Below are 72,089 nucleotides of genomic sequence, written 5' to 3'. Positions count from 1 at the left end.
GAAAGAGAAAATATTCTTGAAAGTGCCCTGAACCAGCAGACTTTCCTTCATATCTCATTAGCCAGAATTGCATACACATGCCAGTGCCTAAACCAATCCGTGGCCTGTGAAGAGACAAGTAAATTCATGGTCTATTAGCAAGGAAGAAGGTGGGCATGGCTTTTAGGAAGGCAACTAACATCAGCCACCTCAGTAATGATGAGAGGGGAGAGGGAGTTACACCTGGGAGAAAGGTAAAGTGTACTTTTGCTGTTTAGTGTGGTTCCTAGGAGTCTTTGGAGCCACAAAATTCTAAACCGAATTCTTGGCTCTTCCAGCTTCTGTGTAAACCTGTGCAAGCTACCGTCTATGCCTGTGTTTCCACACCTGTAGAAGGCCAACATTTAAAAGATGCTTGAGAATAAAATTAAGCCACACAGAGTAAGTGATCAACAAACAAGTGAAACTATCATTTAGTACTTCAGGCCTAGCAACAAGAACAGAAACTGGATCGGTTGCTGTGCTAACCATCATTGAAGCTATTGAATACAAATGTGTGCCCATATTTGTTACTTCCATTTCTTCTCTGGGGCTGGAAAGCAGAGTCAGAAGGAGATGAAGAGATTAGAAGTGCAGCCGTGGAGCCGAACGAAATGCACTCAAAATCTGCTTCCACTGCTACCATTTAGGAGTTATGTAATTTTGGGAAAGTTGTTGAACCAACCACCTTGTGCCTCAGTTTTCTCATCTGCAAAATGGGGTAATAGCTCATTGCATTGTGAAGATTAAACAAGTTAATACTTAAGTGCCTACCACATAAACTCTCAGTAAAGTTCAGCTATTGTTAGCGGTTGTTTCCTTTTCACCAAAAAGAAGTTATTCTTTTCTATATCTTTTATTCACTTTGTAAATTGTCACTAAGGCTCCTACCAAAACCAAACCCATTGCTGCTGAGTTGATTCCGACTCATAGCGAGTCTATAGGACAGAGTAGAACTGCCCCATAGGGTTTCCAAGAAGCAGCTGGTAGATTTGAACTGCTGACCTTTTGGTTAGCAGCCGAGCTCTTAACCGCTGGGCCACCAGGGGCTCCTGTAGCAGCATTCGAAAATCTGGTTTTGACAGTGACGAATCTGTGAAACATTTCATAACATGGGGGAACCTGGAAGGCATTATGCTGAGTGAAATTAGTCAGAGGCAAAAGGACAAATATTGTATAAGACCACTATTATAAGATCTTGAGAAATAGTATAAACTGAGAAGAACACACACTTTTGTGGTTACGAGGGGGGGAGGGAGGGAGGGTGGGAGAGGGTTATTTACTGATTAGTTAGTAGATAAGAACTACTTTAGGTGAAGGGAAGGACAATACTCAATACACGGAAGGTCAGCTCAACTGGACTGGACCAAAAGCAGTTTCTGGGATAAACTGAATGCTTCGAAGGTCAGCGGAGCAAGGGCAGGGGTTTGGGGACTATGGCTTAAGGGGACTTCTAAGTCAATTGGCAAAATAATTCTATTATGAAAACATTCTGCATCCCACTTTGAAATGTGGTGTCTGGGGTCTTAAATGCTAACAAGCGGCCATCTAAGATGCATCAATTGGTCTCGACGCACCTGGATCAAAGGAGAATGAAGAACACCAAGGTCACAAGATAACTATGAGCCCAAGAGACAGAAAGGGCCACATGAACCAGAGACTTACATCATCCTGAGACCAGAAGAACTAGATGGTGCCAGGCCACGACCGATGACTGCCCTGACAGGGAGCACAACAGAGAACCCCTGAGGGAGCAGGAGAACAGTGGGATGCAGACCCCAAATTCTCATAAAAAGACCAGACTTAATGGTCTGACTGAGACTAGAAGAATCCCGGCAGTCATGATCCCCAAACCTTCTGTTGGCCCAGGACAGGAACCATTCCCGAAGACAACTTATCAGACGTGGAAGGGACTGGACAATGGGTTGGAGAGAGATGCTGATGAAGAGTGAGCTACTTGTATCAGGTGGACACTTGAGACTGTGTTGGCATCTCCTGTCTGGAGGGGAGATAGGAGAGTAGAGAGGGTTAGAAACTGGCAAAATCGTCACGAAAGGAGAGACTGGAAGGAGGGAGCAGACTGACTCATTAGGGGGAGAGTAAGTGGGAGTATGGAGTAAGGTGTATATAAGATAATATGTGACAGACTGACTTGATTTGTAAACTTTCACTTAAAGCACAATAAAAATTATTTAAAAAAAAAATCTGGTTTTGATTTTTGCTATTCTCTTAATGGCCACATGGCCCCTAAGCATCAGGTGCTTCTGCCCCAGTGTGATTGGCCAACCTATCTTTCCAGAGGTGAGAGGGTCCACATAAAATGGTTTGAAGACAAAAACTCAACATAGAACTTCACATTATTTATACTATTTCCTACTATTCCAAAGTTTTGTCTTATTCTTTCTTATCACCCATGCTTTTCTTTGGCTTCCTGCCTGGAACTTTTTCCTATACTATGCTGCTACTTATTATAATCTCTGGTATTGATGCTTTTTCTTTTACCCAGATTCTTTCTGCATCATTACTAATAATCTCTTAAATGTGCTACACACCTATTACAGGAGAGTGGTAGAAACGTATATGTTCTTTTTATTTATTAATATTTACTTCTATTTTTCCACAGCCCACAGGGACTCTTAGTGTATCAGCATATATAAAATGTTAAGGACATGGTAGTACTTATTATAAATGCTACATAACAAAATATACGATTTAAACAAATATTTTCTGGGGGCCTACTGTGTGCACTGCATTGCCTACAGAGACGAGTCAGATGCGATCCTTGGCCTCAAAAAGCTGTCATATTCTTGTTTGGGGGTTAAGACTTGTGAATAAGTAAATATTATAAACATAAACACCGCTAAAATAAATACTTAAGTAATAAATCTCTTTTTAAAACAATGATGGACTTATAAGAGTTTGAAGTAAACATCAGTAAATAATCATCAGAAGATGGATTTTTTTTTTTTTAGTAGCCTTTAATATTTTAAATAAAGTCCCTGGGTATTGTAAATGGTTAACACACTTGCTGCTAATCAAAAGTTGGATGTTCGAGTCCACCCAGAGGCACCTCAGAAGAAAGGCCTGGTGACTGACTTCCAAAAAATCATCCATTTATTTAAAATTTATGTCTATTTTTCCCACAGGGACTCATGCTGAAAGAGTACAGTTCTATTCTGACACACGCCGGGTCACCATGAACTGGAGCCAATTCCACGCTTGACAGCTGGGTTTTTTTTTTGTTGTTGTTGTTTGTTTGTTTTAATGGGGCTTTGAGTTCATTTTAGCAGATAGACCCTTTCTCTCAAAAAAGAAAACTTTCCTGGTGCTCCTGCCCTTCAACATTCCGTAGACAGAAAATGTGGGTATAGAGAAAAGTAGAGAACAAAAATAAAGCAAGTCTAGGGAATAACTTACCAAAGAGCACACCTCATGGAGGGAATGGGAAGAAAGGAATAGCAACTTTATTTACCGGCGCCCCTGTGTGTGGGTACTATATAAACATTGATTTAATCCTTAAAACAAGTCCCTGAGTAGGTACTGTTATTCACCCTATTTTTCAAACAAGGAAACACGTATCAAGAGGTTAAGTGACTTGCACAAAGCCACTCAGCTTGGGAGAGTGTGGAAGTTGCTGTGTTGGGTGGGAGAAGGGTGGAAAGGAATGCCAGTGGAGGTGGGGCAGCTTACCTCTTCTGCTTGTTCCTAACCTGACTTCTATTGGGGTCAACCTAATTTCACACATGGCCTATATTCCTTTGTGTTCAAGTTAATTTGTAAGATTGTCCTACATTCTCTTTTAGTCAGTGACTCTATTTGAGGGCACTTCGTCACCAGAGCACAAACATCTTTTCTAAGTGGGTCCTGTTCCTGCTAATTAAGGAAAACTGGGCACTGGAACAAGCCAGGAAGGCAGTCTCTCTGATTCACCCTCTTTGGCATCATCTATGAAAATGGACCCTGGGGATTCAAAAGAAAAGTAAAGATAGAAGGCATGGCTGGGGTGCCACTCTTCAGCTTGTTGAAAAACGTTCAACATGGCTTCTGTCTGACCAGAAACAAGGCATCTACAACTGAAATCTCTTGGCCCTTATAAAATATTTCTGCCTTTTTTCTCTCCCAAAGTGCCTCTGGAGCCACAGCAAATCTCAACTGAACTATTCCAGAACACCTCCTCCTGTTGGCAAAGGAGGACCAAAGCTGTCTAATTTTAGGGTCTAACAGTAGGCATGCAATTAAAACTAAATTTATTTATGAGCCTCAGATGAGAATAATTTATTTATGGGTAAATTAGGATCACTGTAATACAAACATGCTCCCACGGATCAGGAATTAGCTATGCTCAATCAGGGACCGTAAGAACTCTGCCATTTTTACGATCTAGGACTTTACTGTTTCAAAACAAGCAAGAATCAGCTGCTCCTGGTCCATTTGTCAGCATCAGTCCCATTTCCAGTCCCAGCCGTTTATACTTTAGCGCTGGTAAAGATTTGAGGTATTTGATCAAAAGAAACTATAAACAAAAAAATTTATTTTCCTTCCCAGAAAGAAAAAAAACTATATTAAAGTCCGGAAAAGCAGACTGAGGGTTTTTGTTTTGTTTTCTGAAGGTTGATCTTATTTGCTTTAAAAACTTTGATGACCAGAGAATTGACCTGGGATAGTTAAGTCTAATTATGCTGTTTTATTTTATGTCATTGGTTTGCTAAAACAGAGTAGAGGAAAATATGCCTTATATTTAAATTACGAGAAATAAAGAAAAATAAAATCGTTTATAGGATGCTACCATTGCCTTCCCAAGAACTGGGCTCCTGTGTCTGCAGATTCATCATCACCTTTAATTTCCTCTTTGAGTATTTTCCAACCTAATCAGAGTATGTCCCCACCTCCACCATAAGCCAAAGCAAAACAAACCTGTTGCCATTGATTCCTACTCATAGCAACCCTATAAGACAGGGTAGAGCTGCCCCATAGAGTTTCCAAGGAGTTGCTGGTGGATTCAAACTGCTGAACTTTTGGTTAGCAGCTGTAGCTCTTAACCACTACACCACCAGGGTTTCCCATGTCCCTTTCAACTCTTCAAAAACTATTTCACAATGTTCTACGTGGGGTAAAGCTTTTTTTTTTTTTTTTAACTTATTCTTGTGTTCCGATGTAGAGAAAAATCCAAAGGCTAGACCTAGAATTTAGTTTTGCAGTTCGCTGTTATTTATTTTCTCCAGATTAAGGACTTTAAATTACTGGTAGCCTGTGACTGCTCTCTCTGGGTTGTGTGCTTCTGAGTGTTCTTTTCCTGCTCCACACACTACTGTGTACTGGCCCCATCATAAGTGCTTACACAGGATTTTTAACTTCATGATCAAATCCACTCAGCACAAAGAGACATAGAAAGCTGATAATGACTCCTAAGCACACGTCCTATATGAGTTGCGTTAATCCTTAGCACAGTACCTGTTCTCTTTTCATGGAAACATTTATTACTCTATGAAATAATCTTGCTCATCTATTGGTTTACTTGTTTATTGTCTATCTCTTCTCACTAGAACATACAGTCCTTACGAGGTTAGGGAACTTGTCTTTCTAATTCATTCCTGTAACCCCAGCACCTAGAAGAAAGCCTAGCACATAATGGGGATTCAAAAAATGTTTACTAAGGAATGAATTTCCTAATAGCTTTTGGGAGTACAGACATTAAGGCAAAGGTAACAACCAAACAAACAAAAAAAACCCTCCATCATCCAAATAACGGCTTTAGTCATTTGTTTCCTTAAATGCTGAAGTTAAATAGGGTGGAGTTGGAGTTGCTTCTTCTAAGTGATGCACGCTGCCTCTGTAGCTCTCAAATCTGAGCAGTGATGCAATGAAGCAACATGCTCCTGAATCTAGAGAGGATGCTCTTTAAGTAGAATAAATGAAAGAAATTAGCTTCTTTTTATCTCTTAATAAAAAATTGCTATGAGATGAACTGCAAAACACACAATTATACAAAAAAAATTGACTTATAATGAAAGTTGTTTGATTTGGTAGTTCCATTAGACTAGAGCAATCACACCAAATTTTCAGTAGTGGTTACCTCTGGATAATGGGTTTGTAAAGACATTCATTCTTTTCAATATTTTTTTAAAAAAAAATAAGTATCTACTATGCCTGTTAGGGTTCTCCAGAGAAGTCCCTGGGTGACACAGTTAAACATTCAACTACTAGTCAAAAGGTTGGCAGTTCAAACACACCCAGGGGCTCTCAAAAGTCAGGCCTGGCAATCTGCTTCTGAAAGGCCACAGTCTTAAAAACCCTATGGAGCAGTTCTACTCTGCACAAATGTTGTTGCCATGAGTTGGAATTGACGGCAACTAACAACAACAACAGGAGATATAGATAGATAGATATTTTTCCCCCTGTAGGAATTGGCTTATGTGATTATGAGGACTGGCAAGTCTGAAATCCTTAGAGAAGGCCAGCAGGCTGGAAAGTTTCTGGTAGGAGCTGATGTTGTGGTCTTGAAAAAGAATACCTTCTTCCTCAGGGAAATCTGTTTTGCTCTTAAGGCCTTTCAACTGGCTGGATGAGGACCGCACACATTATCAAGAATAATCTTCTTTACTTAGTCAACTGATTCTAAATGTTAACCACAGCTAAAAAATATCTCCACAGCCACACCTAAATTAGTGTTTGATTTAAAAAGAGAGCAATTCACTCCCAAACAATATGTGAGTATGCAGGTATAAAGCATTTATTATCTTTACCCCTGCACTGAATACTTATAGTCCATCAAGTGTAGAATGGTATTTAAGACACATGAGCTCTAAGATGTTTGAGATATTATCCCTTTCTCAAGAAATTCACAATCAAATGGGCAACATTTAGTAACAGATAATGTCATTGCAAATACTACAAAAAGCATAAATATTCTTAGAACTATTTATGCTAAGAAAAACTGTTCACTTTTTTAAGGAAACGGGAATGCTGATGCACACATGCAACTCTTGGATTTACAAAGGTTGTTATTTCGTGAGGGAATGGACGGGGCTGGAGAAGAGCTGAAGGAAGAATAGTGCATTGTAGGGAAGAAAAACAAAGAGGTGCACACAGATCAGTTATGCTCGCTGAGGATCTCTGCTCAGTGGTGTTCTTAACTTCTTAAAAGAACTCAGGGATCAAGAATAGCACACATGCGTATTTGTATAACCAGTCCTCTTCGGGATTAAAAAGCAGCCAAAATTAGGGGACACTGGGCTTCTGTTAAGGGTGACAGAAAAATTGGGGAATGGTTAATGGCAATGGCTGGACAACCTGACAAACATAATTAATGTCACTGAACTGTCCATGTGAAGATTGCAGAAATGGCAAGTATTTTGTTACCTATATATTTACCACACACACAAAAAAAGTCATGGCCACGGATTTTTCTAATTAAACAAATCAGGACAAAAGATGTTATGATGCAGTGTTTGCAAACAGCAGGCTAAAAAGAGAGGAAGTTGCCCACCTGGGGTCTGAATGTCAGATCCAGACCCCTCCAGAACTACTTTTTCTATTTAAGTGTTTTCATTTATTAAAGTAAAAAGCAAGACCTTTAACAAGTTGGTCTAAACCCTAGACTAATTCTCTTTCTTTGACTTAACAAGAGTATTCTTTCCTAAAGGACCCCTGGTGGCATAGTAGTTAAGTTCTGGGCTGCTAATCAAAAGGTTGGCAGTTCAAACCCGCCAGCACTTCTGGGGGAGAAAAGACCTGGCATTCTGTTTCCGTAAAGATTCAGCCTAGGAAACCCTATGGGGCAGTACAACTCTGTCCTACAGGGTTGCTGTGAGTGGCAATCGATTCAACGGCAACAAGTTTTATTCTTCCTAGGGCCTGTGGTCAATTTCCAATCAAAGAGTCTTAGCAGAAAGGAGTCTAAACAGTGTAGACACAGCAACATTCGAAATACTCACTGGTGTGTGGCAGCCTGTAGGATGTGGTTTACATTCAGGGATTAATTTACAATGAAATAGTCTTCTTCATCCATGGCTAGGCTTCAACTTAATCACATTTTCATAAAAATGGAGTTAATATTAGGACAAAGCAGAGTTTACTGGTTAGAAGGTGAAAACGAAATGTGTCACCAAGGACAAAACTGGAACCAATGTGTGGTCATTCCAACAGAAGAATCTCTAGGCAGAATGGAGCTAATATTCACATAGGTATTTGGAGTTAGACTACACCCCTTGTTCCTCAGACCTACTTATGTCTACGGACCTAAATGTAGACTGAGAAAAAAAAAAAAACCATGTCCACAGTTGGATTCAGACATGTAGAGACAGGGCTGACAATCTGTAGGGCTCTGACAGAAGCCAGCACGTAGGGTCAGCTAGGCCTCTGAAAAGGAGTTCACCATCTTGAAGCAGCCTGGCAGGGCTTGTCAGGCTTAGCAGTAAGGCTTGAGTGTCAGAGATAGGTGGTTTTAGATAAACAATAATTGAATCTTTCCGAACCCAACCCCAACTACGTGGACGGCAAGTGTGTGCCCTGGGGAGATAAAGCCATGCATCTCGGCTTGACAAAGCTCTCTCCCCACAGTCCACAGAGCTCCAGAACTGACACTTTGCCAGAGTGGTGTGGCCTGGAGTTAGCATGTTCAGGTTAATGTTAATAGGACTCATTCTTACTACACGCTAGGGAAGCTGAGAAAGGTTCAGCCTTGATGGAAAAGAAAATTTTTTTTTTGTTTAGTATAAGGTTAACATTTTAATAAACAGAGGATCACATTAACAGAACTTTTTATCTTGCAAAGTATTGAGCATCCTAGCACTGGAATAGATTTGACATGTTGAACACTAACAACCGAAGACAAGATGAGTTGTGGAATGACATCAACGACATCATACATGAAGAAACCAAGAGATCAATAAAAAGACAGGAGAGAAAGAAAAGACCTAAATGAATGTCAGAAGAGACTCTAAAACTTGCTCTTGAACGATGAGTAGCTAAAGCAAAAGGAAAAAATGATGTAAAAGAGCTGAACAGAAGATTTCAAAGGGTGGTTCAAGAAGACAAAGTAAAGTATTATGACGACATGTGTGAAGACCTGGAGATAGAAAACCAAAAGGGAAGAGCATGCTCAGCATTTCTCAAACTGAAAGAACTGAAGAAAAGATTCAAGACTCAGGTTGCAATGCTGAAGGATTCTACGGGGAAAATATTAAACAACGCAGGAAGTATCAAAAGAAGATGGAAGGAATACACAGAGTCATTATACCAAAAAGAACTGGTTGACATTCAGCCATTTCTGGAGGTAGCACATGATCAGGAACTGATGGTACCAAAGGAAGAAGGCGAAGCTGCAGTGAAGGCACTGGTGAAAAACAAGGCTCTGAGAATTGACAGAATACCAGCTGAGATGTATCAATGAACAGATGCAGCATTGGAAGTACTCAATTCGTCAATGCCATCAAACATGGAAGACAGATACCTGGCCAACCAAATTCATATTTATGCCTATTCCTAAGAAAGATGACCCAAACGAACGCAGAAATTATTGAACAATATTATTAATATCATACACAAGAAAATTTTGCTGAAGATCATTCAAAAGTAGCTGCAGCAGTAAATGGACAGGGAACTGCCAGAAATTCAGTCCAGATTCAGAAGAGGACGTGGAACCAGGGATATCATTGCTGATATCAGATGGATCCTGGCTGAAAGCAGAGAATACCAGAAGGATGTTTACCTGTGTTTTATTGACTATGCTAAGGCAGTTGACTGGGTGGATTATTACAAATTATGGATAACATTGTGGAGAATAATAATTCTGGAACACTTAATTGTGCTCATGAAGAATTTGCACATGGATCAAAAGGCAGTCGTTCAAACAGAACAAGAGGTTGGTTCATGGTTTAAAGTCAGGAAAGGTGTGCGTCAGGGTCGTATCCTTTCACCTTACCTATTCAGTCTGTATGCTGAGCAAATAATCTGAAAAGCTGGACTATATGAAGAAGAACAGGGCATCAGGATTGGAGGAAGACTCATTAACAACCTGTGTCATGCAGATGACACAATCTTGCTTGCTGAAACTGAAGAGGACTTGAAGCACTCACTGATGAAGATCAAAGACCACAGCCTTCAGTACGGATTACACTTCAACATAAAGAAAACAAAAATCCTCACAACTGGACCAATAAGCAACATCATGTTAAATGGAGAAAAGATTGAGATTGTCAAGGATTTCATTTTACTTGAGTCTACAATCAACTCTCACGGAAGCAGCAGTCAAGAAATCAAAAGATGCATTGCATTGGGCAAATCTGCTGCAGAAGACCTCTTTAAAGTGTTGAAAAGCAAAGTTGTCACCTTGATGACTAAGGTACGCCTGACCCAAGCCATGGTGTTTTCAATCACCTCATATGCATGCGAAAGCTGGACCATGAATAAGGAAGACTAAAGAAGAATTGACGCCTTTGAATTGTGGTGTTCGTGAAGAATATTGAATATACCACAGACTGTCAAAAGAATGAGCAAATCTGTCCTGGAAGATGGACAACCAGAATGCTCCTTAGAAGCAAGGATGGTGAGACTACGTCTCACATACTTTGGACATGTTATCAGGAGAGAGGGACATCATGCCTGTTAAAATAGAGGGTCATTGGAAAAGAGGAAGACCCTCAATGAGATGGACTGACACAGTGGCTGCAACAATGGGCATAAGCATATCAGCAATTGTGAGGATGGCACAGGACCAGGCAGTGTTCATTCTGTTGTGCTTAGGGTCGCTGTGAGTCAGAACTGACTCAACAGCACCTAACGACAGCAACAGCACTGGAAATGTTTAAGCAGAAAGCAAAGGAACTGCATTGGATAGAAAGGTGACAAAACAACCTCCAAGGTCCCTCCCAGGAGCCTAAGATTCTAGCTATCGAGTGGAATGTGCCATTTTTTTCTTTGCCACCTTTGTTTAACTGACATGCATGTGCATGAAAAAGTGTTAAGAGCATGCTGAGTAGCCAACTTTCCTACCTCACTGTAGTGCTTTCTCAGGCTCCTTTGCTGACTGTCTTCACTTCCTGATCTCTAAATGTTGGGAGTACTCCAAGGCTCAGTCCTCAATTTCTTCTCTACGTACACCTATATGTAGGTGAGATCACTCAGTTCCATGGCTTTAAATATCATCATCTGTATGTTGATAGGGTGAGTCCTGGTGGAGCAGTATTAAGTGTTCGGCTGCTAACCAAAAAGTCAGCAGTTCAAACCCACCAGCCGCTCCACAGGAGAAAGATGTGACAGTCTGCTTCTGTAAAGAATTACAGCCTTGGAAACCCTATGGGGCAGTTCTACTCTGTCATATAAAGTCACTATGAGTCGGAATCAACTGGAGGGCAATGGGTTTGGTTTTGGATACATCGATTGCTTCCAAACATATATGCAGTACCAGCCTCTCGCCAGAGTTGTAGACTGGACTACTCTTGATGTTTGTTCTTGAATGTCCAATAATATCTCAAATGTAACCTATCCCAGACAAAACCCTACCCCTCACCACCACTCCTTCTCCCTCCACTCAAACATCTTAATTGATGGCACCACCATTCCCTCAGTTGCTCAGGCTGAACCTAGGACTCATGCTTAATTCTTTCTTTTTTCTTTATATCCAAAATCAAATCCTCTAACTAGTCCTACCAGTTAGTTGTATCTTCAAAATACAGTAAAACCTGCAAAAGCTGGAACCTTTGTAAGGCAGAAACCTGTCAAAGAAGGAAAACTGACTGGGTGTTTATGAGGTAAGATTCTTAATAGAGAACAACAGAAAAGTGGTAAGTGTCCTGTCAAAGGTGGAAAACTTGCAAGACCTGGAAAAACAAGGCAGTGCCGTTGAGTTTCAGCTCTCACAGGTTTCACTGTACATTCCAAATCTATCTCACCACCTCTACCACTGCCACTTCCTGCTTCTACTCTCACCTCCCTATCTCTTCTCCACAGTGAGTGGTCTTTTTTTTTTTTTTTAATTTATAGACTATTTTTTTAGAGCAGTTTTAGGTTTACAAAAATCGAGCAGAAGGTACAAAGGTTTCCAAATACTCCTTCTCCTCCTGCCCAGAGTTTCTCCTATCTTTAACATCTTACGTTGGTGTGGTGCATTTGTTACATTTAATGAACCAATGTTCATCCATTATTATTAATTAAAGTCCATAGTTTACACTGCTGTTGTTGTGTGCTGTTGGGTCGATTCCAACTCACAGCAGCTCTATATAACAGAGTAGAGCTGCCCCAAATGTTTTCCTAGGCTGTAGTCTTTACAGGAGCACATTGCCAGGCCTTTTCTCCCATGCAGCTGCTGGTGGGTTCAAACCTCCAACCCCTCCATTAGCAGCCCAGGGCTTAACCATTGCACCACCAGGGTTCTTTGGAGTTTACATAAGGGTAATGCAATGTTGTACAGTTCTGTGGGTTTTGACAAATGCATAATGTCATGTATCTACCATTACAGTATCATACAGATTGTTGAGTGATCTTTTTAAAACCCAAATCTGATCACATCACTTCTTTACTCAGTACCTTCCAACAATCTGCCATCTTGCTTAAAATAAAACCCAAAATCTTTACCTGGCCTTCAGATTTTACATGTGACTTTGCCTCTTCCTCTGGCCTTATGTCCTACCACTCTCCCATTCACTATGTTCAAACCACGCTGGCCTTTCTGCTGTTTCTGGTCTTTCTATTTGCTGTTTCTTCTTCCTGATACACTCTGTCTCCAAATCTTCATGATGTCTTTCTCCTTTATAGCAGTCACGTCTCAGCTAAAATGTTACCTTCTCAGAGAGGCCTTCCCTAATTACACTCTTTGCCCCTTTTCTCCCCTACCTTCCATCCTCTAACACTGCTTTGATTTCTTCATAGCACTTATGGCTGACTTGATCTCTGCATGGAATCCCTACCACTTTCTTCTTGGGTCTGGACCTTGGTATCCACCACAGAGGAGACTGGGCCTCCAGACCACTCAAAATATATCCAGTCACCCTCAGAAGAAATTACTGCCTCATACATGTTGAGCCCCAATAGCAAGGGCAGAGGGACACAGGTCTCCAGAAGTGCATGCAAAAGGAAGGCTCTGGGCCTGACCCAGGTGTGCTTACCGCATGTGGGACAGGAGTGAAAGGAAAATGCACCTGTTCTGAGGGCAGGGTATCCAGGAGAAACGTGATAGGCTGAACCAACAAGCTCTACAATCAGATAATTACTTCTCCTCCCTTGGCATAAAAAAAAAAAAAAATTTTTTTTTTTTTGGCATAGGGAGGGAAAAAAGGGCTGGTAGTGGAAGCTCTCTCACGGAAACACAAAAACTGGGGAATAGGGCTGTCCCTAAAATTAAGAGTGATAAAAAAATATTTTCTGAAGTGGTGGGCCTAGAAATAAGTTGACTAGTTTATCTCTTCAAGACACTCCCGTAAACATGGCTCAGTGCTAGAAGGAATGCAATCTCAGTGATGGCATTCAACTCTTTATTATTTTTTACAGAACATTGCTCACACTTTACTGGCACACTGACTTTGGCAAACTAAGCATTTGTTACCTCATCCCCACCCCAACACCTTTTTTGCGTGAACTTAGTTGCATAAGTTAATTATCTTCCTACTCTTTCTGTCTTTCATGTCATTTACAAATTAAGTTGCCTTTCTCTTTATTCTCCTTCTGTATCTCTGTGAATATCTTATTTAAATTACGAGTTTTTAATTTTAACCATGGAAGTAACAGGTTTAGTGTGCAGAATGATACATGTTTAAAACGTAAAAAAAAAAAAAAGAGAGAGAAAAGAAAACAGAGCTAACCACCCTTTCCTTCTTCCATCTTTCATAACAAGCCTTCATCAGCCTCCATATGTTGAACACACTAGGGTAGGCTCTGCTCAAGCCCCCCAAGTCACACATTTTTGCAAGTTTGATCACCCTGTGTGTCCCTTGTGTTTGATCTAGGCTACTACCATTTCTCTTGACGGCAAATCAGAGGTGAAAGAGTGGCATTTTAATAAATTGTGAACACTTTCAAGCACAGTAAAAGCAAAAAAAAAAAAAAACCCAGAAAAACAACATCAACTGAAATATGGGCCTTCAAAAAAGTATGACGTATAATTGTTGTTTTCAACCATATATAAAGAAAACCTATAGAAATAAGAATAACATTACCTTGAATAAATAGCCATATCACACCAAGTATCTCAATGAAAAAGTCATGGGAACTGATGTGACTTCTAAAGCCATTTCTAAATACAAAGATTCTTAACACCATGACCTTCTGAAGTCTTAACTACGACTAAGGAGTTAAAGAACACAAGATTCTCTTCCAGCATTCTTTTGCCAAACTGTCAAAATCAGTTTTTGTTAAAACCAAGATTTGTTACTAAAAAGGTGTAATTTAACTGCATATCAGTTAGGATTCTTTAGTCATAAGCAACAGAAGCCAACATCAGTAACTTAGGAAACAAACAAAAGGAATTTATTGACAGGATATGGTAGCTGATATCAGCTAAGGAAAAGCTGAAGAACCAACTCTTAACAGGGATAGGAACCAAGCTGCTCTGGGAATCTATTTAGTTGAAACAAACAGGGAGTGTCTTCAAGATTCCATTGTAGAGCTGAATGAGCTTCAACCACTTTTTACTGTTAGTATTAAGTCCAAATTCAAATCCACAGAGAGTGCATCTGATTGCCCTACTTTGGTCAGTGTTGACAGAACAGTCCCACTAAGATGGTAATCTTTTGGAGAGGGGGTTAGTACAACAAACAAAATTATGAAGCTGTTACCAGAAGACAAGAATGGATGATGCTAGTGTGGTTCTGGGGGCGGGGAGGTAGATGTCCACTCTAGACTGCTGGGTAATGTACTGGTGAAAGGAGTTTTCATTTTAATCATGTACTCATTGGTATTAATTTGATGATGTGATTAATTTAATGCACTATTTTAGGAACTAACACTCATCTGTCAATTCTTCCAACTGTAGTAGCTTTCATGTTGCTGTGATGCCAGAAGCTATGTCATTGGTATTTCAAATATCAACAGGATAACCCATGGTAAACATGGTTCAGTGAAGCTTCCAGACTAAGACAGACTAGGAAGAAGGGCCTGGCAATGTACTTCTAAAAAAATTGGCCAGTGAAACCCTACGAACACGTCTGATGCAGTGCTAGAAGATGAGCCCCTTAGGTTAGAAGGCGCTCAAAAAACGACTGGGAAAGAGCTGCCTCCTCAAAGTAGAGTTGACCTTAATGACATAGATGGACTGAAGCTTCCAGGACCTCCATTTGTTAATGTGACTTAAAATGAGAATAAACAGCTACAAACATCCATTAATTATCAGAATATGGAATGTACGAAGTATGAATCTAGGAAAACTGGAAGTCATCAAAAATGAAATGGAATGCATAAACCTCAGTATCCTAGGCATTAGTGAACAAAACAGACTGGTATTGGCCATTTTGAATCAGCCAATCATATAGTCTACTATGCCAGGAATGATAAATTGAAGAGGAATGGCATTGCATTCATCATAAAAAAAGAACATTTCAGGATCTATCCTGAAGTACAATGCTGTCAGTGATAACGTAATATCCATATGCCTACAAGGGAGACCAGTTAATACAACTATGACACAAATTTATGAACCAACCACTGATGCCAAAGATGAAGAAATTGAAGTTTTTTTTTTTACCAACTTCTGCAGTCTGAAATTGATCAAACATGCAATCAAGATACTTTGATGATTAATGGTGACTGGAATGTGAAAGTTGGAAACAAAGAAGAAGGATCAGCAGTTGGAAAATATGGCCTTGGTGATAGAAACGACTAAGGAGATCACGTGATAGAATTTTGCAAGACGAATGACTTCTCCATTGCAAATACCTTTTTTCAACAACATAAACATCCTCACCAGATGGAATACACAGTAATCAAATTGGCTACATCTGTGGAAAGAGATGATGGAAAAGCTCAATATCATCTGTCAGAACAAGGCCAGGGACTGACTGAGGAACAGAATATCAATTGCTCATATGAAAGTTCACGTTGAAGCTGAAGAAACTTAGAAGTCTGTGAGAACCAAAGTACGACCTTGAGTATATCCCACCTGAATTTAGAGCCCATCTCAAGAATAGATCGGACGCCTGGAACACTAATGCCCAAAGACCATATGAGTTGTGGGATGACATCAAGGACATCATATATGAGGAAAACAAAAGATCATTAAACAGACAGGAGAGAAAGAAAAGACCAACATAGATATCAGAAGAGACTCTGAAATTTGCTCTTGAATGAAGAGTAGCTAAGACAAATAGAAGAAATGATGAAGTAAGAGAGTTGAACGGGAGATTTCAAAGAACAGCTCGAGAAGACAAAGTATTATGATGACTCGTGCAAAGACCTGGAGTTATAAAACCAAAAAGGAAGAATACATTCTGCATTTCTCAAGCTGAAAGAACCGAAGAAAAAATTCAAGCCCCGAGTTGCAATACTGAAGGAATCTATGGGCAAAATTTGGAACTATGCAGGAAGCATCAAGAGAAGATGGAAATAATACACAGAGTCACTGTACCAAAAAAAATTGGTTGACATTCAACCATTTCAGGAGGTAGCATATGATCAAGAACCAACGGTATTGAAGGAAGAAGTACGAGCTGCATTGAAGACACTGGTGAAAAGCAAGGCTCCAGGAAGCCATGGAATACCAATTGAGATGTTTCAACAAATGGATGTAATGCTGGATGCACTCACTCATCTATGCCAAGAAATCTGGAAGACAACTACATGGCCAACTGACTGGAAGAGATCCATATTTGTGCTCATTCCAAAGAAAGGTGGTCCAACAGAATACGGAAATTATCAATGTCATTAATATTATACACCAGTAAGATTTTGGAGAAGATAATTCAAAAATGGTTGCAGCAGTACATTGACGGGGAACTGCCAGAAATTCAAGCCAGATTCAGAAGAGGATGTGGAAGAAGGGATTCATTGCTGGCGTCAGATGGATCCTGGCTGAAAGAAGAGAATACCAGAAAGATGTTTACCTGTGTTTTATTGATTATGCAAAGGTACCCGACTGTGTGGACAACATTGCATAGCATGGGAATTCCAGAACAGTTAATTGTGCTCATGAGGAATCTGTACACAGATCAAGAGGCAGTCATTTGAACAGAACAAGGGGATACAGCATGGTTTAAAACTAGGAAAGGTGTATGTCAGGGTTATATCCTTTCACCGTACTTTTTCAATCTGTATGCTGAGCAAATAATCTGAGAAGCTGGACTATATGAAGAAAAACGGGGCATCAGGATTGGAGGAAGACTCATAAATAACCTCCATAATACAGATGACACAACCTTGCCTGCTGAAAGTGAAAAGGACTTGAACTACTTACTGATGAAGAGCAAAAACTTCAGGATGGATAAAAAAAAAAAACCAAACCCAGTGCCATCGAGTCCATTCAGACTCATAGCGACCCTATATCGGCTTAATATTAAGAAAACAAAAATCCCCGCAACTTGACCAGTAAGCAGCATCAAGATAAACGGAGAAAAGATTGAAGTTGTCAAGGATTTCATTTTACTTGGATCCACAGTCAACGCCCATGGAAGCTGCAGTCAAGAAATCAAAAGATGTGTTGCACTGGGCAAATCAGCTGCGAGAGATCTCTTTAAGGTGTTAAAAAGCAAAAATGTCACCTGGAGGACTAAGGTGCGCCTGACCCAAGACACGGTGTTTTCAATCGCCTCACATGCACGGGAAAGCTGGGCAATGAATAAAGATGTCTTCGAATTATGATGTTGGTGAAGAATATCGAATATATCATGGACTGCCAGAAGAAAGAACAAATCTGTCTTGGAAGAAGGGCAGCAAAATACTCCTTAGAAGCTAGAATGACATCACTTTGTCTCAAGTACTTTGGACATGTTATCAGGAGCGACCTGTCCCTGGAGAAGGATATCATGCTTGGTAAAGTAGAAGGTCAACAGAAGAGAGGAAGGCCCTCAATGAGATGGATTGACATAGTTGCTGCAACAATGGTTTCAAAGATAGCGATGATTATGAGGATGGCGCAGGACCGGGTAGTGTTTCGTTCTGTTGTGCATAAGGTCACTATGAGTTTGAAGCAATTCGATGGCGTTGAACCACAACAATTTTAAGAAAAATCTACCTATACACTGACTTAGTTACCAGAGGCAGCTGCTTTTGATGGTGATTGTATTGAATTTGCAGCAGAGGAAATATCCTATGTTCCACTGAAGGTGCTGTCTCCCTTTCTTTCTAACTCACGACAAATCCTATTTCATGTACTTCTCAGTGAGCAAACCATTTTACTTTTTTTTTTCCTGACTCAGGTGTATATAAATTCCTGCACTTTTTGGAGACCCATAATCTAAATATTCTTTTTTTTTTTTTTTTTCACTTTTACACTATTTATTTTAGGGAGAAATATGTACTCCAAACATAGATGCTTAGGCTGCCTTAGTATTTCCTCCCATGAGTCTCCAAATAGACCAAAATTTTTTATAATTGGCTTTTTTGTTTGTTTATCTTATTTTTGTTGTTGTTGAGAATATACACAGCAGAATATATAACAATTCAACAATTCTTATGAACCATGTAAACCAAAAATCATTTGCAGAGTTTATTTATATCTTTGGCTTTCTTTTTTTCTTTTTAAAGATTCTGACAGCTATTTTCAATAGTCTATGTAAAACAAATATTATCTTGGTGGGCTTCTGGTTTTATTTTTACATACTTGGATTTTTTTTTTCTTTTTTTAAGGTTCTGACAGCTAAGGGAATATTTGCTCTTCCCTTTTTGGGACAAGAAAACCCTGGTGGCATAGTGGTTAAGAGCTCGGCTGCTAACCAAAAGGTCGGCAGTTCAAATCCACCAGGTGCTCCTTGGAAACCCTACGGGGTAGTTCTACTCTGTCCTATAGGGTCACTATGAGTTGGAATTGACTTGATGGCACTAGGTTTGGTTTTGGGGACAAAATTAAAATAATTTAAATGAAAACATTTTAAAACTTCAATTTTTAAAATTCCATCAGCATTCACAAGTGTATGTATATACAGCCAGTCACTGCAGCTGAATTTCGGGGAGTGACGGAAATAATTGGGTTATTATCAGCAGGGTAGGTTTTATTTTATAACTATTAAGAAAGTGACAAATTGCCAAGTGTTTGTTTATAGTCCCTGATTTCTCTTCTTTCCCTCACACGCCTCATTCAATTCAACAGCAATCTTTCAGGAGCTACCTCTAAGCACTAACCTATATCCTTCCACTTCTCTCCATTTCCATTGCTAGCACTCTAGTCCCAGTCATCACCATCTTCCAGCTGGACTACAGTAACAGCCTCCTAAAAGTTTCCAAGCTTCCACTCACAACACCCTGTTCTCCAGACAGCAGTCAAAGTTATTTTTTAATAATAGAAAGTACATCAATTCTGGGTCAGGACCTTCCAGCGTCTTCCAATCACACCCAGAATAAAATCCAACTCCTCTATGTGGCCCACAAGGCCTGATATAATGTGTCTCTGTCAACCTCTCTCATTCATGTGCTATGTCCTTAAAAAAAACCATTCTTTAAATAACTACCCTAGAGCCCACCTCAGGGTCTTACACTTGCTATTCTCTCTGCCTCAAACACTCTGCCCCTAGAATATTGCACAGGCTGCTCCTTCCTTTCAGGCCTCAGCTCAAAAGGCAGATCCTTGGAGAAATCTCCAGTGATTACCCTTGCTAAATCTCCACCCCAGTCCCATTCCACTCACCCTCCATTCCTTTACGTTGCTTTATTTTCTGCAGAGCATGTATCACTATCTGAAATTATATATATATATATCTCTTCCACTACAAGATAAGCTCCATGAGAACAGAGATTTTGTCTTGATTTCTGCTGATTCCCCAGCTCCTACAATACTGCCTATTACATAGAATGCTCTTGATTAATATTCGTTAAATGAATATATTTCCCTGCTTCTGAATACAATGGTTATTCCCACAAGCTGTATATGAACCCAGTTATTATTATAGAGAAAACTGATTTGAGTGCTGAAAATGTGAGAGTGGAAGTCTGAAAACCTGGTGGTATAACAGAAACAGATTTGGAAGGGCCCCTAGAGATCCAAATCATTTTAGGTTGTCTCCTACATAGTATCAGATCTTATTGTCACTCAATAGGTCTGTCAGTTATCGAAAGACTGTCAATAATTCCCTGCACTCGGTACCTTAGATATTTTGGGCAAGAATGCATATTCACCTGAGGGTATAGTACCTTGTTGTTGTTGTTAGGTACAGTTGAGTCAGTTCTGACTCATTGCAACCCTATGCGCAACAGAACAAAACACTGCCTGGTCCTATACCATTCTAACAGCTGTTGTTATGCTTGAGCCCATTTTTGCGGCCACTGTGTCAATCCATCTCTTTGAGGATCTGCCTCTTTTTCACTGACCCTCTATTTACCAAGCATGATGTCCCTCTCCAGGGGCTGATCCCACCTGATAACACGTCCAAAGTATGTGAGATCAAGTCTCACCATCCTTGCTTCCAAGGAGCATCCTGGTGTGCCTCTTCGGAGACAGGTTTGTTCATTCTTTTGGCAGTCCACAGTATAGTCGATATTCTTCGCCACCACCATAAATAATTCAAAGTCGTCAATTCTTCTTCAGTCTTCCTTATCCATTGTCCAGCTTTTAATGCATATGAGGCGACTGAAAACACCATGGCTTTGGGCAGGCCTCCTTTAGTCCTTAAAGTGACATCTTTGCTTTTTAACACTTTAAAAAGGTCTTTTGCAGCAGATTTGCCCAATGCAATGTGTTGTTTGATTTCCTGACTGCTGCTTCCCTGGCTGTTGACTGTGGATCCTAGTAAAATGAAGTCCTTGACAATCATTTCTCCCTTTATCATGATGTTGCTTATTGGTCCAGTTGTGAGGATTTTTGTCTTCTTTATATTAAGATGTAATCCATACTGAAGGCTGCGGTCTTTGATTTTCACCAGTAAGTGCTTCAAGTCCTCTTCAGAGGATAAAAACGATGAGGAAGGGCCTGCCCTTTAGCAGACAAATGAAACCAGAAATCTAGGCCTTCTTTAAAATCTAGACCTGAATTTTCACATTACCAGATTTGTCCAATCTGCTTTGCAACTGTGGTCTCTTACTTCAGTCTCTGGAAACAGAAGATGACAGATGACAAGTGTAGTGGCAAGAAGTCTGCATCTGGAATCAGAAAACACAGGCTTGAAGTTATGAGCACTGGCGCTTAATAGCCTGTGCCTTTGGTCAAATTGCAAATGAACTTATTTCCTCATTTGTAAAATAAAGCAATGCCACCTACTTCACAGGGTATCAGAGTCAGCAAGATGACGGCCATGACGGTGTTCTGCCCTATGCTCAATACTTACGTGTTAGTTTCCTTCCATCTTTCAAACTCCGTAGCTTTTTTCCTTTCATCATTCAAACACCCACAAAAGAATGATTTGGCACGCCATATATGCTTTTAGAGCATCAATAATACGAGCTTTTTAGGTTTGTTTTTTGAGCCTCACATAATCAGATGAGTTATGTCTAATCAGCCAGAGATGCAGTTTTCTTTGGCTGGTAACAGCCTTAGATTTTGAAAATACATTGCCTTCACTTTATTTTATTCTCAGTGCATCACTGAAATGACAAGCTACTTTCCTCCGAATGTATCAGGAATTCTGTTTCTTAGCAACACCCCTCCCACAGGCAATAAAAGACAGAACATAATTCCCTTTGGGCATTAGGAGTCTGTTCATAATACTGAAACTGTGGCCAATTTTTCTTTAGATGCAGAATTAGAAAGCAGTTCTCCACCTTTGAAAGACAATGCAATTGAGACCCTTCGAAGCAAAGCTTTTGAAAAGTTGAACACATTTCTCATTCCAGAACCTGCTACCTCAGGGTTTATTTTTTAAGATATTATAGAATGTTAATGTATTAGATCCCATAGCCTTGTGCAGAATTAAGAATGAAGCTTTTCTAAATCTAAGCTTTCCTCCCACTACCTCTCAAGTTCATCTTTCAAGAAAGTGCATCAACCTGCTAGTTTTGAATCCAAGCCACCCTCTTTAGTTTTATGTTCTAGATTTTAGAAAATACAAATTTTGTTTTTTTGATCAAATGTAAATAAAACAAGTTTACTGTAGTTGTGAAGTTTGGGTAAAGGTTAAAGACAAATAAATCTAGTATTTATAACATTTCATGATCTATCTTTCAACCACATAATAATTTGTTGTTGTTGCTGTGAGCTGTAGAGTCCATTCTGATTCACAGTGACCCTATAGGACAGAGTAGAACTGCCACATAGGGGTTCTTAGGCTGTAATCTTTGTGAGGGTGCTGATCTCCGGGTCTTTTCTCCTGTGGAGCCACTGGCTGGGCTTGAAACACCAGCCTTTTGGTTAGCAGCTCAGGGCCTAACCAGTGCGCCACCATGGCTCCTCACATAATAATAACTACTACTATCGATTAAGAAATTATTTGCTAGGTTCTCTACTTAGTACTTTAAGTGCTTTATTTATTCCCCATAAAAACCTTGTGAAATAGGTATTATTAATTCTCATTAACCATGGAACCGAGGCTTTAAAAAGTTATGTAAATAGCTCAAGGTCACAAAGCTAGTAGAGAGGTCCACGCACTTAAGTAATATATTAATCTTTACTTTCTAATATTTTATTCATTAGCTCCGTCTTTTTCTTTGTGTTCTGCTTATCACTTCCTTTGACCTAGTTTGTTGAATTTAATTGAATAAATAAATAAAACCGCATGTAACTTTAAATTTCTAGAAAAGGTGGCAGTTGAGTAACTGCCTAAGGAAACCTGAGCACACCCAGAAGTGATACTTGAATACTTAAACACTGCAATTGCATGTTGCAAAGAAGTATGTTAAATGAATTCAATGCAATAAAAAGCTGCAATGAGTTGTGGAGTTATTTTCTGAACAGATAAATTCCTGCCAGAGCCAAACTATTTTTTTCAGCTGTTTGATATCTGGGAAATTTACCACACCTTCTCTGTGTCTGCAATTCTATCATGTCCTGTGGCCTCTGTGAGTAACTAGGCAACTAGCAAGCAAAACAAATGTGGTCACAATTATTTAAAGTGTGTTCCCATCTGATATGGATCTAATTTTTTTTTAGACATCTGACCTTTGAATGGCTAGCATTTTCTATGCCTAAAAACAGTCTTGCCATTATAATTTAATAAGCCACTCCTTAAAACATGCACTACAGCAAATACACTATCCATTATGCTGTTGGCACAACGCAAGGAAGTGCATTACCATTCAGCTATATATCAAATGGTTTCTTGGAGGGGCCTCTCTCTCTGTTTTTCTGTCTCTCTCCTCTCTCTTTATACATACAGGCAGTCCCTGTGTTATTAACATTCGACTTACAGACAACTCATACTTGCCCTTAAATGTTATGCGAATTTACTCTCACTTTGGAACAATTGAACAGACCCCTATGGGCAACAAAACACTCACCTTCACTTGCTGCACACGCAGCTTTTAAGTCGTTGAAAAGACTTTGAGCCTTTTCTTGAACTAAAGTAAGGTTAAATAAGAACCGTATCACCTGTTCCAGCTTACCTACAAATACTTCAACTTAAAGACACAGGAACGGTCTAGTTCATAACCCGGGGGGCTGCCTGTACGTATATATATGTGTGTATATATATATACACACACACACACACACACACTTATATATCTTAAGGGTCCTTAAATATATAAACTTATGTATTAAAAAAAAACAAACCCAGTGCCATCAAGTCGATTCCGACTCACACCGACCCTATTGGACAGAGTAGAACTGACCCACAGAGTTTCCAAGGAGCACCTGGCAGATTCGAACTGCCGACCTTTTGGTTAGCAGTCATAGCACTTAACCACTATATCACCAGGGTTCGCATACTTATGTATATGTATATGTAAATAAATATCTTAAGGGTCAGTATATAATATATATTAAATGGAGTGCTTATAGGTGAATGGGTTTATTAAATACATATTTCTCCTTTCAGCTATCTGGAGATATTAGTTCGCCGCTAAAGACAATACATTCTCTAAAAGCACCATTAAACACTAAATAATTCGTACACCAAAATAACCCTTGAGTGAGTTTTTATCAGTGAATCAGAAGAAATGCAGTATGCAAACTCTCACCTTCCCTTTTACCCTGAACATTGCAGGAAGGTTTATTTGAGCTATGCCTACGGTCTACAGCTTTGAAATGAAGACCGCTCAGTGGCTTAAAGTGTTCTCAGCGCCAAATCTTGGCCTTGTTACAGGTTGCTCTGAGCAACTTTGTTTTCTATTCTGGCAGGAGACAGACAGCGTTCACATCCAGAACTGAGTTCCATGGGTATACCCAAGGTTATATATGATTCTTGGCACAATTATAATTCCTTACTTTTCTGACCCATTAACAAAGTATAACAATTCTAGACAGAATGTCAATAAAAAAAATGACCTTGAATCATCCCTAGTTTATAAAACAGTAAATCTCTTAATAACTCTGGTATTTGTGACCCAGCACAGTTTGAGATGAGAATGGAAAAGTGGCTTAGTGCAGACTACTTTCACATTCTAAACACATGGAAATGCTGGTTGAATACACAAAATAATAATAGTAATTTGTCTTCTTAAATACATAGCTGAACTTGAAAGACAGGAAATTCTTTAAGTTTCAGAAATGGAGAGGGGAATTCAAAGCTAGAGCAGGAAGGGCATGAGCTAACATCAGAATAGAAGGTAGTAGTGGTGCCTAATAACCAGGGACCGAGGATTTAACACCTATAGTAGGCATCTCTTTGAGCCTCGATGTAACAGTAAGCTGGAACTAAATTCCACGCATAAAGTCAGAAATCTGGAACAACTTCCCCTTGAGTAAAGGGGACCAAGAAAAACTTAGACTTGTAGTCCAGAGAAGCAGCAGGGAACCTTTGTTGTCTGCCCATTACTCCAGGAGCAAACAAAAAATGTTTCCAAGAGGAACTGAAACTTTAAGCCTGTATTTCGTGCATGGAATCCAAATCAACTCTATTTCATATAGGATACCCAAGCTAAACATTTAATACGCTAACTGATCCTGTAACCCCTGGGCCCTGGTAACTCAGTAGGGATACTCCCAAAGCCTAGGATACTTAAAAAAAAAAAAAAAATCACCTGCTGATGACAACTACATAAATAAAATTACAAACTACATGAGAAATTGATCCATCAAGAAGTGGGCAGCACTACCAATAGGAGGATTAGCACCTCAAGAACTTGAGGTAGTATAACAATTGAAAAGGGATCAAGGTGAGAATGTTTAAAATGATGAGGGAGAGAAGCTGAAAAAGAACAAGCAAACTCAAAAAGAAACAAATTCTAGAAATAAAAATATATAGTCATTGAAATTCAAAATAATTAAAAAACTGAAACCAACCCCATTGCTGTCGAGTGGATTCTGACTCATAGCAATTCTATAGGACAGAGTAGCACTGCCCGATAGTTTCCAAGGAGCACCTGGTGGATTCAAACTGCCGACTTTTTGCTTAGCAGCGTAGCACTTAACCACTACACCAGCAGGGTTTCCAAAGTCTTGATAGATATGTTAAACAACAGATTAGATAGGAGATAAAAGAATTAATGAATGACGGGAAGATTTAAGAAAATTGCTTAGAAAGTCTAACAATACATCTAACAGGAGTTCCAGAAGTAAACAAGAGAATGAGGGAAAGTCAATAGACAAAGTTATAAAGGGTGATAATTTTCTTGAACTAAAGAAAGGCATGAATCCTCGAATTGAAGAAGCATACTGAGTCACAAGCAGGAAAAATATATAAATCCAAACTTAGCCACATCATAATGAAAGTACAGAATGCCAAACAGAGAAAATTCAAAAGGAAATGAGAGCAAAAAAAAAAAAAAATGATTACCCATACGGAACAGAGAATGACAGAATTTCTCCACAACATTAGAGGTCAAAATGGAACAGTACCTTCAAAATGCTGAGGGAAAAGCTGTCAGATTGGGATACACACAGTAACTCCAAGAAAGAATATTAAAAGAAGTACTTTAAAAAAAAGAAAAAAGTGTCCAAAGGAAAGAATGGAATGCAAGTAATGAACAGTGTTATCATTGAAACTGGTAAATAAATACGTCTGAGCACAAACTAAAACGACAACAACAAAATGATTAATTTGAATGGGAGGAGAGTTAAAACCAAGGTGAAACAAAAATCTTAGATTTATAATAACCTGAAAGATGAGAAAAAAGTGATTGGAGTTAAAACATTTTAAGGTCCCCACACTACATATGGAAACCCTGGTGGCGTAGTAGTTAAGAACTACGTTGCTAACCAAAAGGATGGCAGTTTGAATCTACCAGGTGCTCCTTAGAAACCCTATGAGGCAGTTCTACACTGTCCTATAGGGTTGCTAATCTACTCGAGGCAATGGGTCTGGTTTTTTTGGTTTTTATACTACATACAATCTCGTCAAGCCAGCACACATATTGTATCAGTTTCCTCTAGCTGCTGTAACAAATTACCACCATCTGAGCAGCTTAAAACAACAGAAATTTCTCTCACAGTTCTGGAGGCCAGAGTCTGAAACCTAGGTGTTGGCAGAGTTGGTTCCTCCTGGAGGCTCTGAGGGAGAATCCTTTCCACGTCTCTCTCCTAGCTTCTGGTGGCTGCCAGCAAATCCCAGCATTTCTAGACTTGTAGCTTCCTATCTCCAATCTCTGCTTCCATCTTCACTTGACCTTCCCTCTGTATGTCTCTGTCTTCACATGGCCTCTCCCCGGGGTCTCTGTGTTTTCTCCTTTTCTATTTCTTATAAGGATACTCATCATTGAATTTAGGGCCTACCCTAATCCTAAATAATCTTATCTTGAGATTCTTACCTTAATTACATGTATGCAAAGACCCTTATTCCAAATAAGGTCACATTTTGAGGTTTCAGGTAGGCATATATTTTGGGGGCAACAATACAGCACATTATACATGTTAAAATGTAAATGTAGCCACTAAAAGTGCTTTTTAAAAAATGGAACGTATAATTTCTAAACAAATAGAAGGAAAAAGGGAGACAGAAATACAGAAAACAATCTTATTAAAGGTAGGAAAGAAGAAATAAAAGCAACATAAAAGGTCGGTCAAATAAAATGGTAGAAGTAGTCCAAATAAATTAGAAATACTATCAATAAGCCTGTTAAAATGCGATTGTTAAAAGATAAATTCAGATTTGATTAAAAACAAAACCCACACATACCACTGCTGCTCTAAATACCCAGTCTTAGGTCTCATTCTTTTAAATACCTCCCTCAGTGCCTTAGCCTAGCAAGACAGATCTGCATTCTCATTTGACTAATGTCCCGAAATCATTTCACCCCTGACATTAAGAACAGAATGTAAAATGAGCTTGCAGAAATAGAAAAAAAATCACTTCCAAACCAAATTTCACCTGATTCTGGAGGCAGAAGTGATGAATTCATTTTTCTAGGTCAGTTTCAAGATTTTTTTTTTTTACAGAAGTAATTCTAGATGGCTTAAAAGATCGGTAAAAGATTAAAACTATGGGATTCATTTTTGATTCCTCACACATCTTTATTTTTCCGGCAATTCCATGTCTAAAAAAAAAAACTTTAAAATTCTTAACTACAGAAAACAGATCTTGTTACCAAACCTGGTAGACTATGATTGATTTTCAATCATGCTGAGCACAGGTTCTGAATGCACAGCATGGGTCAGCTTTAACGAGTTCAGAATACAAAAAAGTCACTTGCAAACACACACACGCATTCAAAAGCTAGCTTCTACAATTTTATCTAAGTATAAGTTTCAAAATAAAATATAAAGTACAAACTTTTGAGCACAATAATGATTTCAAAAGATGAAGAAAATTCAGTCAATAGGTTACGCACTTGTCCTCTAAACTTCATTTCAAAACAATAGCCAGTCAGCCCTAACAATATGAACTGTTAATTAAAAAATATATAATAAATAATAAGGTGGAAAATATATAAGCAGTTTTACTTTAAGACCTATTTCAATTCTTATTGAACCTAAAAGTCAGAAAAATCCTCTGCCTGAACCTCTCCCCCATGTACTCCTAATAATCCTTAAACATCAGTTCACCTTTAAGGCTTCATTCAAAATGACAGGACGACAAATTTCTCCAACTGAAAACTTTGATTCCATTTCAGCAACCACAACTTCTAGATAAAAAAAAAAAGGTAGAAAATCAGCAAAAGCAGTGAAAATATACTAGAGTTAGATTTGTTGAATAATCAGCTGAGACAGAAAAATTTTAAGTGGCAACAGATTAAATGCGTACTCTATTTAATGGTCTTTTATACATTTTCTTCCTTTTTTTTTTTTTTTTTTGATGAAGGTGAGCTTGTTGCTTATAGTCAGAATCGTCCATCATCCAAAGTCATTCTCTTTGGTGTCTGTTAAAAAATAGTCATTAAAAAAAAAAAAAAAGTTTTGTTGCAAACCTAGAGGAAATGGACAAATTTCTGGAAACACGACCTACCCAAAATAATACAAAATGATGTTGAAAATCTGAACAGACCCATAACAAGAGAAGACATTAACAAGGTAATTAAAAAAAAAACTCCCGATAAAAAAAAAGCCCTGGCCCAGGTGGCTTCGCCAGAGAATTCTACCAAATTTTTAGAGAAGAGCTTACACCAGTACTACTCAAACTATTTCAGAACATAGAAAAGGAAGGGATACTTTCGAATTCATTCTATGAAGTCAACGTAACCCTGATACCAAAACCAGGCAAAGGCACCACAAAAAAAGAAAGCTATAAATCAGTATCTCTTAGGAATATAGATGCAAAAATTCTCAACAAAATTCTAGCCCATTGAAATTAGCATCATAAAAAAAAAATACACCATGATCAAATAGGATTCATACCAGGTATGCAAGGATGGTTCGACATTAGAAGATCAATCAGCATAAACCACCACATAAATAAAAGAATCACATTGTCATCTCAATTGACAAAGAAAAGGCATTTGACAAAGTCCAACACCCATTCCTGAAAAAAACTCTCAATAAAATAGGTATAGAAGAGAAATTCTTCAACATAATAATGGGCATCTATACAAAACCAACAGCCAACATAATTCTTAATGGAGACAGGCTGAAAAAACTCCCCTTGAGAACAGGAAAAAGGCAAGGATGCCCTTTATCACCACTCCTATTTAACATTGTGCTGGAAGTCCTAACTAGAGCAATAAGTCAAGAAAAAGAAATATAGGGCATCCAAATTGGTAATGAAGAAATAAAACTATCCCTATTTGTGGATGATATGATACTATACATAGAAAACCCAAAAGACTCCATGAGAAAACTGTTGGAACTAATGGAAAGATACAGCAGAGTAGCAGGATACAAGAAAACATACAAAAATCAGCTGGATTCCTATACACCAATAAAAATAATAAAAATGAAATCAGGAAAACAATGCCATTTGTAATAGCCCCTAAAAAAAATAAACTACATAGGAATAAATTTAACCAGGGATGTAAAAGACCTATACAAAGAAACTACAAAACACTACTGCAAGAAACCAAAAGAGATCTACATAAATGGAAAAACATACCGTGCTTATGGATAGGTAGACTCAACACTGTGAAAATGACAATTCTACCCAAAGCAATCAACAAATTCCATGTAATCCTGATCCAAATACCAACAACATTCTTTAAAGAGATGGAAAAACTAATCATTAACTTTATATGGAAAAGGAAGACGGCCCGGATAAGTAAAGTACTATTGAAGAAGAACAAAGTACCTGACCTCAGAACCTACTACACAGCTACAGTAGTCAAAACAGCCTGGTACTGGTACAACAACCAATACATTGACCAATGGAACAGAATTGAGAGCCCCGATGAAAATCCATCCACCTATGGTCACCTGATTTTCAACAAGGGTCCAAAGTCCACCAAATGGGGAAAAGACAGTCTTTTTAACAAATGGTGCTGGTAAAACTGGATGTCAATGTTTATTATGGTTGAACATATAAGTAAATAGATTGTAGATAATGGGAGTTAGGTGTATCATTGACAGAGTAAGAAGTTACAAATAAGCAAAGGGAGAAAGCTACAATGAACCCTGAGGCATTGGATTAGACTTGGAGATATTAGAATGAACTCAGGTTTACTTTAAATGTAAACAGACAGGTAGATTTGGAAGTAATTACAGATGTATGTATACATGGATTAGTATACATTGATAAGATTCTTACCTCTGTTCACTGAGAAGGCCTAGAAGCAGTGACACTGCAATAGCAACAAGCACAACCAAAGCTCAAATCCTGGATTCTAAATAAATTGCTGTCGAGTTCTGACTCATGGTGACACCATGTGTGCCAGAGACCCGGATCCTAAATAACATTCCTGAGTTAAAGAAACAAGGCACTTTGGCAAAATGGCTGGTTCTAAGGAGCTTGAAGATCAATATATTAGACATTGTCGTTGTTAGGTGCTATCGAGTCAGTTCCGACTCATAGCGACCCTGTGTACAACAGAACAAAACACTGCCCTGCCCTGCGCCATCCTCACAATCGTTGTTATTCTTGAGCCCATTGTTGCAGCCACTGGGTCAATCCATCTCACTGAGGGTCTTCCTCTTTTTCACTGACCCTCCACTTTACCAAACATGATGTCCTTCTCCAGGGACTGATCCCTCCTTACAATACGTCCAAAGTATATGAGACGTAGTCTTGCCATCCTTGTTTCTAGGGAGCATTCTGATTATGCTTCTTCCAAAACAGATTTGTTTGTTCTTAAGGCAGTCTGTGGTATATTCAATATTCTTCCCCAACACCACAATTCAAAGGTGTCAATTCTTCAGTCGTCTTTTTTCATTGCCCAGCTTTCACATGCATAGGAGGCAATTGAAAATGCCATGGCTTGCATCAGGCTCACCTTAGTCTTCAAGGTAACATCTTGCTTTTCAACACTTTAAAGAGGTCCTTTGAAGCAGACTTACCCAACGCAATGCGTCTTTTGATTTCTTGACTGCTGCTTCCATGGGTGTTGATTGTGGATCCAAGTAAAATGAAATCCTTGACAACTTCAATCTTTTTTCCATTTATCATGATGTTGCTTATTGGTCCCGTTGTGAGCATTTTTGTTTTCTTTATGTTGAGGTGTAATCCATACTGAAGGCTGTGGTCTTTGATCTTCATCAGTTAAGTGCTTCTAGTCCTCTTCATTTTCAGCAAGCAAGGTTGTGTCATATGCATAATGCAGGTTGTTAATGAGTCTTCCTCCAATCCTGATGCCCCATTCTTCTTCATATAGTCCAGCTTCTCCAATTATTTGCTCAGCATACAGATTGAATAGGTATGGTGAACGGATACAACACTGATGCACACCTTTCCTGACTTTAAATTATGCAGTATCCCCTTGTTCTATTGGAATGACTGCCTCTTGGTCTATGTACAGTTTCCTCATGAGCACAGTTGTTTTGGAATTCCCATTCTCCCCAATGTTATCCATAATTTGTTATGACCCTCAAAGCATAGTCAATAAAACATAGGTAAACATCTTTCTGGAATTCTCTGCTTTCAGTGAGGATCCATCTGACATCAGCAATGATATCCCTGGTTCCGTGTCCTCTTCTGAATCCAGCTTGAATTTCTGGTAGTTCCCTGTCAATATACTGCTGCAGCTGTATGATCTTCAGCAAAATTTTACTTGTGTGTGACATTAATGATATTTTTTGATAATTCCTGCTTTCAGTGGGATCACCTTTCTTGGGAATAAGCATAAATATAGATCTCTTTCAGTCAGTTGGCCAGGTATCTGTCTTCCAAATTTCTTGGCATAGACAAGAGAGTACTTCCAGCACTGCCCCTGTTTGTGGAAACATCTCAATTGGTATTCCATCAATTCCTGTAGACTTGTTTTTCCCCCACGCCTTCAATGCAGCTTAGACTTTTTCCTTCAGTACCATTGGTTCCTGCTCAGGCGGTACCTCCTGAAATGGTTGAACGTCAACCAATTCTTTTTGGAATAGTGACCCTGCATTGTCCTTCCACCTTGTTTTGATGCTTCCTGAGTTGTTTAATATTTTCCCTATAGAATCCTTCAATATTGCAACTCGAGGTTTGAATTTTTTCTTCAGTTTTTTCAGCTTGAGAAATGCAGAGCGTGTTCTTCCCTTTTGGTTTTCCATCTCCTGATCTTTGCACATGTCGTTAAAATACTTTGTCCTCTCGAGCCACCCTTTGAAAACTTCAACTCTTTCATCATTTCTTTCTTTTGCTTTAGCTACTTGACATTCAAGAGCAAGTTTCAGAGTCTCTTCTGATATGCATTTTGGTCTTTTCTTTCTCTCCTGTCTTTTTAATGACCTCTTCCTCTCTTCATGTATGATGTCCTTGATGTCATTCCACAACTCGTCTGGTCTTTGGTCATTAGTGTTCAACGTGCCAAATCTATTTTTGAGATGTCTCTAGATTTAGGTGGGATATACTCAAGGTCATACTTTGGCTCTCGTCAACTTGTTCTAATTTTCTTCAGTTTCAACTTGAACTTGCATATGAGTAATTGATGGTCTGTTCTGCGGCTGATCCCTGGCCCTGTCCTGACTGATGATATTGAGCTTTTCCATCGCCTCTTCCCACAAATGTAGTCAATTTGATTCCTGTGTATTCCATCTGGCGAGGTCCATGTGTATAGTTGCCATTTATGTTGGTGAAAAAAGGTATTTGCAGTGAAGAAGTCGGTCTTGCAAAATTCTATCATGCAATTTTTGGCATCGTTTCTATCACCAAGGCCATGCTTTCCAACTACTGATCCTTCTTTGTTTCTAACTTCCACGTTCCAATCCGCAGTAATTATCAATGATCCTGATTGCATGTTCGATCAATTTCAGACTGCAGAAGTTGGTTAAAATCTTCAATTTCTTCATCTTAGGCCTTAGTGATTGGTGCATAAATTTGAATAATAGTCGTATTAACTGGTCTTCCTTATAGGTGTATGAATATTATCTATCACTTACAGCATTATACATCAGGATAGATCTTGAAATGTTCTTTTTGATGATAAATGCAATGCCATTCCTCTTCAATATTTCACTCCCAACACAATTAAAAATGGCCAATACCAGTCCATCTCAGATCACTAATGCCCAGCATATTGATGCTTATGCATTCCATTTCATTTTTGACGATTTCCAATTTTCCTAGATTTATACTTCGTACATTCTACATTCAATTACTGATGCGTGTTTTCAGTTGTTTCTTCTCATTTTGAGTCATGCCACACCAGCAAATGAAGGTCCCAAAAGCTTGACTCCATCCACATCATTGAAGTCGACTCTACTTTGAGGAAGCAGTTGTTCCCCAGTTGTCTTTTGAGTGCCTTCCAACCTGAAGGGCTCATCTTCTAGCTCTATAACAATGTTCTGCTGCTATTCATAAGGTTTTTACTGGCTAATTCTTTTCAGAAGTAGACTGCCAGGTCCTTCTTCCTAGTCTTAGTCTGGAAGGCCAGCTGAAACCTATCTGCCATGGGTGACCCTCCTAGTTTTTGAATACCAGTTGCATAGCTTCCAGCATCATAGCAACATGCAACCCCCCACAGCACAACCTGATAGATGCATGAGGGCACTTCATTCATTTCCATTTACTTGCTATTGTGAATAAAGCAGGAATGAACATATGTGTACATTTGTCTGTTTGTTTCATTATTTTTAGATCCCTAAAGTATGTCCTTTTATCTTCAGTATGTTTGTGTCCTTATGTTTAAGGTGTTTCTTGTAGACAGCAAATTTTTTTTTTTTTTTTGTCCATTCTGCCACTCTCTGCCTTTTGCATGGGGTGTTCAGACCATTTACATTTCAGGGTATTACTGAAAACTGTCTACTTCACTCATTTTGTTATTTGTTTTTTTTTAAGTGTTTCATATGTTCATTGTTTTTTTATTCTGATTTTTCTGTTTTTGTGTTTGGCTGCTTTCTCGTGATGAGACTTTTTCCCTTTTTCCTTCTTCCCAGTGTTTTTTCTCAGTGATTTCTTAGTGGCCCACATATACTACTTTTCACAACTTAGAAGTGCAACAACATTTAACATATGAAGAAGTCAACATACAGCCTCAACATATTAAATCTATTGCTGATATGCTTCTCTATCCCTCATTTCTGTTGATGTGCCTCCATTAACATCAATATACAACATGTATTTGATGTTTACTTTGTATTTATTTCTTACAAACTTGGTGTTGTATTGTTCACGGTGTTTAATTATCGAGTTTATACCCTGAAAATATCATACACTTGGGTCATTATGACTGCCCATTTTGTTGCATTTTTTGGAGAGCTTTCTTGCTTTTATTTTTTATTTTTATCCACCCTGCACCCCCTACCCCATGTACAGGTACAAATATTTAATGCTTTGTCTTCCCATTTGGAATGCTCCCTTGAGTAATACTTGCAACGTTGGTCTGGTAGTGGCAAATTCCCACAGCTTCTGTTTCTTTGGGAATGTTTTTGATTTCCCCCTCATTTTTGAATGACAACTTCGCTGGGTAAAGAATTCGTGGTTGGTAGTTGCTTTTGTTTAGTATTTTATATATGTCACTCCATTGCCTTTTGGCCTCTAGGGTTTCTGGGGTCTTATGAAAGACCCTTGGTGTGTTATATTGCATTTTTCTCCTTCTGCTTTTGGAACTCCTTGTCTTTGATTTGCAAAAATGTTATTAGGATATGTTGCAGAGTTGATCTTTTTGTGTTTCTTCTAATTGAGATTTGCATAGCTTCTTGTATTTGCAGGATTGGTTCTCTGGGTCTGGGAAATTCTCTCTTCCTTGGAAAATTCTTTCCATGCCTTTATTGCTATAATGGTACTCTGGTATTCCAATAATTCTAATGTTCGATTTCTTAATTGAATCCCCTATTTCCATTTGGGTTAGTTTCCTTTTCTTTGTTCTTTTGTTTCTCTTGAGACTTCATAAATTCAGTTTTTTTGTTTTCTAGTTCATTTATCCTACTTTCTGCGTATTCTATTGTTGTTTCTCGTTTTTTTCTAATCCAGCTGCTTTATTCTTCAGTTACAGTGGTTTTTTTTGTTTTGTTTTCAATTTCTTTAAGTCTCTCATTTTATTCTTCCATTTGTTTCCTAATCTCTGCTAGTTTGTTCTCTGTGTTTTTTGCTTTCTTTAGACATATTTAGCAGTATTGTTTGAAAATTATCAGTTTTTTTTTGTTAGTCTTGCTCCTAAAGTAGAAATTTCCACCTCTTCATGTTTTGCTTTTGATTGGCGTTTCTTCTCCTGTGATTTTTTTTTTTTTTTAACTTGGGCCTTTGTTATATTTTTTACTTTAAACTCTGTATTCTGGTTTTTGTGGGAAATTTTTTCTGATTGTGTGTCCCGGTTGCACAGCTGCCAAGCACCTGACTGCCAACTGGTAGGCTGGCAGCCCGCACCCACCAGCCACTCTGCAGGAGAAAGATATGGCAATGTGCCTCCACAAAGACTCATGGCCCTCAGAACCCCACGGGGCAGCTCCATCCCACCCCACAGGGTCACTATGATCCAGAATTGACCCAACGGCAGTTGGTGTGGTATCTTGTCCTCAGAGCCTAGAAGGCATTCTTATCCTTATGTTTTTTTCAGTGCTGATTCAGGTGTTCTGGATGATTGATTTCTGGATTTCGACATGTACGTGTGGGGTGGCTCTAGCTGGTTGCAGATGCTGACATAAGCAGTGGTGCTCAACTTTCCTGTAATAAAGGTGGGGAGCTCTTTTTTCCCCCTCACAGGCCCCCCGAACAGGCTCTCCCATGATGTCCCACTGTGGGCAGGGAGCCAGCAATTTCCCTCTGTGTTGCCCATCTGATGTATTCCCCACTTGCTGCTCCTTCTAGTCCTAACACCTGTCCATCTCAGGTCTCAGCAAGATTCAACAGCACTCTCTCACAGTACCAGTCTCCTGTCACACCCTCCTAATTGTGAGGAAATCTGTGTTGCCTTAAAAATATCAGGTTATAGCTTTATTTAGCTCTCTTTCTGTGTTCCCTGTTTGGGGTATTGCCCAGCCCTGTCCCAAAAATGGCTGCAATGAGCAAGTGCTCCAGATGTTAGCGGGTAGGTTCTCCCAGCTTCTGTACCATCTGTGCTCCTCCTCTCCTGCTTCTAGACTCATCCAACTCTCCAACACCTCAGTTGCCATCCAGAGGTCTGAGGTCTTGGCCTGTGCTTGTTTTTGTTGTTTAGTGGGTTAGTTGTGGGGGGAGTAAACGGGAATGTTCACTCACTTCACCATCTTGTTCTGATACCCAAGACTACCTAGATTTTACAAAAGTAATGGAAATAAATTTATAAACTTACCTTCATAGTTATATATTTCTGATGTACTTGTAATCACACTTAGTATCAAACTAGTTAAGAAACAAGAACGAGAGTTACAAGCAGCTGTCCTACGTATTTGATAACAAAAGTCTTCCCATATTTTTATTAGATTTTGTGTTCTTTACTGAAGAACATTTAGAATGAACTGTACCTAAATCATCTTTGTTTTTTATACAGAAGTATTAATAATAAATACTATCTCTAAGTTCTAACCGGCCATAAATTACCAATTAGGTGTTTTCTGAGGCAGGAGTCCAGGAGTCCACTATCATATGCACTAAGATAACACCAATCAAGTATCAAGAGTTAATAAGAATATACTTATATTTGGTGCAAATTTAATTTTATTAAACCTTACAGTGAATGTTGTGGCATATCATTTTCCACTGTATGACAATTCATTGGCTGGCATCTGAATACAGTACTTCTTTTGAAAGATACACAATGGGAACTGACAAAAGGGAGAGAAACTAGCTGTTTAGTGATATGAGGGTAAAAATAAAAACAAAAGATGATGAGCAATTTTAGTTTCCTTAGTATTTAACTTTAGAATGGTTAAAGTTCCAAACAAATAATGCTGCTGTTACAGTGTACGAGAATATGGTTATTATCTCATCTGGCCTCCACAAGTCTGAGAAAATAAAGAAGGATTATTATAAGTTCAGCCTAAGGTTTCTTCTGGGCATATGATTTTAAAGAGTTATTTTTCAAATATAATTTAAACAACTTTCCCAAATCACAGTAGATGGGAGTCTCTATTTTTTTTTTTTTAATGTTACACATTAAAGTATCACCTTACTAGTGAGCAAATGCTTAACTTCAAAATCATAAAGAGCATTAAATTATCTTTTGCTGAGTTGGGCTTATGTCCCTGCCAGATTTATGGACAAGAAAATGACTATTTTTAAACTATAATTCACTTATCTTTATAACACAGACTGGAATCCAATCTGAGTGAAATGACTTTTTTTTTTTTTTTTTACAAAAAAGATCAATCGCGGAACATACAAAATTCAGCAGGCCTCAACAGGACATTTTTGTAGACATGTACTCAAAACTTACACAGTAACTCCAGTCAACACCATGCTACAGTATATACTTTGACTCAAATCAGTACAATTACCTCGGTAAATATTAAATTTACTCATCTGTGGTTTATAAAAATAACAAATTTAAATATTTTATTTTATTCAGTCTCACAATAATTTTGAGAATACTTTCTGAAGGCCTTATCAGTGTTTGAGGTCACATTAACCAACCCCCTTTAAAATAAAATCATGGACAATTTTGAGCTGTTAATCTAACTTCTTTTTCAAGAACTCCCAGTGGTATTTGGGGAAATGGCAAACACAGAAGTGAAAATTATATCCTAATTGACATAAGGCATCTCAGTTACCCAGACTGAAGAACAGTTGTACGTTACCAATTTTTAGCAGTGGAAGAATACTATTTAAAGAAACCCTTATTTTATAATACAGTTGCACAATTCAGGATCACCTGTAAAACAGTGTGAGATGGGCCTTACTATAAGAACATGTAAACTCTCCTCTCCCTCCCCCCAAAATGAAGAAATATTAAATCATGTAAAAATCCAACTGCTCATCTTTTAACCCCAAATTATTGAGATCAGCTAAGGTAAATGTACTGTACTTGTAAAGTTTTCCTTTCTAAAAAAGCAGTTGTGCATATATAATTCTCATACCACAGGTTAGAGGCAGGTGATTCCAAAATACTGATGTCTGATTTCTAGACTATCTACCTAAATAATAAACTATTCTTAATATATGTGGCAGCTCAAATATTTAATCAAATTTGCCCATGGTACATAAGAGATATTAAAATCTCTTCACTAAGAGGTTGGAAAGTACCCATTTATATCCAATCCACCATTTTCAAAGGTGAAATTAAATTTACAACCTAGTAAAATGGGTAAGGATAGCTTTTAAAAAAAAATTAAACCTCAATTGTTTAACCAAAAAGTCTGCTCTTTTATTTATCTACTACTCTTCATTAAAAGTTTTTTTAATTGACTAAAAATGAAGACAAATCTAACTTGACTATTTGCAATGTTGACTACTTAAATACCATTACATCAACCCTCAGAATAAAATGTGAACACAAAAACCCGAGTGAGTGATCCAGCTCATTAAACTCACAGGTAAGCTGAATTTTTCTTAAATCAATAAGAAGCTTTTTATTCAGAACAATTTCATTAAGACATATGCAGGGCAAATATGCCATCAAAAAATTTATTCTGAATAACAATAAAGTGCTGAATGATAATTACCTGAATCTTTTTTAGTCCTTTTCATTTGTCTTTTCTTAAGTTAAAAGAGCCCTTTCTGTGGCATTAGCAAAGCTGTTAAATAAAATAAAACGAAAAATAAAAATGCTAACTTTCAGTAAGGGAATAGGAAGCACTGCAACCTTTTGTGGTTAACTATGGTGACAAATAATTGAGACGAATGTAATTCATGCAAGTTATTTTTAAAGGTATACTTAAGCTTGAAGAAAGAAAGAACACTGTTACTGACCTTTGATACTATGGCAGTAAATCGCGTACTAAAATATTTTAATTATCCTAGACGCCTAGACCTGGCTTGGCAAGCATCATGCCACTGACATGCTTTAGCTCTTTTTGTAACTAAAAGTGATTTGCAGTTTCGTTACTGAATATTTCAACGTGACTCATTATGCTGTGTGATAAACTCTGAGGTTAAATTTAAGCAAATTCTTTACACCTAATCACACCATCAGCACAAGCAGGACAACGCTGGAGCAGCATGAAAGGTGGGTCACTTTATAAAGACTCTTTCTTTTACTGCATGATATATTAAGACGACAGACCTAAATTTAAACTGGGTTAATGAGTTAGAATAGATTTGTTTCCCAAATTTAGCACACAATAATTTCAGTGGATTACAGAAAGAAATCTCAGATGTGAAGGAAAAAAAAAACAAACCTTGGGTTCAGACAGCTAACCCGTAGCTCTAAAAACTGTCATGCTACAGTGTACTTTCATAAGACGAGCTTTGTAACAAACGTAAAAAAAGTGTTTTGAGTTGAAGTTGCCCAACTGCTGCATAGAAAATATGCTAACATACAACAGTCAAGTTTAAGCCAGTGCATAGAGAAGATAAAGCACTTATGGTAAATGCAAATGGTAACAAGTCCATAAAGTTTGTACAACCTAGCAAGGGGCCATAAGGGGAAAAAAACTGGTAAGTAGAAATGATTAAGCAAAACTAAAGTGGAAACAGGAGCAAAGCTTGGAGAAGGAAGCAGGGGAAAAAAAGACCTTCGGTTGTATAAAATTCACAAACCAGTAAAGTATACAGACATCACTGAAAAACAGTTAACTCAATCACCAACACCCAACAGCAAACAAAACCAGAATGGATAGTAAGCCTTTGGCAAACAATTTTAGAAATCTGAATATGACATTACATTTCTCAGTAATTCGCAAACAATATATTATATGGTATATTTATATTAAATACTGGGAAACCAATCCTGTAAATTTGATGCTTATAATGCTTTAGCCAATGACAGCACGATGATATCAAGCTAAATGAATGCTGGTGTTATCACAACAGTGCTCATTTATGAAACAACTGTTACCAATTCGTGCTTTAACAGTGCTAAAACACAGTCAAATTATCATCTATGAAGTGAAACAAAGGTCTCTAGCTTTTCTGGGATATGCCCTTTATAATGTATTCTATGATTCACTATGACACGAGCAGCCAGACACTGCAATGTGGTATGATTTATGGGCTGGATCAAATTTTTAGCTATTTCCTTCTCATCCAACAAGTCACTAGCAGTTTGTTTGTGCAAGTTTGTGGCATCAAAATGTGCACCTGATTTAATAAGAAGATTCATGATGTCTGGATGGTTGTTCAGAGCAGCGATATGTAGGGGACCATTGTCATCGGAGTCTCTGACGTTCACATCAGCACCACATTCTATCAGTATGGCAGTAACTTGCAGAGATGGAAATTTACAAACAGGGTACCGCCCTACACATGTAGTATTCTTGTCCACCGCCAGATGAAGAGGGCTGAAGTTATTCTTTCCCCTTGGATGCAGCTTAAGAAACCTGTATATAGTCTGCTTTTTGAAATGGTCCTGTTCTAGAGTACAAGGAACTTTTTCTAACAAGCAAATCAAGTGCAAAATGATGGAAAGAGCCTTATTTAACTGTAAAGGGTCAGCTGGACACTGAGTTTGTTTGATAGCTCGCTCTATCTCAAGGACACTTTTGCACAGTATGCCCATAAGATCATCAAATGTAACAGTAGTGCCCAGCAGGCCTTTAGCCCTATCCTGTAGCATAAAAGAGAACAGTTCTGCAAAAGATAATAAACTGCTGGCGGTCATTGGACTTAAAGGGTCCAAATTGTTCTGCTGCATATCCAAAGCATATTTCCACAGGTTGATGCATCTTTTGAAATTTCCAGAGTCTGCATAGACAGCGCCTCTGTATCTAATATAGTAAGAGGTATCAGGGTGAGAAGGACCAAGAATACGTTCTCTAATTAACAGTGCTTGCATTCTCATTTCATCAGGATCAGCAATAAGACCTTCTAGTTCTTCTGCACTGTTTACCTCCTTGGCATAATCATAAGCCATTATTAATGTCTGTGGTACTGGTTTGCTAATTATATTAGTCCTATCACTGTACCTCATGTTCATTGCTTTTTTCCAGTATTTCAAAGCCCCAAGTAGATCTCTTTTTTTGTCTACAAATGTAGCTCCCAGAAGCTCTAGAGCATTGATACGTTCTGTCTTGCTGGTCTGTGCATGGTGTGTCAGGAAATCCACAATATTTGTGTGACCAGTCACACTTGCTGAGAGGAGGGGAGTCATTCCATAGCCATCCTTTTCCATCTTGGCACAATACATAAGGAGCATCTTCATTATGTCCAAACTTCCAGATTCTGCACAGTCATGCAATGCAGTGTTGCCTTAAGGAGAGGAAAAAAAAGAAGTAACATGTTTTGAGAAACCAGGATATAATATAACATACATATATACTTTAGGATCTAAAGAAAAGCAGGCAGCTCCAAGGCACCCTTAAGTGGTACATACTTTAAACTGATTACAAACCAGAGAATTTTATACCCAGCACCTAAAACTAGTATCTGACACATGGCAGAGGTTAAGGCAATAACCTGTTATACTTGTTGAATGAATGAAATGACCAAATTAGGCATGAAAAGGTATCCAAAATCACTAGACCAAACTCGAAATTAATCTATGACAAATCCATATGTATCATTAGAGCTTTGAATTGAAGAGCTGTATGCTCTATGACTAATTACTGATTAAGTGAAATTAACCAGCTATTCATAATTTTGCTGAGTCACTTAAACTTTCTGAGTCAGCTTCCACATTTATAAACGAGAGATCTAGTCTATAATATATAAAATTCTATAATATGATTCTAATAGCAGTCAGAAAATGTTTTTTAATATTTTTTATTGCTAAGTGAATGCCAGTTACTTTAGCCAAAATTCTCAGTAATAAAGAATTTTCCCCAAAAAGCTCCATAAGAAAAATAAGCCCACTACAATCTAAAAATATGTGGGTGGTTCAACATGAACTTTAAAAGGAGACATCTGAAGTGTCCTTTCATAGTGGATAATTTCCCATTGTAATTTAATTTTTAAAACACTCTTTTTAGATGAACTAAATGTTCTAACACTGTCCTGTTCTTCCCACACGTGAATTAAAATTGATAACAGCGACTGGCACATTAGTAAAAGTCTGTATAAAACATATTAAGACATTACAACTGACCAGATATTTTAGCTACCTAAGATAAATAATAAACATTTTGCTAATTATCAAGAGAAATTATCATGCAGTCCTTTGATATTTACGTATGCAGAATATTTCAATGGTGAGTCATTTTAGACATGTGTACAGAAAAGAGTTAACACAGCAGGCTAAGACTGCTATCCCTAGAAAGACTTGCTTCCAAGGTTGGCCCTTGGCTAGCACCTGAGAGCTTGAATGGTAAACACTTCCTTTACTAATATAAAACTTTACCTAAGTGATATAAGGTTGGCTTACTATGCCTCAACTGCATGCAGAAACAATATAGTTTATGCTGAATACCTGTTTTCCTTCTAGGAGTCTGGAATTTTAGGTACATGTTAGGCAGAGGGTGTTTCTGTGACGAGCCCCAAATAAAAACCTTGGGCACCGAGTTCCTGGGCAGACACATTGCACACATCCATTTGTGTTGCTGGGGAAGTGTGTGCTCTGTGTGACCCCTCATGGGAGGGAGAGAGCATAAAGAAGCCGGCACGCAGATTCCTCCAAACCACACCACACCACACCAGTGCCTTTTCCTCTAGTGCCTTTTCCTCTTATGATCCAGCTGTGTAGTCTTATAACATTGCTGTAATAAATCTTGGCCCTGAGGACAATTATATGCTGAATCACCTCCCAACATGGAGGTGGTCTTGGGGACCTCCTCACACAGCATGTATAGTGCTTTAAACTTGAACACTTCACGTAACTAAAGTTAGAAAAATCAAAAGTTACTACACATTAGGACTTTAATCCCAACCCAAGTTTATCCTGTTTAGTCTTCCATGGTATCTACAGTTGACTACATAATTATTCTGGGTGTATTTATTCTGATCTAAGATTTCAGTGATCTACACTGGGATTAGTGTCTGACAGGATATTTTAGCACTGTGTACTCAAGTACTGCCAGAGCCCAGAACTTCTGATCATTGATATCCATTTGTTCAAAATAATTCAAATTAAACACACCTGTTATTATTGTATGCCTCAGAGTCAATTCTGACTCACATCGACCCTGTAAGATAGGGTAAAACAGCCCCACAGGGTTTCCAAGGCTGTAATCTTTATGGCAGCAGACAGCCACATCTTTCTCCACAGAGTGGCTAGTAGATTCAAACCGCAGACCTTTTGGTTAGCAGCTGAGCACTTAACTACTGAGCCACCAGGGCTCCTTAAGCACCCCTACTACTAATATAATATTTTAAAATCTCCTTTGAGTTGAGAACCCCTACCTACTAGTATCATTTTTTGGTAAGAAACAGACAATCTAAATAAAGAGAAATTTGAATAGAAAGGTTTAGATGACATTTTTCTTCATTTATAAAATCAAGGATAAGAATGCAGCAAGTCAGTTTTTTTAATTAACAAAAGTTCTGTACTGAAAAACTACTGAATACTATTTGAATACACCCACATATCGGAAAAAAAATTGGTGGATAAAAAAAAGAATAAGGAATTTCACATTTGTAATGCAGTGGTAATGTGACCAAGTATTTAAAAAAAAAAAAAAAAAAAAACCCATGACAGCATTAATGTGCTAACAAGTGCTCAATGTACAGGAGAAGAAAGAAAAGGAGAGAAGTAAAACCCATAATTTGGGGGTAGCTTTCCTTCAACCGCCTCTACCAATTCTGAGAGGCAGCTGAGAAATTGGGCAGAACTCGTGACAGTCTTACAGGGCTAGGAGAGAAAACTGGAGTACAGGGCCCACCAAGAAGGAAACTTTGAAAACTCTACACTTTGGGTCAGAACACTGAAGGACTGACTTGGCCCTAGGAATTAAGGTGAACTGTAAACAGACCAGTCACCACAGGGCTTAAAAAAGTCTCAGACTGAAAAACAATTTAAATCAACTCAATGTTGAATTAAAGTAATCCAGGATTGCTAGTGTATGTAATTAAATGCCAGAAGTAAATAAAATACTATTTAGAGGAAGGTATTATCATACTTGAGCCCTGGTGACACAGTGGTTAAGAGCCTGGCTACTAACCAAAAGTCAGCAGTTCAAGTCCGCCAGCTCCTCCTTGGGGCATTCTACTCTGTCCTATAAGGTCACTGTGAGTTGGAGTCAACTTGATGGCAATGGGCAATGGGCATTATGATACCAGGTTCAGATTAGTTCTTATATTCTTCATATATAATGTCCAGTGTCTAATAAAAAATAACAGAGAAGAAAACAGAGTCATAACACAAAACAAACACAAAGAAGAGCTGACAGAAAAGTCCGACTGGGGATCTAGACAGCAAACTTCTCATCAGGAATAACAGAAGCCAAGAGACAATGGAATGTTACCTTCAAAGCACTAAAATAACTGCCAACTTAGATTTCTATACCCACATAAAGAATAAATGTGAAAAAAAAATTTTTTTTTTTAATGGCAGAAGGAGGATGAGTCCACATGGAAGCCTGGAAATGTGGGTATAAACATCAACAAAAAAGATAAATTTGTAGGTAAATTTAAACAAATATTCACTTTAAAAGCAATAATCATAATGTCTTACAGGGCTTGAAATACATAGAGAGGTAAAATACCTGAAGGCAACAGCATAAATGGATGATAACTGGAGCTAAAGTGTTCTAAGCTCTTTGCATTGTCCAGAAACAGGTAAAATTAGAAACTTAGATTAGCCTTTGATAAGTCAAAGAGGCATGTTGTACTATCTAGGGTAGCCACCAAAGTAATAATTAGAAAGCATGCAAACAACTAACCACATTTTCCCTATGTAAAGAAAGAATAGTAAAAAATAAACAATCCAAAAGAAGGCAAAAAAGGAGAGAAGCAGGAACACAAAGCAGGTAGGACAAGTAAAAATCAAATAGTAAGCTAGGAGATTAAGACCCAAATATATCAGTAATTATATTAAATGCAAGCAAACTAAACGTTCCCATTCAATGCAAAACTCTCAGAGTAAAAGACTAAACACATAAAACTCAACTACATGCTGCTTATTAAGACATGCCTTATTTTTTTTTTTTTTAGTTATAAGGACTGAGAAAGGTTGAAGTGAAAAGATGGAAAATATAGACACCCTATGCAAAAATGAACCATAAGCATGTTGTCTGATGTTAAAATATCAGAGGCAAAATGCATGATTAGAGACAAAGGGAAACATTTTATAATGATATAAAATTTAAAAAGACAAAAATATAGTATTTCTAAATTCATTTTCACTTAAAAACACAGGTTCAAAATATATAAAGCAAAATCAATGGAACTACAAGAAAAATCAGATGTATCCACAATCATAGTACATTTAAACACACCTTTCTTGATGCAGAAGACAAAAACTAGTAAGGATATAGAAGATTTGAACACATTAACAAACTTGGTTTAATTGACATATATAAAAGAACACTGGACTCACCAGTTGCAAAAACCATTGTTTCCAATGACACATAGAGCATACACAAATACTAACTATATTCTGGGCCATAAAGCTAGTCTTAACAAATGTCAAAGGACTGAAATCACTGAGTATGTTCTAAGCCCATAAAGCAATGAAGTCTGACATCTTAGATATCAAGCACAAAAAGACAGCGAGAAAATCCCCAAACATTTGAAATTTTAAAATTTACTTCCAGGTAACCCATGGGTCAATGAGGAAATCCTATCAGAAATTTTAAAACACTTTAAATTGAATGATAATGAAAATACTAAATATTAAACTATGTGGGATGCAGACAAAATTGTGCTTAGAAGTACAGACTTAAGGGTACATACAGGCAGTCCCCGGGTTATAAACAGACCCATTCCCAAGTCTGTCCTTAAGTCAAATTTGCAGGTAAATCGGAACAGATACATACAGTTCTTATTTAGTGTCAGTGAAATATTTGTCTTAGTATATAGTATGTATTTTACCTTTTTATGCATATAAAATACTTTAGAAACACTTCCAAACCGTGCAATGTTTTCATGAGCATCACAAAGTAGTGCGTGTGTTTGTTATTATGAATGATTGTATTTAATGAATTTGTAATATAACAGCTTTATGGCAGTCTGTTCATAAGTACAAGTTATCCATAAGTTGGATATTCATAATTTGGGGACTGTCTGTATTAGAAAAAAGGCTTAAAACAAGAGGCAAGTTTACATTTCAAGAAGTCCTGATGCATGCTAACAACATGGATGAACCTTAAAAACATTATGCTGAGTGAAATTAGTCACAAAAAATATTTTTATGATCCCAGTTATATGAAATGTCTAGAATTGGCAAGTATATAGAGACCAAAGTTTACCAGTGGTTAATAGGAACAGGCGGGAAGGAGGGGGAAAAGGAAGACTCAAATGTTTAGTGGACACTGAGCTTCTATTAGGGTGTTGGAAAAATCTGAAAACAGAAAAAGGATGATGGTTGAACAACATGATCAACGTAAGTTAATGTCATTGAACTGCACATGCTAAGAATGTTGAACCAGAAAATGTTTTGTTATTCGTATACATTTAACACAATAAGAAAATGTAGTAGTAGTTACAGGGAGGGAAACAGTAAATTAAACTCTAAGAAAGTAGAATAATAAAAAGCAATGAAAAAGCACAGCATTTTTTATTTTCCTAAGTTTTACTTATTAACCATTATCCACACTTAATCTTCTAATAATAACTGCAAGGTAGAGAAGATAACTTATTCCACAAATAAAAAACAGAAATTAGCTATAAAACATAAAATCATGTCTCCCAATTGCCATTTCAGAGGTCATACTTGAAATGCTAGTCATACTAGGCTTCAATGAATAAGTTACAAGTCAAACTTCATGATAAAAGTTCCAATAATCACATCACTTTCCAGCTTAAAAGTTCCCATGCTCCAAGGAAACAGGTGAAAATCTTTATTAAGATGGCTTTAAAAATTCGAAAGCACTGATTCTCGAAGCACCATTTGTGTGGGGGGGGGGCGGGGGGTGTGTATGGAGGGGGCGGTGTGGAGGGAGTAATGACGAAGAAATCTATAATTTTAAAAAGCATGTTATTTTTTAAAAGCATGTTAAGTACAGCTTAGTCTTGCAGTTAGTGAGGATACACATAAGAAGATAGACTATATGATATGGATTTTAAAAGACTGAGAAATATTTTCCTACCTGCCTGGCCCTATCCTACTTCTCCAGCCTTATATCTGCCTCCAGTATGAACGCCACACCATGATTATTTATGGACACCAAAATTTGACAATCATGTAATTTTCATGTGTCACAAAATATTCTTTTGATTTTTTTTTTCAACTACTAAAAACTGTAAAAAGCCATTCTTAGCTCTCAGGCAGTACAAAACCTAGAGGCAGAACCAGATTTGACTCTGGACCATAGTTTGCTAAACCCTGCTCTAACCCAAAAGCCAAAATCAATACTTTTCATACACAAGGCAGATTCTGCTTACGCTTCACATTATTCTCTCCTAAGTATCTCCCTCAGCACCAAGAACAGCCCTCCTCTCTTCTACCTCCATGCCTCTAATCTTGATTTTCCTGCCACGCTGTCTTTCTCCTTTTTAAACTACTTGTCCCTCAAGTTTCACCTGAAATTTTGACTGAGGCTTTCTTAGTTATACCGTATCAATTTGTTATTTTGAGAATGCCTGGTATATCACTTATCCTGGTATGCACTCAAATAACATCTAATAATATTATATAATATCTTACAGTATCAATGAAATAGTGTAATGTTACTGCTTTATAAATAAATTTTCATCCCTAAACTGTCTATTCCTAAAGTGTATGGATCGTACATTATTTCTGTACCCCAGACAACAACTAGCACAGTGGTAAAGTTAAAGTAGATTCTCAAATATTTAATACTTGATGTAACAGAAAAAGATTCAAACTTAGCCAGTAAGAATATTTTTCAAAAATCTTAGAAGCAAGGGTCTTCTTAACTACTACAACAGGTCAATTATATAACCACGACACTTTCATGCCCTGGAAAGTCTTGAAAAAAATGTTTGTTTTTTTAATTACAGTCTGTAATATTACTTAAAGTTTGGAAAACAGAGGCTTAAAAAAAGAATTGCAAATCCACTATAATTTTTGTATCATTCTCCCAAGCTTCTTTATATGTATGTTTTGACAAAGTTATAATCAGTATATACACAACTGTTTTCCGTTTTTCACCTGTCTCTTAGTCATTTTGTCATGCTGTTACTATATAGTCTCCATAACCATTCTATGGTAAAAGTTTAAGTAAGGGGGTATGCCATAATTTATGTAAATATTTTCCTGTTGATGGGCATGTACATTGCTTCAACATTTTCCCTATTACAATTAATACCTAAAAAAACTGTAAGGGCAAACAACAGATTAGTGATTGCCAGGGACCGGGTCTAAGAGACTGACTGCAAACGGGCAGTCAACTTTTGGGGTTGATAAAACAGTTCCATCTTTATTGTGGCAGTAGTTAAACTACAGTGCTATGTTTGTTAAAACTCACACAACTGTACACTAAAATAAGTGGATATTATTGCATGTAAATTAAACCTCAAAAAGCAAATGATGACAAAAAATTAATGCCTAACTTAAAACAGAACCACAAATGTGTGATGGCTTAAAAACCTATCTTCAATTCATTTCCAAAGGGATTCTAATTTTTTAAGTTCCACTTTTATAGTGTCCTTTCTAGAACTGGATTTTTTTCTTATTTAAATTTATATTACTTGGATTCCTAGATAAGTAGAATATTTCCCCATTTCTGTTTACAAACTTCATTTTTCTTCTGTGACATGTCTATTTATGCTCCTGTTTCTGGGATTCGTCTGACTTTCCATGTATAAGTACTTTACAGAACCAATACTCAGTTGTCTGTTATATTTACTGTAAATATTCTGCTCTGCCAGTTGTTTAAGAGTGTTATACATGCTGTATTAAATGTAATTTCTTATGAAAAATTATTATGACAAGCCAAATTTAAGAATCGAGTTAACTACATTCTTGTGCCTAGTTCACGCTAAGCTACATGCCAAAGACCAAAAAAACTTATCTGATTTTTGCTAAATAACTTCATTGATTAAAACTTTTAATGTATAACAATATGCACTAAATACTATAAGATTCAGCTCAAGCATTTCCCCTGGGTTATGTGCCCCTTAAAAATGTTGCCATAATACAATGACTGCACTAAAAGACTGTGTCTCTACCTCATTACATCTTATTTTTATATCCTCAGAGTGAGAAAGGCAATAAAAAATAAAGCAGAATACCAAGTTTAAAATATAAATACTACCATGTAATCGAGATGAAATTAAAGATGATTAACACTGAAATCTAATGAATTTACTTTTAATTAAGGAAAGAAGGAAGAAAAAAAGATAAATATTGTATCATATAGTTTTCAATGCATGACTAAGTTCATTTGGAGAAAAAAAAATTCTGGCACTGAAATCATAATGAAAAAAATTTATGATTTCTCAAAAACATGTTCATTAAATAGACAGTTCTTAAAAATCTGTTAAGCTGATGACACATTGTCTTAATTCAGTTAAAGCATTTCTGCAGAAAGCTAAAATAATATGATCCAAATACGTTAATTTTCAACTACATAACTTACCAGAAATAGAGCTAAGAAAATTTAGAACAGAAAGCACTGTTGGGATGCTTCTGGGATGTATATTAAGGGAAAGAAACTACATGAAGTGTTCATGTATGTTAAAGCATGTTAGCATTCCTCAGGAGTTCCCCCTCCCCCCGCAAAAAAAAACCCAAACCCATTGTCAAGTTGATTCTGGCTCATAGCGACCCTATAGGACAGAGTAGAACTGCCCCATAGAGTTCCCAAGGAGCACTGGTGGATTTGAACTGCCAACCTTTTGGTTAGCAGCTGTAGCACCAGGGTTTCCCAGGAGTCCCTGGGTGGCACAAATGGCTAAGTGCTAGACTACTGAGGGAAAGACTGGTGGTTCAAATCCACCCAGAAGCACCTCTGTTAAGGCCTGGTGATATGCTTCTGAAAGGTCATAGCCTTGAAAGCCCTATGGAGCAGTTCTACACTGCACACATGGGGTCGCCATGAGCCAGAATCAACTCTGGAGAGCAGCTAACAACAAAAAACAACAGTATTCCTCAAGCAGTATCAGAAGTGCCAATCTTCTATGATGCTAATTTTAAAGAGATTTATAACCTAAAGGAGCCCTGGTGGCACAGTGGTTCAGCGCCGGGCTGTTAACAGAATGGTCAGCCGTTTAAACACACCGGCCACTCTATGGGAGAAAGAGTACGGCCTCAGAAACCCTATGGGGCAGTTCTACTCTGTCCTATAGGGTCTCTATGAGTCAGAATCGAGTCTACAGCAATAGGTTTCATTTTTTGAGTTTACGATCTCCTAAAATAGAAGTTCATATTCAACTGTGAAAGTTTAGGTTCCTAACAATGGGGTGACTTATTTTCCTCAAAATAAGTAACCCAAAAACATCCTAGTATTTTGAGTAAGAACAAGTTTGAGCACTAAGGCTTCTCTAGGCCCAAACCTGCTCTGGGTTTGAGTGAATGATAAGAGCAAGTGATAGTCAAAGTCAACATAAAAACCAAAAAAAAAAAAATAATAATAAGACTTATAAGTGTCTTAATTTGGGTAAGATTACTAAAACTCATCAGGATTAAGTCCATTTCTAAAACATCTGTAAGTAGTAGATAAACTTATCTTTTTAATGAAATAAAAATGTACATTTAAGGACTGCAAATTATTTAACACAAAATATCTATTATAATTTAAATTGCCTTTTCTATCAATAACAATTCAACAAATTCAGCAGTTTGTAAAGTCCTGACATAGCTCACGATTTGTGTGTATGTGTGTGTTTTAGTATAAGTCAAACAAAGCAGTGCTTCTCAAATATTAGCGTACAAAATTAACAGGGGAATCACAGTCAAAAGCCAATTTTGATGCAGTTGGTTTGGAATGGGTCACAATGATGCCTGTGATGCTGGTCCACACACCATACACTAAGTAGTAAGGAAATACAGGAGAAAACTTATTTTCTTGTTTGCTATACATATTTTTCTTTTTTTTATATAGATATTTGCCATACATGGCTAGTAGTTATATCCAGTCATATGAATATAAATTTAAAAGGAGGGCTAGGTCACAGCCCTGTTTTACACCATACAAAAAAATGAAATTTCATCACTTGTTTATTCTATCTTTAAATATTATGTGCCAAAGCAGTAACAGGGTGTGTTTTACAACTAGATTGCAGTTTGATCCATGGAAATCTTCCCATCTATATAATGAAGAGTATCAGTAAACCCTGCAGTCTTTTCTTAACAATTTTCTAGTTTATCGATATTATAAATGACCCACGTTGAATTTTTTAAAAAATTAGTTTACAAAACAAAAAACAAAATTACTGCAAATGATACCTTCAAAACATGGAAAAGCAACTCAGAGAATGAAAGAAAATATTTGCAAATCATGTATTTGATAACGGACTTGTCTCCAGAATATAAAAAGAACTCTTACAAATCAGTAAAAAGAAGGATAATAATAAAAGAGCTAGCAAGGATGTGGAGAAACTGGGGATCTCATACACCATTGACAGGAATGTAAAATGGTGCAGCCACTTTGGAAAGAACAGGTTGGCAGTTTCTCAAAAGGTCAGATACAGGGTTACAATATGGCCCAGTAACTCCACTCCTAGGTATATGCCCCTACCACTCGTCGCATGTTTGTCATACTCTGGTTACTTGTATGGTGCTGTAATACCAGAAGCTATGCCACTGGTATTTCAAATACCAGCAGGGCCACCCACGGTGGATATGTTTCAGTGGAGCTTCCAGATCAAGACAGACGAGGAAGGAGGAACTGGTGATCTACTTCTAAAAAACTTGGCCAGTGAAAAACCTTAGAATAGCAGTGGAACACTGTCTGATAGAGTGCCAGAAGATGACCCCCTCAGGTTGGAAGGCACTCAAAAGAAGAGCAGCCTCCTCAATGTAGAGTTGACCTTCTTAACGAAAAGAATGGAGTAAAGCTTTCGGGATCTTCGTTTGCTGATGTGGCATGACTCAAAATGAGAAGAAACAGCTGCAAACATACACTAATAATCATAACATGGAATGTATGAAGTATGAACCTAGGAAAACTGGAAATTGTCAAAAATGAAATGGAATACATAAAGTAAAGATCGATATCCTAGGCATTAGTGAGCTGAAATGGACTGGTATTGGCCATTTTGAGTCAGACAGTCATATGGTCTACTATGGCAGGAATGAAAAACTGAAGAGGAATGGCATCACTTTCTCCGTCAAAAAGAACATTTCAAGATCATCCTGAAGTACGACAGGATAATATCCATACACCTGCAAGGAAGACCAGTTAATATGACTATTCCTCAAATTTATGTGCCAACCACTAATGCCAAAGATAAAGAAATTGAAGACTTTTACCAACTTCTGCAGTCTGAAATTCATCAAACATGCCATCAAGGTTAATTGACAATTACTGGTGATTGGAATGCAAAAGCAAGAAACAAAGAAGGATTGGTAGTTGGAAAACATGGCCTTGGTGACAGAAATCATGTCGGAGATAACATGACAGAATTTTGCTAGACCAATGAATTATTCATTGCAAATCTTCCGGCACCATGTCAAACAGTGTTCGACTGCTATTCTTTTCCAACAACATAAATGGTGACTCTACACATGGATCTCGCCAGATGGAATACACATGAATCAAGTTGACTAAATCTGTGGAAAGAGATGATGGAGAAGCTTGACATCATCAGTCAGAACAAGGCTAGGGACCGAATGTGGAATAGGCCATCAGTTGCTCATATGCAAGTTCAAGTTGAAGCTGGAGAAAATTAAACAAGTCCACGAAAGCCGAAGTACAACCTTGAATATATTGCACCTGAATTTAGAGACCAACTCAAGAATAGATTTGATGCACTGAACACTAATGACTGAAGAGCAGACGAGTTGTGGGATAACACCAAGGACATCATACATGAAGAAAGCAAGAGATCATTATACATACAGAATAGAAAGAAAAGACCGAAATGATTGTCAGAAGAGACTCTGAAACTTACTCTTGAATGTAGGGTAGCTAAAGCAAATAGATGATGAAGTAAAAGAGCTGAACAGAAGATTTCAAAGGGTGGCTTGAGAAGGCAAAGTATTATAATGAAATGTGCAAAGATCTGGAGTTATAAAACCGCAAGGAAAGAACATGCTTGGCATTTCCGAAGCTGAAAGGACTGAAGAAAAAATTCAAGCTTCAAGTCGCAATACTGAATTCTATGGGCAAAATATGGAACAATGCAGGAAGCACAAAGAGGAGATGGAAGGAATACAGTCACTGTACCAAAAAGAATTGACCTACGTTCAACCATTTCAGGAGATAGCATATGATCGAGAACCAACAGTACTGAAGGAAAAAGTTCACGCTACACCGAAGGCACTGGCGAAAAACAAGGCCCCAGGAATTGATGGAATACCAATTGTGATGTTTCAAGAAAGGGAAGAAAAGCTGGGTGCACTCACTTGTTAGGCCAAGAAATTTGGAAAACAGCTACACGCCCATTCAAAGAAAGGTAATACAACAAAATGTGGAAATTATCAAACACTCACTAATATCACAAACAGGTACTACACACAAATAAAATTTAGCTGAAGATAATTCAAAAACAGTTGCAGCAGTACATCTGCAGGGAACTGGGAGAAATTCAAGCCAGATTCAGAAGAGGATGTGGAATGAGAGATAACACTGTTGATGTCAGATGGATCTTGGCTGAAAGCAGAGAATACTAGAAAGATGTCTACCTGTGTTTTACTGACTGTGCAAAGGCATTCAACTGTGTGGATGGTAACAAATTACAGATAACATTGCCGAAAATGGGAATTCCGGAATACTTAACTGTGCTCATTTGAGGAACCTGTACATAGACCAAGGGCATTCGTTCAAACAGAACAAGGGGATACTGCGTGGTTTAAAGTCTGGAAAGGTGTGCATTAGGGTTGTATCTTTTCATCACACCTATTCAATCTGTATGCTGAGCAAATAACCTGAGAAGCTGGACTATATGAAGAAGAACTCAGCATTAGGATTGGAGAAAGACTTATAACCTGTGATATACAGGTGACACAACCTTGCTTGCTGAAAGCGAGTAATATTTGAAGCACTTACTGATGAAGATCAAAGATTAAAGCTTTCGGTATGGATCTTTCCTCTACATAAAGAAAACAAAACTCACAACTGGACCAATAAGCAACATCACGATAAACAGAAAAAATAGTGAAGTTATCAAGAATTTCATTTTACTTGGATCAACAACCGACGCCCATGGAAGCAGCAGTCAAGAAATGAAACAACATAACGTATTGGGCAAATCTGCTGCAAAAGACTCTTTCAAGATGTCACTTTAAGGACTAAGGAGCGCCTGACTCAATCGATGGTATTTTCAATCACCTTACATGCATGGGAAAGCTGGACAATGAGTAAGGAAGACCAATGAAGAACTGATGCTTTTGAATTATGATGCTAGTGAAAAATATTGAATGTACCATGGACTGCCAGAAGAATGAAAAAAATTGTTTTGGAAGTACAGCCAGTTTGCTCCTTAGAAGCAAGGATGGCGAGACTTCATCTCATGTGCTTTGGACATGCTATCAGGAGGGATCAGACCCCAGAGAAGGACACTGTTCTTAGTAAAGTAGAGGATCAGCAAAGAAGGGAAGACCTTCAATGAGATGGACTGACACAGTGGTTGCAACAGTGGGCTCAAACATAGCAAGGATTGTGAGGATGGTGCAGGACCGAGCATTGTTTCATTCTGTTGTACCCATAGTCACTATGAGTTGGAACAGACTCGATGGCACCTAACAAAAAGTATATACCCAAGAGAAATGAAAATATACATCTAAAAAAAACTTGCACGTGATTGTTCATAGCAGCATTATTCATGTTCATAGCAGCATTATTCCAAATACTCCAAAAGTAGAAACCATCCAAATGTCCATCAGTTGATGAATATACAAATGAAATGTGGTATATCCATGGAATATTATTTTGCAACAAAAGGAAATGCTAAGTGAAGGAAGTCAGTCACAAAAGACCATATATGGTATGATTTCATTCATATAAAATGTCCTGAATAGGCAAATTTTAAGAGACAGAAAGTAATTACTGGTTGCCCAGAACTAGTGGCCTGGAACTAGAATAGCCTGGCAATCTGCTTCTGAAAAAAATCAGCCATTGAAAACCCTATGGAACACAGTTCTATGCTGACATCCATGGGGTTGCAATGGGTAGGAATCTGTTCCATGGCAACTGGTACTGATAGAACTAGTGGGATTGGAGATGGGGGAATGGAAGTGATTGTTAATGGGTACAGGCTTTCTAATAGGGATGATGAAAATGTGCTGAAATAAATTGTAGTGAGCTGCATATCTCTGAATATACTAAAAATCAATGAATTATACACTTTCAGTGAGTGAACTATATATGTGAACTGCACTTCAATAAAGTTGTCTAAAAATTCAATTAAAATCAAAGTACTTGAGTTTTTGATAAAAGTGTAAGTTTTAACTTATACAAGTAACAATTAAAGGATCTTTTATTGTAATAGGTTTGCCTAGAAATGTATGAAAATAATTCCTATCTTTCCCCCTCAGCTTGGCACCATCCTATTCTCCCCCAACCTTATAGCTGGGCCTGAATAAGGTCTAGAAAACATCCACTTCTAAGGATGGGAAAGAGGAGCAGTTCACTGCATAAAAATGCTAATTCCAAGAATTTTATTCACTGAATAATTAATTGGTATGTGTTGAGGGGGAGTCCCTGGGTGGTGCAAACAGTTAATGCACTACACTGCTAACTGAAAAGTTGGAGGTTCCAGTCCCTTCAGAGGCACCTCAGAATAAAGGCCTGGCAATCTACTTCTGAAAAAAAGTCACTGAGAATCCTGTGGAGCACAGTTCTATTCTAATACACATCAGACGGAATCAATTCTATAGCAACTGGTTATACACAGAGGGAGGGGGTAAAATGGGATAGGGAGAAACAATCAATTAAGGATATCAAAGAAACACTAGATGGTTCACCTGCTCAGATTTTTTTTTCCTTTGCTTGGTAGTCTATCATAAAAGATACTCGAGGACAGAAGTTCACAAAAAGGAATCAGATAAAGAATCAAAGACAAACTGTGCCAAGGCTACCATATGCTCTCTCTTCATTCATTCTTTGTGTAAGGCAGTGAGCCTGAAGCATACAGAAACTTAACAACACAGGTCCTTGAGCTCATGACAAAGTTAAATGCTAAAAAAAAAAATCTCCATCCACAGAGGAAAGACATATTCTTATGACATCCGGGGGGCCTTTGAAATAGGTCTTGATGTCAACTAGATTTTTCATGGCTAAGAGTACCTGAGCTAAGGGATCAGGACTCCAAACAACTAATACGTGTAAAAAGTTCATCTAAGCCCTGAAAATGTCAACATTACAATTCAGACTTCATTCCAATTCCCTTTCCTAGTCATTCTAGTTCACAGATACCCTATTCAACTGCACCCCTTCCCACAGGTAGGGAAAAAAGAGGAAGAGAGAGATGTTCTGGTCAGATTTGCATCCATGTGACTTCTTTATCCAGGCCTCTCCCCACCTATTCCACTTCCACTGTCCATCACATATATTCCAGGTATCTCAATAGCACAAATCTCTAGACTGTCAAGAGCTTCCTGAATTTTATTTTAAACAAATGAATTAATCAATCTACTAAAATTTAATAAAGGTGGATTTAGTGAGGGACCACAAACATCCATATGCCAATAAGTATAACATAACCTCGGCCTTAAGTTCATATTGCTGCCACCATCAACTATGAAATAGCAGTAGAGTTCAGGATCTACTCATTCTCACTAACCTTAATTCTGTTCTGTGAGTGAGGATTTACAATCCAAAACCCAATCTCCAGGGATGGAGAGCCACCTGGATATTTCCCTACTGAACTCAATTCACACACATCTACAGTTTAACTTCTCCAACTAAGGCAAAGTCTCCCTGAGGGTATAGAGGAGTATGCCAGAAGCAGGGCTTTGAAACAGATTCATTCTGGCTCAAACTCCTGCTGAAGAATTTGCATTCATAACACGTTCTACCTGGGGATCTTGTTAAAATGCAGATTCTGATTCAGTATGTCTGGAGTGGAATCATTAAAATCACCTGGGAATCTTGTTAAAATGCAGATTCTGATTGGGTACATGGCGGGTGGAACATTAGCATTGGCTGGGAACTTGTTAGAAATGCAAATTTCTCGGCAGAGGTTCAAACCCTAATGAACCGTTTTGAAGCTCTAGCCAGATGATACAAGAGGCAAAAGAATAATCATGGGACATTGTGCAGGAACAACTTGATGACTTGTTATTATGTCATCAATATTAATGAACTTAAACATTAAGTCATTTTAACATTATTATTATTAAACTAAATGCAGATGTTATGGAGTAGAAACAAATCTTAAACCTCTCCTCTCCCCCCTTTTACTCTTCTCTGCAAATAGGTATGTTCAGGTAACTAAGAGCTGAGAGCAGTTTTCAAAGTCAAGAAGAAAAAAGAGAACTTGAGCTTCCAATTCTCAGATAATACACTGAAATAACCCATCTACCGTGACAACAGTCACGATCTGCACACCAAAAGTTCTTAATTCATTAGGGCAATTTTCTTTTTTGAGATTCTTCTGCATTTATAACGAGAAAAAAAAAATAGGATTTTCTTTTAAAACATTTCCTTGCTAGACTATACCTGTAACTGAAAATGCCTTTCCTATGAAAGAGAAATAGTTTGCTTTAAACTACTTCAGAAAATGAAAGTGGGGACAAGAGAAATACATTAAAAAAATCTTTGGCAAATGTGGGTAACTGTTGAAGCAAAGTGTTGTGTACACAGTTGTTCAATGTATTCTTCTCTACACTTTTGTACAAGTTAGAAAATTTCCAAAATAAAAAAGTAAATAAACTGCTTGAACTAGCTCTCCCTCAAGCCCTTTCAATACAAGTTATATCTGTCACGTGTCTATATGGATTTCTCCCTTTTCTGAAGTCTATCTGCATGGCTCATTTTTTACAATTCTTATTTTGTTACTTTAAGTCTTCATGTATTATTTATTTCCTTACAGAAAGGACTATAAGACATATTTCTTGCCATCAAAGAGCTTATGATCTTTCCTCTTAAATTCAACACATTCATTTAACAAGCTCATTTACCAAATGCCCGGTATGAGCCAGACACTCTTCCCACTGCACGGAATACAAACACCAGTCTCTAGCCTCAAAGAGCTCACAATGGAACAGAATACAGTTACATGGGTTTCTCTAAAAAAAAAATCCCAATTATTCTTCTGCAGAAAAAATTTCACTGGCTCACCACTGCATAAAAAATAAAATTAAACTCCTTTACCTGGAATCTAATGTTCTTTATAATCTTAGCCCTGAGTCCCCTTTGGTCCAAATACGCCTATTTTCTAATTCTGCATATTTGTAATTTTTCCAATTCCAAGTATATTTCTCACTATGTGCCTTCCCGCATGCCATTTCCTAAGCCTGGAAAACTACCAAATTTCTTCTGTAGATCTGAACCCCAACAATCATTTAAAGGCCCAGCTCAAGTTCTACTTTCTCCATGAAGCATTCCTGGTCAGCATACACTTTGCCTCTAAAATCCTGTAGCTATTCCTTTAGCAGTTAATAAATGTGATATCCAGTATCTTCTCATGGTATCAACAATGTCCAACACAATGCCTTCCCTACAGAAAAATATCTTATTACCAATTTATTTAATTACCTTTGATATCTAAGGTAATAGACCAAAGAGGGTGAACAGAGTCAGAGTGTCCTCTGGGCCAGTCTCCCAATCCCAACACAGGGCTGAGTTGGTCTATAATACTGAAGCATTCATCTGTAGTACTGAATGAAGCATTTTATCTCCTTAAATCCTGGAAGACTTTGGATGTAAAAGCAGAATTGAAGGCTTAAGTAATTTCATTAGAGATCTGTAAAGTCCTATTCTGAGTCCAAAAAAAGAAGGGGAGGAAGTTGAACATTGGGATAAGTTTTCTATGTATTTTAATTTAAAGCCAAAGATGACTAACAACGAAGTGCTTGAGATCCATGTGATAGCTCTGAGAAGGGCTTCACTAATCACTTCTGATTTGGGGTCTATAGTTTTAAATAGGAACCAACTCCTGCCTCAAAAATCAATTACTGTGACTGTTAAACTAGAGAAGAATTCCCAAGTAGCTCAAAGTTTTCTCTCCCTTTTTTGAATGCTGTGGGAAAAGAAGAAACTTACTGACCCTTTGTGTAATGAGCTGACTGGAGATAAAGTATTTCCAAGTATCTAACAGAAGAAAATACTACTGTTGCACTTACCATATGGTGGTTTAAGTATCTGCTTATGAACCTGTCTCTTCGATCAAACATTAGCTCCTCAAGAGCAGGGAATCAAGGACTGGATATCTTGTCTTACTCATCTTTGTATATCCTAAGTCTAACAGCCTGGCACACTGAGGGACTCAATAAATGCTCTCTCAGTTAATGAATGAATTCCACCTTAGGTTAAAACATGTTCAAAATGCCACAGCCTGTTAAAAAGTAATGGAAAGAAGTTAAACAATATATTGAAATGCCACAGCCTGTTAAAACGTAATGGAATGTACAAATCATATGCATTTTATTAAGACCACGCACAATCTCCTGATATTATCCTCCTTCAGAACAATTTCCAATGAATGACATATAATATTTTCTTAAGAAATTATTCCATTTTATCCCTGGTTTTTTCCAGTCTTTTCTACTTCTTGGATGGGGGGAAAGCGTGGAAAAAAATCCTGTCTTGCTGCTGTATCAGATCTTTCTCCAGTGTCCCCAACTGTTTTAACTGGTTCCTGCTTTTTTATTACCTGATAGCCCATAAAGAATCCAAAGAGTCAGTTGAGAGAATAAATACCAAAGATTGGAAGCTTCAGGATCAGTGGGGAGGAACAGTGCATGTGTACCTTAATCTTCCCCCATATTCATTAAGAATCACTGTCGAAATTAAAAGGCACTAACCAAAAAAGAAACTCGCTGCCATCAAGTTGATTCCGACTCAGAGCGACCCTGTAAGGACAGAGTAGAACTGCCCCATACGGTTTCCAAGGAGTGGCTGGTGGATTCGAACTGCCAACCTTTTGGTTAGCAGCCAAGCTCTTAACCACTGTACCACCAGAGGTCTATGAAAGATAAAGATACTATACACATATATATCAAATTGAGGCTACCTGGAAACAATTTTTGGTATGAAATTGTTATTTCATGTTACATGTTTTTTTTTAAGGCATAAATATTAAATATTGATACTGGAAAAAAAAAATGACAGAATCAGCAAACCACTTGGCTGAAACAAGGAGCATCACACCCTCACATACAAGGTTATGAGATGATAGTGATAAAGGGAACATTCTGCTGAAATAGCTCAAAGGTAATCAAGTTAAGTACTGCTCACATTTTATCAGAAAAAGTGCTGACAAAAATATGAACTATTGACAGTATAGTTCTCTAATATACTGTATCTCCAAAAGTATATAAAGCAACTTTGAAATAAAAAACCAAAAAACCAAACCCAGTGCTGTCGAGTCGATTCCGACTCATAGCGTCCCTATAGGACAGAGTAGAACTGCCCCATAGAGCTTCCAAGTAGCGCCTGGCGGATTCGAACTGCCGACCCTTTGGTTAGCAGCCATAGCACTTAACCACTATGCCACCAGGGTTTCCGACTTTGAAATACATACCAGTACTCATCTCTACAATGACATAAGAATTTAGAATATACCTCAACTTGACTTAAACATATGAGTTTATCAACAATCTGTACATCATTAGCCCAATGAATGTAAAAAAAAAAAAAAAAAAAATCCGACAAACCTAAACAAGCAGCCATACTTTTTAATCCTTCTCTTATTTCTTCTAGTTATGATTTCAAAGCATACCCAATTATTAACATGGTCAATTTAGCTACAATTTGTTCACTCTTAAAATGAACATTCTTCAAGAGAATGGTGATTGTTTAAAAAAAAATTTTAAAAGCCATGCTGTCCTTTCACCAATTTATCTCTGAAGATAACTGGAAACAAACAAAACATATATAAGAAACAATGTTTACAGAGATACTTTTTATCATACTGAAAAGCCAGAAGCAACATAAAACTCATCAATTGAAGAACATGCAGCTATTGAAATTAAAGAGGTATAATTAGTGACATTAAAGATAACATTTGTTAACCTTAAAAAGTAGGTTATAGAATAATATATAAAATAAAATTGATACATATTATCTGTATGCAAAATTCAAAAATGTCTTTGGAAGAATTATCTCTGAGTGATGGGGTTTTATGAGATTTTACACTTCCTTTGGCAAAATTTTACAGAAAATCATGAGCTTGTATCATTTTAAAAACAAACCTTTTAAAAATATATATATACGATTTTCAGTAAATATGTTCAGTAACTATACAGTACCCATGATTGGGTGGTTTAACCTCTCAGAAAGGCAATCAGACACTATCACAATTATAAATGCATACTCATTTTGAGTCACCAATCCCATTTCTAGGTATTATACTACAGCTATGTGCAAAGACACATTTTTGTTCAAGAATATTCACAGTGACATTGTATTAGCAAAGTACTGATGTGACCTAAATGTCCATTAATAGGGACTAGACAAATCATGTCTCATATCATGTACATTCATATAATGAAATACTATGCAGCCATTAAACAGAATGAGCTAGTTACAGGTGTTGGTGCTGAATGACATCCAAGGTAAATAAAGGTTAAAAAAAATAAAGACACAGAATGGTATGTATCACCCCAACAGTGGGGGGGGGGGAGGAAGAGGGGGAGATACACAGACATGCATGCTTGTATTCGCATAGGCTATCTCTGGAAGGATACACAAACATCTGTAAATAGTAGTTGCCAGTGGGCTTGAGGTCTAGAAATCAAGAGTATTATGACTTGCTTCTCACTGTAAATACTATAAATAAACCAATTTGTGCTGTTTGAGTTTTTGTATACTACTTTAAATTTTAAGAGTTTTGTAAAATTAGCAAATGAATTTATCTTCTGCTGTATAAATGAATTTGTCAAAGGAAAATAAGCTTTCCAAGTGTCAAAAATTATGCTCTCAAAACAACTGCTTTTACAAGTTCTAAAAAATTCTTTAATCATTTGCTGCTTTTAGTTTATTATAATCAATGAAAATTACACACAATCTTAAACCTGAGCTCTTTTTCTGGACAAAGATGTTTATATTGTTGCTAGCCAACAAATCCATATTTGTTAACCTAGTCTTTGTTTTGCTATCTCAGTACTGAAGCTGTTTTAAAAATCTGTTTTCTTTCTTGCTATATTTAATACATGTTCTTTATAAAGGGATTTTCTACTGACCACACAATAACTATGGAATAAAGAAACAAATTTTCTTCTTTTCTATTTATATTAATGTTTCCAGGTCAGTTTGGCCTAGCCATCCCCCACAGAATAACAAATGAAATTCCTACTTAGGACAAACATTAGGATAACTCATGAAATATAGTAGCTTCTACTCCAAGGTTGTTCTTAAAAAAAAAATGCTGAGAAAAATTATTTTATTTAAGTATATTCCCAGGTAGGCTGAAGACAAGCTAAGGGCTCAGATTAACTCCAAGGCTCTGTAACTTTGGGAAACCCATTTCCCAGATCTTGAAGTTACTCCGAATAAAAGAGAAAATGCTGCTTAACATAGAAACAGATATCTTTTAATGGCACTTGTTCAATGTATTATCAAATATTAGAGAAACACTCAACAAAATTATATTGGAAGGAATACCTAATCAAAACAGGTTTGTCAATATTGGCTTTCTCAATGTTGGCTTATATTATGTATCAAACTTCCTGAAAACAAGCAGTAGAGACTTAATGAAGAAGCGGAACTCACCTTTAACACTTTTTCTATTAACATCTGCCCCCTTTTCAAGTAAATACTGAGCAATCTCTTTATGTCCCTTGTAACATGAAATCATCAAGCACGTATGCCCATGTCGGTTTGAGACTTCCAAATCAGCTTTGTGTTCTACAAGGTACTTCACTATTTCCAGGTGGCCATCGAAACAGGCAGCTCGAAGAGGAGTTGAATTGGTTAAAGTTGTGTTGTTGACAGATGCTCCATGATTTAACAAAGACTGGACCACCTTTAGATGTCCTGCTGCAGAAGCAGCCCATAAAGGGGGAGCCCCCTCAATGGTTTCACCGTCAAAATTCACGGAGCCCCCAACTTCTATGGAGGCACTGCACTGCTCAAGGAGGAACTCTACCATGTCAAGGTGCCCATACCTGGCTGCCATCAAGAGTGGTGTGGCCCCATTTGTTTTCTCAGAGATCAGGGAGGAAACCTCCTCTTTGGATTTGCTTGCCAACAACTTTGTGAGAAGCCGGAGTTTACCATCCCGAGCTGCGTTAAATACTGCTGTCTTTAGATCCATTTATGTCCAGTTGAGAGGCTGTGCTTTATTTATCCTTCAAAGCAAAGCTCCAGCTTAACTCTTAGAGACACAGGCAAGAGTTACAGGAACCAAAGTTCAATGTTAACGACTGCACCCAAAAAGGATATAAAACCACGTAGAGTATGTATGTTCTGTCCTATTGCCTTCCAACATCTGACAACCAGATCACCAAACTAGAAAAAGGAAAAAAAAAATTAGTTTTGAATCTCCCATAGGTAAAGGTAAAAACACTGCTTAGGTTTTCTTAATTTCTACTTCTGAGAGAAGGGGGCGGGGGGAGGTCACACTTTAGGGACTACTACGCCCCCCCAAGAAAGGTGGGAAGGGAAAATACAGAAGGGTACACACAGAGACCCAAATGTTTTGGTGGGACGCAGTCTCTTCCCTGTGTAAGAAAAATTTAAACACTACAGGCAACTGGTTTTCTCGCCTCCAGCTCCAACCAGTCAAGCTTTGTTCTAGTTTTGCTTTGCATATGCCCAAGGAGAGTACAACCGAAAGAGGCAGGAGGCGCGGCGCGGGTTCAGAAATGTTTTGCTTTCTCGCATCTGCAGAGGAGAGCTGGCCAAGGGCGCGAGGCTGGAAGGCCTCATTGTGGCCAGGATAGGTTTCGAGAAGGAACAAAAGGGCCAGACACATCAAACCTCAGCCAGCTAACGCCAAAGCTCTCACCCGAAAGGTTCTCTTTCCTTTAAAACTCTCAGGAAATCCGGCCGCCTTTTAGACATTAACTTCCCCCACCCCATTTTGATCTCCCCCAAGGGATCCTTGGGATCCCCAAAGCAGTTGCCCCTACATAACCTTCACCTCCACCTTCTGCAGCCACGGCAGTCCCTCCCCAAGCTCCCCGATAGACCACGAATCTTCCCGACCGGCCGACAAGTCTACGCTTTCCAGTCTGCAGCCCGCCTTCCGCTCCCAGGGGCGCCCTTCCTTCCCGCCCCGGCCTCCCCGCGAACGCCTCAGGCCGCGGCCTGGGCTCGGGCGGGCCGCCGCCGTCACTACCTGCCCGAAGGCTAGTCCTCCTGCCGCCGCTGGCCGCTCGGGCTCGGGCCGCCCCCTTCAAAAGGACGCCGTCGTCCCCGCCGCCGCCCGGGCCGCCCTTCTCCGCCTGCGGTGGCACAGCTCCTCCATACCCCGCGCCCCACAGGAAAGAATCCGGCCGCGCCGCTCGCTCCGCCCCACCACACCGTCTCCTGCCCTCCTAGTCTGCTTAGGCTGCAGCGGCTGCAGCAGCTGCCGCGGCGAATGGTGTAATGGGGCTGCGGGCTGTGGGCCGGACAAGACTAAGCACCGCTCCACATCAGTGACGCGGCAGCCGCACCATTGGGCCGGTGGAGGGCGGCGGCCGCCGCGAGCAACCGCCTAGGGGCGGGGCGGGGCGGGGCGGGGCGGCTGGGGCGGGGCGATTCGGAACGTAGGGGCGGGGCCGCGAGCTCCGCGGAGGACACGCCTGCGTGCGGCGCGGCTGGGACAGAGAGAGGGGGCGGAGTCGTGGCGCCGTGAGGGGGCGGGGCCGCGCAGCCCAGCGGGGCCGGAGGCTGATGAGCGTACGCGGTTCTCTACGCGTTGCTATTGACTTCTGGCGCTTTTTTCATGAGGCTGTTCTCAGGATTGTTTGGGTCCCATTTCCACATCCCCCAGAAAGGTAGTAATCATTATTACTCTCTCACACACATAAACACGTCCAGAGTAGTCTCTTCTCTCCCTGTAGTAAAAAAAAAAAAAGCCAAACTCATTGTGGTCGAGTTGATTCCAACTCATAGCGACCCTATTGGACAGAATAGAACAGCCCCATAGGGTTTCCTAGGAGCGGCTGGTGGATTCGAACTAACAACCGCTGTACCTCCAGGGCTCCCTTCCTGTAGTAGGTCCTGTACTAATACCAAGTTTGCAATTAGACTTCAAAACAATAAATAAAGCTGCACAAGAAACTCAGAACCTGAGATTCGTTTTGAAGGCTGCCAAACGTGACTAACTTTCTAATAATACAGACTAGAACAGTAAGACTACGGGAAGTGATAAAACCTAAGAGCAGTATAAGGTAAACAAGGTCAAGTTCTTGAATGCCTTGAATAATAAAACCAGGAAATGAAAGGAAGCTGAAAAGTGAATAGAATCATGGCCCCATCTACCCTGAAACCAAAAGAACTAGATGGTGTCTGGCTGCCACTAGCAACCATACTCATCATAGCCGCAATAGATGCATCCTGATACAATGGGAGGAAAATGTGGAACAGGAACCCAAATTTCTAAAACAAAACAACAATATCAAAAAGAACTAAACTCCTGAGATCACCTCTTAGCTAAACAACACATTGGCTCACAAAACAATATATATCACCAGTAAGTACTGTTCTCCTTTAAAAAAATTGTATGAGACCAAATGGTCAAAAATTGCTTTGAAACAAAGAAAAGAAGGTAAGGGGGCAGGGAAACAACTACCAGAATGGAAATAATGTGAATGGCCATGCTTTGTGAAAAATTTAACCAAGGTCATAGAACAATTTGTGTAGAAGTTGTTGAATGGGAACCTAAATAGCTGTGCAACCCTTCACCCAAAACACAATAAAAAAATTTTTTTTAAGTTAATCTAAGTGAAAGGAATTACTAACTCATGAAGCAAGAAATAAATATCTGGAATCTGTGATGTTAAGACATGGAATGAATTATACTAGGTTGAAGAAGAGTTCAACTGTGTTTGAGAATGACATGTAAGATGAATCATGATAGGAAAATACAGTTTTTGAAAAACAGATCTTCAGCCCCTTGAATTACTTGATACCATTTGAAGAAAGAATATTGGAGTAGACAATCTAACCCCCAGCATCTTAAATGCAATCACCATCATTATTTTAGAAGCCATACAACATTAAAAGAAATCTTACACAAATCATAATCAGCTTCAGTTTTACATATTCGTTTATAACGTCTGTCCAGAAGGTTATGTTATTTTGCAAAACTGAAATAATGTTCGTATATTTCTTCTTTTTCCTTCCCCTTTCTTGTTGTTAGTTGTGGTGGACTCAGTTCTGGCTTATGGAGATTCCGTGTGTGCAGAGTAGAATTGCTCCACAGGATTTTCAAGGCTGTGACTTTTCAGAAGCAGGTCGCCAAGTCTTTCTTCCGAGATGCCTATGGAAGGGTTTGAAACACCAACCTTTTAGCTAGTAGTCAAGTGCTTAACAATTGTGCCACCCAGGGACTCCTGTTTTTCCTTACATACTCCAAATATTTCCCATGTTTACAATCTGTGATAGTCAAGGTTCTGTGTCAACTTGCCTGGGCTATGATTCTCAATGGTTTGGCAGTTATGAAATGATGTAATTTGGAGTTATGTAATGTTATGTAATGATGTAGTCATCCTCCATGATGTGATCTGATGTGATCAGCCAATCAGGAGTAAGGAGAATTTCCTTGGGGGGCGTGGCCTGCACCCAACATATATATGGACGTTCTGGCAAATCTCACTAGCTTGCTCCAGATTCTGCATCCAATTCATCATCTGACCTCCGGTTCTTGGACCTTGAGCCAGCAGCCTGCCATCCTACCTGCCGATCTTGAGTTTGTCAGCCCCTGCAGCTATGTGAGTCAAGAAAAGCCTCCAGCCTAACACCTTACCCATGGACTTGGAGCTTGCCGGCAACTAAAACCACATGAGCCATTTTCTTGAGATAAATCTGTGTGTGTGTGTATGTGTGTATACATTTATACATATGCTTCACTGGTTTTGCTTTTCCAGAGAACCGAGCCTAAGGCATTTGACACTAAGAGTGGTTTTAAAAAAAAAAAAAAACCAGAAGAGAAGTAAAATTGTAAGGATGAGTTTTCCATGTTAGTTCTCAAGTCTGACTAGTCGTAAAGGTGCTGTTGACTCTGCCTCCAGTGGTAAAGATGATGCTGCTAATCCATGGCATGATGTGGCAATATTAATATACAAAATATCACTAACAGTAGACCAAGTATTGGGGAGAAACTAGGCTTATGATGATTGCATGTTTGATACTTTTCTATGATTATATCAGAATGAGCAGTATAGGGAATTTGGTTGGTTGGTCCAACTTTCACTAGTCAAAGTGTTGAAAGAAAGAGATGACCTCTAGGCTTAGGAGTCACAGCTGAAGTGCTGCATAAAAGATTTCAAAGCTGCCACTTGTGCCCTGAAAGAAAGCATATTTCATGTAGTAACAGAGCTGATATTGCCAAAAATCAAATCCACAGTCTTATCATAAAAGTGGCAGAATTACAAAGCCAACTGAATTCCAAACCTCAAATGTTGTGTAAAGTTAAATTGAAGTCACTGATTGGGAAAAACAGGACCCTGAAACTTGGGTTGGGGACATATGGGCAAACAATGAAGAAACTGGGGATATTAAGTGTCATGGATTGAATTATATCCCCCCCCAAAATGTGTGTATTAACTTAGTTAGGCTATGATTCCCAGTATTCTATGGTTGCCCTCCATTTGTGATTGTAATTTTATGTTGAGAGGATTAGGGTGGGATTGTGACACCACCCTTACTCAGATCCAATGTAAAGGAAGTTTCCCTGGCGTGTGGCCTGTACCACCTCTTATCTCTCAAGACATAAAAGGAAAGGGAAGCAAGCAGAGAGTTGGGGGCCTCATACCACCAAGAAAGCAGCACCAGGAGCAGAGCGTGTCCTTTGGACACAGGGTCCCTGTACCTGCGAAGGTCCTTGACCAAGGGAAGACTGAGGACAAGGACCTTCCTCCAGAGCCGACAGAAAGATAGTCTTCCCCTGGAGCCGATGCCCTGAATTTGAACTTGTAACCTACCAGACTGTGAGAAAATAAATTTATTTTTGTTGAAGCCACCCACTGTGGTATTTCTGTTATGGCAGCACTAGATGACTAGGACATTAAGCCCCTAAATTCCATTGAATTACCACTGCTAACAGAACTAGCCCTCTTGCTGCCATCTGAAGAGATTACTCCATCTTTGTCTGCTAAGTCACCCTCCCCAATAAAATCATTATCCCTTACATACCCATCCGATAAAATTAACCCAACTGTATCTGAAGAGCCTTTGTCTGACATATCAACTAGGACACCACCTTACAAGACATTGTTGAATGTTTCCAGGACCCACCTGCCCACCCATTTTTGTTTCCAGATCTATAACTATAGTCCCAGTGACCTCCAAGAGGTAAAGTACAAAGTGTGACCCAGGAGGAGGTACACTACACTCCAAAAAAACTGCTTGACTTTTCTAATATGTACAAACAGAAACCTGAGGAATATGTGTGGGAATAGCTATTAAGGGGGAGTGATAATGGTGCAAAGAACATAAAGTTGGACTAGTTTGAGTTTATTGATATGGGCCCACTAAACACAGATTCTTCATTCAATATTTCACCTCAGAGGTTGGAGAAGGATCTAATAGTTTATTTGGTTGGTTTACTGATGCATGGATTATGTGGTAGCCTACACTAAATCAAGTTGAAGTAGCAGACCTGCCTTGGTATATGGTAGAAGGAGGTATCCAAAGGCTTATCAGCTTAGATCCATAGACCCACACATGGAGTGCCCAGGACATAACTTTCACTGCAATAGTGAAGGATAAATTTGTGAATTGAACCCCAGGATCCTTGAAGACTGCTGTGATTGTTACTTTAAGTAAGTCAGGTTTGACAATGGGAACTGCCCTAACTGAATTAAGACTCCTAACTACAACAGTGGACTTTGCACCCCATGGTGGTAGGGGCCAAGTAGTGGCACTCAGTCGACAGAGACAATGTGGGCGTGGTTACCATAATGGACCAAAAAACCCACTGCTGCCAAGTCGATTCTGACTTATAGCAACCCTATAAGACAGAGGAGAACTGCTCCATAGAGTTTCCAAGGAGCGCCTGGTGGATGGGAATTGCCAACCCTTTGGTTAGCAGCCATAACTCTTGACCACTACGCCACTAGGATTTCCACCATAACGGACAGTGGAGTGAAAGCAACAATCAGAATAGTCTGATTCATATGGACTTATGGCGTTGGCTACTTAGTCATGGTGTCCCTAGGAGTGAAATAGATGGGAAATCTACTAATATTTGCTTGATCTGTACAAGTGAAAGAATTCTAGATCAAGTGAACAGCAGTCTAATTTGAATCACTGGCATAAGTGTCATGGCTCCTCAATCAATTCTCAGATTTAAGCCAGTTTATAGGCCCACAACCCCTTGAATGAAGGGGAGGCTGAGACCCCTTGAGGAAGGACTCCACTACACTGCCAAAAGTTTTAACTGTTAACCTTTCTCCCAGCCCTGCCCAAAGGGATTTACAGCCTTTTATGAGAGTGACTGTTCCTCAAAGAAAAGGAAATAATCATACTTTTTGGGAATTACTGGATACTGGCTTTGAACTGACACTTAATTCCAGGGGACCCAAAATATGACTATGGCCCACCGATCAGAGTGGGGACTTATGCAGGTCAGGTTATTAATGGAGTTTTAGCTCACGTTAATCTCACAGTGGGTCACGTGGGTCTCTGAAACCTTCCTGTAGTGATTTCCCCAGTTCCAGAATGCATAATTGGAATAGATATACTCAGCAACTGGCAGAACACCCACACTGGATCCTTGACATGTGGAGTGAGGGCTGTTATGATAGGAAAGGCCAAATGAAGCCATTAGAACTGACCCTACCTAGGAAAGTAGTAAATAAAAAATAATACCACATTCCTGGAAGAATTGCAGAACTTAGTGCCACCATCAAAGACTTAAAGGATGCAGGGGAGGTGATTCCCACCACATCCCCATTCAACTCGCCTATTTGGCATGTGCAAAAAACAGAATCTTGGAGAATGTCAGTTGATTATCATAAAATTAACCAGGTGGTGACTCCAATTGCAGTTGCTGTTCCAGATGTGCTTTCAATGCTTGAACAAATTAATACATCTCCTGGTACCTGGTAGGCAGCTATTGATCTGGCCAATGCCTTTTTCTCAATTCCAATTGAGAGAAGGAACACCAGAAGCAGTTTGCCTTCAGCTGGCAAGGCCAGCACTACACCTTCACTGTCCTACCTCAGTGGTGTAGCAAGTCTCCAGCCCTATGTCATACTTTAGTCCAAGAGGACCTTGATCACCTTTCCCTTTTGCAAGTTGTCACACTGGTCTGTTACATTGACAACACGATGCTAATTGGACCTATTAAGGAAGAAGTGTCAATGCTGGACTTATTGGTAAACATTTGCATGCTAGAGGAGGAAAATGAATCCCATAAAAACTCAGGCACCTTCCGCCTCAGTGAAAATTCTAGAAGTCCAGTGGTGTTGGGCATGTAGAGATATTCCTTCTAAAGTGAAGGATAAGTTGTTACATCTAGGCCCTACTACAAGTAAAAAGGATGCACAATGCCTGGGGGGTTCTTTGGATTTTGAAGGCAGCATATTCTTCATTTGGGTGTGCTACTCAGGCCTATTTATCAAGTGACTTGAAAATCTGCTTGTTTTGAGTATAGCCCAGAACAAGAGAAGGCTCTGTAATATGTTCAGTCTCTACCAAGTTGGCCATATGATCCAGCTGATCCAATTGTGCTTAAAGTGCCAGTAGCAGATAGAGCTGCTGTTTAGAGTCTTTGGCAGGCCCCTTGTCATGGATTGAATTATGTCCCCCAAAATATGTGTTCATCAATTTGGCTGGGCCATGATTCCCAGTATTGTGTGGTTGTCCTCCATTTTGTGATTGTAATTATATGTTAAGGAAGATTAGAGGTGTGATTGTAACACCCTTACTAAGGTCACATCCTTGATCCAAAGTAAAGGGAGTTTCCCTGGAGTGTGGCCTGCACCACCTTCTATCTTACAAGAGATAAAAGGGAAGGGAAGCAAGCAGAGAGACAGGGGGACCTCATACCACCAAGAAAGCAGTGCCAGGAGCAGAGCACGTCCTTTGGACCTGGGGTCCCTGTGCAGAGAAGCTCCTAGTCTGGGGATAGATTGATGAGAAGGCTGACAGAGGCAAAAAGCTTTCCCCTGAAGCTGATGCCCTGAATTTGGACTTTCAGCCTACTTTACTGTGAATACATAAATTTCTCTTTGTTAAAGCCATCCACTTGTGGTATTTCTGTTAAAGCAGCACTAGATAACTAAGACAGAATTTGGTACCAAGAGTAGGGTCCTTCTCTAAAAGATACCTGACATGCAGAAGTGGTTTTGAAACTGTGAATGGATAGAGCAGCAGCAGTGGCAGAGGACCAGCAGCAGCAGAGAATGTGCAGTGGCACAGAACTGGCAGCAGCAGAGAACCGACAGCAGCAGAACCAGAAGACCAATGCCAGACAGCACTGGGGCCAACCCACAGAATGAGAGAGCTGAATGCCTGTGCACAGGAGGCTTCTTGGTGGAGTGGAGTGCCT

General features: G+C 38.6%; 1 protein-coding gene across 4 annotated transcripts; it reads right to left on the bottom strand.

Annotated features, from left to right (window-relative positions):
- Nucleotides 1-21,085: 21,085 nt before the first annotated feature.
- FEM1C (fem-1 homolog C) lies at nucleotides 21,086-65,028 on the bottom strand. 4 transcript variants are annotated; one of them, XM_049873617.1, is made up of 5 exons: nucleotides 64,725-65,028; nucleotides 63,155-63,892; nucleotides 40,266-41,372; nucleotides 28,160-28,239; nucleotides 21,086-21,228 (listed from the first exon to the last, which is right to left on the bottom strand). In XM_049873617.1, the coding sequence occupies exons 2-5, from the start codon at nucleotides 63,696-63,698 to the stop codon at nucleotides 21,172-21,174; spliced, it is 1,788 nt and encodes a 595-aa protein (XP_049729574.1). In that variant the 5' UTR covers nucleotides 63,699-63,892; nucleotides 64,725-65,028; the 3' UTR covers nucleotides 21,086-21,171. The 4 variants fall into 4 exon arrangements, with proteins under 4 accessions (XP_049729574.1, XP_049729575.1, XP_049729576.1 ...); XM_049873618.1 differs by lacking the exon at nucleotides 28,160-28,239 and having other exon boundaries at nucleotides 64,725-65,027; XM_049873619.1 differs by lacking the exons at nucleotides 21,086-21,228; nucleotides 28,160-28,239 and adding an exon at nucleotides 30,106-38,761 and having other exon boundaries at nucleotides 64,725-65,027.
- Between the last annotated feature and the right edge of the window lie 7,061 nt (nucleotides 65,029-72,089).

The sequence above is a fragment of the Elephas maximus genome, chromosome 2 (genome assembly GCF_024166365.1).
Source record: "Elephas maximus indicus isolate mEleMax1 chromosome 2, mEleMax1 primary haplotype, whole genome shotgun sequence".
Taxonomy (NCBI): Eukaryota; Metazoa; Chordata; class Mammalia; order Proboscidea; family Elephantidae; genus Elephas; species Elephas maximus.
This window is presented reverse-complemented; position numbering and strand designations above follow the sequence as displayed.

What these genes read in the sequence shown, in the direction of transcription:
- FEM1C (XM_049873616.1), bottom strand. Translation starts at nt 63,698, where the DNA reads ATGGATCTAAAGACAGCAGTATTTAACGCAGCTCGGGATGGTAAACTC. An exon ending in TAATAGAAAAAGTGTTAAAG is followed by an intron (nt 41,373 to 63,154) that starts GTGAGTTCCGCT and finishes CCTCTCCTTAAG; the next exon opens with GCAACACTGCATTGCATGAC.